General features: G+C 34.5%; 3 protein-coding genes and 1 pseudogene across 3 annotated transcripts; 3 read left to right on the forward strand and 1 right to left on the reverse strand.

Annotated features, from left to right (window-relative positions):
• Nucleotides 1–7,699: 7,699 nt before the first annotated feature.
• On the forward strand, nucleotides 7,700–10,354 carry LOC120139474 (glutamate dehydrogenase 2-like). Its single transcript, XM_039154675.1, has 9 exons — nucleotides 7,700–7,943; nucleotides 8,014–8,127; nucleotides 8,697–8,918; nucleotides 9,044–9,118; nucleotides 9,216–9,332; nucleotides 9,414–9,664; nucleotides 9,819–9,894; nucleotides 9,966–10,052; nucleotides 10,133–10,354. The coding sequence occupies exons 1-9, from the start codon at nucleotides 7,836–7,838 to the stop codon at nucleotides 10,316–10,318; spliced, it is 1,236 nt and encodes a 411-aa protein (XP_039010606.1). The 5' UTR covers nucleotides 7,700–7,835; the 3' UTR covers nucleotides 10,319–10,354.
• Nucleotides 10,355–11,054: 700 nt separating this feature from the next.
• On the forward strand, nucleotides 11,055–49,297 carry LOC120139473 (annotated as a pseudogene).
• A 3,047-nt stretch (nucleotides 49,298–52,344) lies between these two features.
• On the reverse strand, nucleotides 52,345–52,674 carry LOC120139470. The gene has a single exon (XM_039154672.1). The coding sequence runs from the start codon at nucleotides 52,672–52,674 to the stop codon at nucleotides 52,345–52,347; it is 330 nt and encodes a 109-aa protein (XP_039010603.1).
• A 2,720-nt stretch (nucleotides 52,675–55,394) lies between these two features.
• Nucleotides 55,395–57,791, forward strand: LOC120139451. The gene is made up of 2 exons (XM_039154656.1): nucleotides 55,395–56,908; nucleotides 57,629–57,791. The coding sequence occupies exons 1-2, from the start codon at nucleotides 55,497–55,499 to the stop codon at nucleotides 57,654–57,656; spliced, it is 1,440 nt and encodes a 479-aa protein (XP_039010587.1). The 5' UTR covers nucleotides 55,395–55,496; the 3' UTR covers nucleotides 57,657–57,791.
• The last annotated feature ends 14,298 nt before the right edge of the window (nucleotides 57,792–72,089 follow it).

Genomic DNA, 72,089 nt, shown 5'->3' on the forward strand with positions numbered 1-72,089 from the left:
TTGAATCCAAATAAATTTCTCTCACCATAAAAATAACTTATTATAAATCTTTTTCCATAAAAGGGGCCAAATTGACAAAATTAAGACTTTATGGGATCAATTTAATAATTAGCTACCAAGGTTAGTGACCAAAATAATTTTATTAAAACCACTTAAGCCATGATCATAATAATTTGAAAACTAAAAGATAAGGTTAAACTTCTACCAAACTAGGATGACTTACCTTGTAATTATCCCTTTCTCACTTCCATCACAATTTCCCAATTCCACGTGCTGGAATTTCTTATTCCTTTTCTTTTTTCCTGCGACATTCCCCTTTGAATTATGTGTTGAACTGCCCCCAATTACAAAACGTTATTAGCTATCAGCAAAATCAAAGACAAACCCAATTCTACACTTGTTATCTAGCTAAAAACAATTCGAAAAGTGAAAATCAAGTGGTGAAATCACAAACCAGGGATTGGAATCAAGGGTAGGTGGCAAAGCAAAAGAATTATTTTGAATCTCATCATCTGAAGGCGATGGAGTTGAATCCTTCGAACCAGAACAAACAATCAACATTCCTCTGCCTATATTTGCCCACTTCGGCTTCATGTCATCCCACCAAAACTCTGATCAATTCAACGACCCATAAAGGAGCCATGAAGATCATTAACTCGCTCAAAACATCCCCGATCGTGGGCTTCCTTAGAATCTCCAAAAGAACGGAACCAAAGTCATCTTTAAGCATTTGTATATAAAATAATTTTAATAATTTTATTGAATAACACCCTAGCCTAGGTGACAGACAATGGCTCCATTATTGCAGAAGGACACGGTTTTCAATCCCACCTAAAAGCTTTTTAATTTTTTTATTATCACTAAAAGGGAGGGGCTCAAGCTTGGGTCCTTGAACATTCAGGAATTTCAAAAATTGCCATAAAAATTTAAGAATCATACAATATGGTCTCTATAAATATTTGCCCCAACTTTAGGGTGTGACAGGGAGAGTTTGCAGTGCCATCTAGGAGATGAAATAAAAAATAAAAAAAATAAAGCTCAAATCATTTATCATTTGAGTGGGAGAAAGAATTTGAGAGAAGAAAAAGAAATAAAACCTTAGAAAGGAAGATGAGACTTGCGGCAAGAGAAAAGAAATGTGAATGGAAAACCCTAAACATATATATATATATACACACATAAGGTGGCAATTTTGTAAATAAATTAAATTACATATTTAGAAAATCCGGGTCGGGTCATTAGGATATTTTATCCTAAATCCAACTCTAACTCGAACCTAAAAATTTTACATACTAAATTCAACCCGGTCTCGATCCGATACGAACTCGAATTTTAAAAAAGTCTACTCTTATTGGGTCATATAAGATCGAAACCCATTTGATTTGGGTGAATTTATCATCCCTAATCCTAATGCATTGAAAATTGGCTATCTGAGTTGTGTTTCGATGCTTTAGTATTAAAAGTAATTAATAGAAGGAAGAAAGTTGAGAAAATTATTTGATGGTATGTGTGGGAGAGTATTTTATGATTGAAAATTAGTGGAAAAAACTGAAAATTAGAGCATGTTTATGGGTGAGTAAAACTCGAATCGAAAAATTGATTTTTTTACTTGATTTGACTTAAAAAACTTGATTTGAATTGACTTCAAGTTTTAAATTCACAAACCCGATTTGATAAATTTTCAAGTTCAAATCAAGTTGAAAAATACAATTCCAATAACTCGAAAATTTTAGTAATTAGTGGGTTAATTTTCAACTTTGAGTCAAGTCCCTCGACCTCGTATATATATATATATATATCACATATGAAAAAATATAAATAAATATATATGTATTGTATGTGATTATAAAAATTATTTAAATTAGAATAAAATAATATCATAATATTATAAATATTTACAATAAAATTCAAACATAAACTCGAAAATTCAACTCGACTCGACTTGAAAAAATTTTAAGTCAACATCGAATTATAAAATAGAACTAATTAATTTAAATAATTCAAAAACATTTAACTCAATTTAACTCGATAGAATGCAATCACTATTTACATGAGAAAACAAATGTCCGGATGCAACAAGAGAATAGCTAAAATGCCATTGATTGTGTTGGAATAATCCTTAAAATGTGTGACTGTGAGGGATTCTTATCACCCGATGCCACTTCTGTCTTAAAGAATATATTCTTTGTCATTTTTTTTTTTGGAGCGCCTTCTTCTTCTTATGATTTATAATAACTAATTGACTAATCACAACGCATATTGATGTTCGTTTGTTTAATTTTAATTAAATAGATGAATAGACACAAATAATTAAATGAATAATTTTTTTTGTTCATATTCATTTTTTAAAATGATAAATGAACATAAACAAAAATAAACAAACGAACATAAAATATAATTTTATTTTAAATCAAGCAAAAAATCTTAAATGATATAAATAAACATACATAAATATAAATTTAATTAAACGAACGAAAATAAAAAAAAATATATTAATGAATGTAAAGTTCGGGTAAATCAATGAACATTTACAAACGTAAATGAATGAACGAATATTTTGTTAACCTTTGTTCATTTAATTAAATGCACAAATAATTTTCGTATTTATTTATTTAATAAATAAACAAACATAAATAAATTTTTCGTAAGACTGTTCACTAAGATTGATTGAACGTTTGGTTGGTTTATAGCCCTGTGGTAGGCACCGTCTGGTATAGTTATTCGGCTTGGCCAGTTTGGTATATCTAATTTTATAGGTTGGGCTCAATTACAAATTCCAAAAACGAAAAAAGATTTATGTTTGGTCAGTCTCACAATTACTATTTAAGAAGGAGGATGAGTTTGCAATAAACGTTGTATACTGTCACACATTATTAAAATAATATATCGAAACATATCACTAATTAAATTATTTTATTATGTAAATATTAAAAGGATAAATTATACATTTAATACCTATACTATCATTTTTATTTCATTTTCTACTTAAACTTTCTTTTTTTCAAAACCATTAACGATAATGTTGATGTGGCATGACATGTTAATTATATATATATATATATTAATTTTCATATCACCTTTCTATTTTTAGTCAATATTTTTTTAATTAATTTTATTTTGTCAATTAAATGATGGCGCGTGCTGCCAACTATACGAATAAAATAAAAGATTTGACCACATTATGTATTTAACTTATATAATAGTATCATCACTAAATCAATATTTTTCGATAATTATAAAATTTAAATATGTGACACTTTAAATTAATGATTGAAAGCTTAGTCATTCAACTATAATGCAAATCTATTTTTATTATATCAAACTTAATATTTACTTATATCATTATTAAGTTAAAGAATAAATTTTTAATTTATTTAGAAATAAAAATAATTAAATATATATATATATATAATTTATATTATTGTTCTAAAAAGTATATTTATAATATTATGAAATTATATTAAATATTTATTTAATTTTTAAAATCATATTATTTATTTATTTCAAATAATATTAATTATTTACTTTAAATAATATTATTTTTAAACTATCTATTTCATTTTAAATAATATTATACGAAACCAAGTAATATTTGGATACTAAACGCATAATTTATCCTAAACTTAAAATTATTTAAAATTATAATATATAATTTAAAAAAATATTATTTCAAATAAATAATTAATTTGATTTTAAAAATTAAATAAATATTTTTCTAATATTATAAATATATCTTTTATACTTAGTCCATATAATTTTATAAAAATATAAAAATTATTTAATTATTTTTATTTTTAAATAAAGTGAAAAATGTAGTCTTTTAATTTAATAATGAATAAATAATTATTTTTAAACAAAATATTGATTTTTTGGTGAACCCATTATATAATTTAAATACAATATGTAATAATTTTTATTAAGTGAGTAGCTTAGCTCATTAGTTAAGTGATCTGTTTCTCATGTAAGAGACTCAATTTCAGTTCATATTAAGAGCAAGATTGATTTCTAACTTTTTATCCCCATAGGTGGTGACACGGTTGTGACACGTGTCATCACTTAATTGATTGAATAAGATTAATTAAAAATATTAATGAATAGAGAAAATCGTGATGTGGTAATTAAAACAATTAACATGTTATGTCACATAAGTATTGTCGTTAATGGTTTTAAAAAAATTAAAATATATGTATTAAAACGAAATAAAAGTGATAATTTAAGTATAAAACGTATAATTTACTTTTTAATATTTACTTAATAAAAATAATTTAATCATTGTTGTGTTTTGAAACCAATAGAGATTTGCCTAAGAAGGATTAGGTAAAGTAAGATCGGTTAATACGGAATTTACTACATTATGTAACTAGGAAAAAGTTACAGTCAAATATAGGTACAGGTGGATTATAGAATTCAAATTATATTATTTTAATAATCTTCTTCAAGGATAAGAACGGAATGTCTGACATGGCAATTAGCTGCCCATCCCACCCCCACCTTTTATAAATAAAGTGATTTCATTAAGAGCTGTCTTAATTTTAATAAAAAAAAGAAAGTATTTAAATTAAATTAGTTAACACTTGAATTTTACAGCTAATGGGATTTAATTGTCTTCTCTTACCATATTTAGTAAATGAATGGAAAAAATATTTTGATGAACAAAGCACACGTGCGGATATAGGCGGCGAGTTGCCGCGTCCTCGCCCAGTCAATCCACTCGCTGCTCTGCCCTTAAAACTCAATTTGAACTAAAGTACAAACAACCTTTGGTATTAAAATATTCGTTTAACTCTTAATATCAAGTTTTTTTAATATATATAGTTTAAAAATTTGATTTAACGACGTGCTTAAATCCTTTTTATTCTAATAAAAGAAAAGATTGCACACTTTGCTCAAAATATTTCAAAATTCTGCTGCAATGGCATTAATTTATTATTTTTAAACGTTCTATTATAATTTAAAATGTCTTGCAGTAATTAAAATACTATTCTAAATTTTACCAAAGACAAATACTGCATTAAACTTTAATTCATATTGAAAATATTTGTACAATGCCCCAATTAAAGTTAGCAGTAAAAAAACAGGACAAAGACCAATTCAATTATGGCAGCTGATGTTTGGTATGTAGGAAAAGTTTGAATTTAAAAATGAAATTTTTTATTAAAAAAACCATCCATTATTATTTTTGAAATCTGTCTGTTGGAAAATTCTAAATTATTTCTCTTCCAAAAAATATATATATTTCCTCTTTAAACCAATTTCATCTTTTGTATTAATGCTATCGAAAAGTAATTAGAGATGAAATAATAAAATAAATGTAAATTATTGATATGGTAAATAATCTAACATCAAAGCACCATGGATGGGGCACGGATTGTTTTTCATTTGGGTAAACTACACGTTTATTATCTCAACTATTATCTTTATTCCGTTTTAGTTATCCATCTAGGGTATGCTTGAGTTTTATTTTACCCACCCACTGTTAAAAATTAACAGAATTATTGATGTGATATTTTTTTAAACAAATTTCAGTGATGATGTGATATTATTTTTATGGTGACACATTAGCATTACCTTTAATTTTTTAACAATATCAAAATAAACTAAAATTAAATGTTAGATGTGATATTGAACAAACAAACAATTAAATGCCCAAAACAGAATAAAAGTTAAATGGTGCACTAAATGTATAGTTTATCCTTTTTATTTTTATAATAAAAGATAAGAGTTTGTTTTGTTGAAAAATCCTGTCCTAATAAAATATGGAATAACACCACATGAAGTTTCATATGAAAAATAACTCGTTGAGTGTCCATCCTCTTTCCTCCTCACCCTATGATATAAATATATGGGTAAAGTATAGTAATGGTCACTGAACTTTTTTAAAGCTTTCATTTAGGTCCCCCAACTTTTAAAACTTGTAATACAATCCTCCAACATTTAGTCTGTTTGTAATATGGTCCCCCGACAGTTACGTCGGGGACCATATTGCAAACGGACTAAATATTGGGGGATTGTATTACAAGTTTTAAAAGTTGGGGGACCTAAATAAAAACTTTAGAAAAGTTCAGTGACCATTACTATACTTTACCCTTAATTTTAAAAAATACAAAAAAAATATATTTTAAAAAATTAAATTTACAAAATTTGAAAAAAGAATTATTTAAAATTTTAAACTTCACCGGTTCATCACTCGTGACATTGCCACCAACCACTATCCTCGATCATGGTCAACCAGCCATCACTAAACCCAATCCCCAAACACTCACCAGTTGCATTATGCTTCTTTATATAGCATCTTTTAACATTAACCTTTGTGGTTGGATAAGATGTGACATAGTTAGCGTTTTTCTTATCATTTCCTTCCATTTCTGGGCTTTTGAAATTTGAACTCTTTTCTTCTTCCTCAATTTCCTGCTTATGGTGTTTTCAGTATTTCTTCTCGTCTAGTTTCATCAGTGTCGTGCTTCATTTTCTTGTTTGTAACACTGAAAGACATTTCTTTGATTTGCGTTCTTAGTTTTGGTTTGTGAAGCAGGAAACATGATCTTCATATGACTTTTCGTGCAACAATCATCCTATTTTATGATTTATCTTCCACTTTTGACTGAACACAAAAATTGATAACCTATTTTATTTACTATTTATAGAAAAATACAAAAAAATTGGAGTTTCAAGTAGGTATTATAAATATGAGATGAACAAGATTTTTTTAAATCGGATAAATGGGAAATACTCTCCCTGGCAAAGATGTATATCCCATGCTTAGATATTCAACTTTTAACCCGCAATGCATGCATGGTAAAAAGCGGAGAAACCCTTCACTTGGGAGCATAAAAATTAATGTGGATGTTTAACCCAATATCGGCGCTGCTATTTTCGGGCTGGTTGCACACCATGGCATGGCTATCGAGGTCTTGCACGAAGGCAGGAAGGGAAGCACACATCCAAATCAGTCGAGGCTTGTAGTTTTACAATATGTCTTCAAATGACCACCGAGAATGGTTGGGACAAGGTATTCGCCGAGGGGGTGCTATATCCATTGTTAACCGCCTAAACAACTAGCACAAAGATATCTCAGTGATTGGATTGATATTCATCAAGAATCGTTAGATTTTGGTTGGTAACCCAAACCTTAAGATTCTCTATGTTAAGGAGAGACCAATGGTGTTGCTCATTCTCTTGCTCAATGAGCTTTGTCAAGAATCAATCATTTTTATTTCATATTTGATGTACCAGAATGTATCAATGGGTTTTGCCAAGAATCAATCATTTTTATTTCATCTTTGATGTACTGGAATGTATATAACTAACGATATAATTCTCGATACCTTCAATATTTACTATCATATAAGCAGTTATTTTTAAAAATCTTTTAATCGTTTAAATAAAATTTAGGGTAAAGTATAATAATGGTCACTGAACTTTTCTAAAGCTTTCATTTAGGTCCCCAACTTTTAAAACTTGCAATACAATCCCCAATATTTAGTCCATTAGTAATATGATCCCCCAACATTTAGTCCGTTTGCAATATGGTCCCCGACATAACTGTTGGGGGACCATATTATAAACGGACTAAATATTAAGGGACTATATTATAACTTTTAAAAGTTGGGAACCTAAATAAATGTTTTAAAAAAGTTCAATGACCGTTACTATACTTTACCCTAAATATATATAGCCCTTCTCTCTTTGAAAAAGGCAATCTTTTTCTTTTCCTCTTCATCTTCTTGTCATTGTTTCATCGATTAGTAACTAATCAACGTTTTTCTCTTTTACTCTCCATCAAGCCGTTGATTTTTCTTTCTGGGTATTTCGTGTTGAGTTCTTAGTAGGTAGCCATGAATGCTCTTGCTGCAACCAACCGCAATTTCCGACTGGCGTCTCGTTTACTTGGGTTAGACTCTAAGCTCGAGAAGAGTCTTCTCATCCCTTTTAGAGAAATCAAGGTATTCCCTACAAAAACCCTCTTCTTCCTCGAATCTGATCGTTGATTTCTCATGTTTTTTATTGGATCAGGTGGAGTGCACGATTCCCAAAGACGATGGAACCTTGGCGACATACGTTGGATTTAGGATACAACACGATAATGCCCGTGGTCCCATGAAAGGAGGAATCAGATATCATCCTGAGGTCTTCTTTATTCTTTTACATTGCTTGTTGTTTTTGACTTGATTGTTTCTTTATGTTTGGTTTTACTTTAGTTTGTTGGGATGTAGGTGTACTTCTTATTAGAAAGAAAAGACAAACTTTTCTTTGGTGATTTTCCAGTACTGTTGTTCGAGAGTTCTTAGTTTGTTAAATCAAGTTTACAGCTTATGTTTTTGTTTTTTCTAATTCCCTTTTAGAGTTTTTTTTTAATTGATTTTCTGCACCCTTCAAAAGGTAACCGTTCAGGCCAATGACGATGATAATTGAAAGTTTAAAACATGGCATCTGAGGAATCAGATATCAATTAAGCTCCCTGTTCTTCCAGATCCCAACGTTAATGAAATTTAGCAAAGAATTCTGTATATTGGGTTTCTGGATTTTTGTTGCTTTTTATGTTTTTGAGTTCTAACATGCCCTCTACAGTTGATTTGTTTCCATTGTTCTAAATTTCGACGTGGGATTTCAGTTGTGCTTGATCTTACAGCATAAAAGAGCCAAAACATCTTTGGGATTCACAATCTTTTTTTCTTTTTTTTTGATTTTGCTTAAAGGTTGATCCTGATGAAGTAAATGCCCTGGCTCAACTAATGACCTGGAAGTCGGCTGTAGCTGACATTCCTTATGGCGGTGCAAAAGGCGGCATTGGATGCAATCCTAGGGATTTAAGTAAGAGTGAATTGGAACGTCTAACTCGGGTCTTCACTCAAAAGATTCATGATCTTATTGGAATACATACAGATGTTCCTGCACCAGACATGGGGACAAATGCACAGGTTATACAGTCCTCACTTTTATGTTTCAATGTTTCATGTACTTTCTTTTGGTTTCTAAATCACAAATTTTTTTGAATGCCATTTAGCTTTTCTTAATATTTTTTAAATATATTAAATATGTACAGACCATGGCATGGATTCTGGATGAATACTCAAAGTTCCATGGACACTCACCGGCTGTTGTTACAGGGAAGCCTATTGTAAGTGCTAAAGATATATTTAATGCCATGGATTCTGGATGAATACTCAAAGTTTCAGAATAAAAGAATCTTGATATAATTATACTGGAAATCTTAGGATCTTGGTGGATCACTAGGCAGGGAAGCTGCAACCGGGCGTGCTGTTGTATATGCAACTGAAGCTTTACTTGCTGAATATGGGAAGTCAATACAGGGGATGTCATTTGTTATTCAGGTATAGTTAACATGGTTAGAATGTATTTCCCTTTGAGGTGCTTCGAAATTTTTTTTAATGATTATTACTAAATTTTCCTAGGGTTTTGGTAATGTGGGCTCTTGGGCCTCGAGACTCATACACGAGAAGGGTGGTAAGATTATTGTGGTGAGTGACATAACCGGTGCTATTAAGAATCCAAACGGAATCGATATACCAGAACTGCTAAAGCATAAAGAAGCTACTGGCAGTTTGAAAAGCTTCAGCGGTGGTGATTACATGGATCCAAAAGAAGTGCTTGTACATGAATGTGATGTTCTCATCCCATGTGCTTTAGGTGGAGTCCTGAACAGGTTAGGATCAATTTCCAAGCATATTGGTTCGAACATCTCTGTATAAACTATTGCATGTTCTGCTGTGTTCTAATTTAATTTATCTTTTGCCGAGTCTTGGTCGGTATTTCTTCACATACTGATTGTCTCGCATATTGGCTTATATTCTTTAAAGGGAAAACGCTGCAGATGTGAAGGCGAAGTTTATAATAGAGGCAGCAAATCATCCCACAGATCCAGAAGCAGATGAGGTAAATCCCCCCGTCCTTGTTTTCTGCTATTATAAGTGGTAAACATCTGACCCGAAAATTCGATACTGCAGATTCTATCAAAGAAAGGAGTGGTAATACTACCCGACATATATGCGAATGCAGGGGGAGTGACTGTCAGCTACTTTGAGTGGGTTCAGGTATGAAAAAACGTTTAATCTGTTTTCCATGTATCTTATCTTTTTAAATATTGTCATTAATTTTTAATGTAATTCGGCAGAACATCCAAGGTTTCATGTGGGATGAGGAGAAAGTGAACACGGAGCTCATGAAGTACATGACTCAAGCTTTTCATAACATCAAGAACATGTGCCAGACACACGCCTGCAGTCTCCGGATGGGTGCGTTTACGCTTGGGGTGAACCGTGTGGCTCGTGCAACTATCCTTAGAGGATGGGAAGCGTAAACTGCTCCCTTGGGCTTCTTATTTCTGTTTCTAGTCTGCATTGTGGAAAGCTGGAGCAATAGCTTTCAAGAATTCTTAGCTTTTAACATTTTCATTCTTCTCCCATTGATCGTTTATGAAACCTCATACAAACTTCAAATATATATTTATATGGGGATATTTGTATTTGGAATAATGGCATTCATTGTGTTCAATATTCTTTCAATATTGCAACTTATTATTATTATTATTCTATTTGGCTGCAATTGTATGTTTTGGATAATTTATTTCTGACTTGTTCATTTCAATAAATCAAATATAATTTCTATGAACATAACATTTAAAAGTAATCATAAACGCAGTAGCTTACTATGCTAGAAAACACTATAATACCAAATATACACGTCGCTAACGAGTTTAGAACAAATAGTACACAAGTGGTCACTGAACTATGATGAAATAATTTTTCTGGCTACTGAAGTTTTAAAAGTTATGAAACAGTTGTTAAACTTATCAAATTGTTATAAAATGGTCATTGCAAGTTGTAAAATAATGATAGATTTGATAAGTTGAAAGATCATTTTTTAACAGTTTAATAAGTTTAATGACTATTTTTTACTAGTTTGATAAATCTTAATGATCATTTTATAATGATTTGATAAGTTTAATGACTATTTTGTAACATATAAAACTTCATTGGTCAAACAACCATTTCAGCATAGTTTAATGACCATATGGTGTATCTTACCCAAAAAATAAAAACTCACTAATTTATTAGTGTTGTAATTCTATCCATTTATCCTTCTTTGTCCTCTTTGCTCGTCTTTCTCAAGCTTAGCTTTCTGATGCAAATAGAAAGAACGGCGATATCGAATTTGAAATGCCGACTCTCTCTAAAAACGCCAAATCCTCTGCACGGTTGTTGGCGGACAGAGCGAAGGCTGCGTGAGGGGGAGGAGTGATTGAGGGAAGCAATAGAGGAGCTCCATAAGCGTCAGAGGACAGTGGCGATTGGCGACGACCCGCCGTGCGACCATGCTGATGACTCCTGCGTGGCCAACGCCATTTGTAATCTTTGCCAAACTTTTCTCCTTTCTTATGGTGTAAGTGTAGGCATCGGGATTCTTCTCCGCGCTTTCAAACTCGCCAGAAGACATCTTATTCTTCACTTCTTGATCCCAAGGTTAGGGTTTTAACCTTCTAAAACACTCTTACTGAACTAGTAAAATGAAAATCTTTTGTTTTTTTTCAAAAGAGTGAAAAAAAAGCTGATAAGATTAAATAATTGTTTGGCAAATTTGCTGTGATTTTGTAATTTATTATTTGGCTTTATTAGGAATTATTGTGTAAGAATATGCATATATTTTATATTAATAATGTTTGAATGTATAAATTTGTTCATCAGCAACTTGTCTCGGAGAAAAAATTGATTGTGAGAGAGGAAGCATGCCGCATTGGCTTACTTTTTAGAGGTTTCACAGGATCATACCATGCGCTTAGATGTTTATTAAGGAAGCTGAGAAAGAAAGAGACACCAATGAACGCCTAAGCTATATAAAGCCTTACTTTGGTTTTTTTGTCTTGTTTTTATGTGGTTGGTTCCTATGAGATTCATATCTAATTGTGGCTTATGATAAATGCTTATTTGAATATTTGAAATATTTTGATGTGTGCTAAAACATTATTCTTTTACTTGACATTGTTTAAGGTTATGATGGAACAGACTTTTAGCAGGTTCAATTGCAGGGTTGTCTATTTTGGCTTTGGATGACTGAAGCCGAAGACGTACACTTACCCTGTATCTTTTGGCTAGATTAGCCCAGGTACATGAAAGCTTTTAAACTTGCAAAGATTTGAGATTGTGGATTCCAGCTCTCTATTTGCACTCTAATATTTTGCATTAATCTTCAATGTGCTTACAATTCTGCAAAGTCGAAAAATAGATTTCACTTTTGGAGTAGTCATTGGAAGCATGGTGACTCTGCTTTTTTCTTTAGCATGTGCCCAGGTAATGTTTTATCTGTATACACCAATTTGATGATAGTGGAACATTTAAAACAATAAAAATTGTTTAGTTTGGTATTTGGGGAGCTAAAGGTGCCAAATAGAAGTTTAGGCTAAATTTTAGGTATAACTACTACAGAAGTTGATTCTTTCACATGTGATGTTCTGGAAATGTTTCCAACTGTAATCTGCTCATATGAGCTTGTGAATTTTACTTCCAAATTAATTTTCATCCGACAACCTTTTATGTTATAAAAGCTATTTTTTTGCTAGTTGCTAATGTTTTATGCTAAACTTCTGCATTTATTTTCACCTTCTCCCATTTTACCAATTATCGTACCAGGTTATGTATGCCTTTCTGATGCGTCCTGAAAGCTTGCCAAATGCATATCAAGATTTTATTAAGAAGACTGGTCCAGTTGCTGCTTCTGTATATAAGGTTGTGAGGGAAAGCTGTAGAGGTGGTCCGGTGAATGTTGCATCTACATCAGCCCACTTATCTAGCCAAGGGAAGTCCATTAATGTGAAGTTGAAAGTGTTCCCATCTACTATTCCTTCTTCTATTATTCATCCTGACATAATGTAACCCCCTCAAACCGATGGGAATAGCTCGATCCGATCCGAGGTGTATATTAGGGCCACCGGAGCGACCCACCATAAAAATAGCGGAAAATTTAATTTTTTATTAAAATATGTAAAATCATAATTGTTTTTTCAGCATTCAGAAATAAAACAGATTTTCAGACTCGTATATAAAAACAAAATATAATTACATGCCCCCTAAGCACATGTACCATACTCTGCAATCAACGTCGGAAGAACTCCTTTATTGATGTTGATAGTTGTACTGGTACAATTCTTCTAACCTGCAATGGTGAGTAATAGAGTGAGCTTCGAAAAGCTCAGTAATACAGAACTACCAGATGATGCTGCAAGACATGCCGATAAATGGAAAGCCATATGATTTCTTATTTAATCAAATGTATACCAGTTTTGGGAATAATCTGGAGTTCCACTGGTAGTTCAACGAATAAAAGTCATGAATATCTCAGTTCATAGGAAGCATTCATAGTATCACATTTTCAGGAAATCGAATAGGATGTCTAGTGTGTTCCAACAGTACGATAAAATCATAATAGGTACGTTAATCAAATGATATTTCAGTAAATCCCATAAACCACACTGTAGTGGAACTTTTTAAACTCGTATTTTAAAACCATCGTATAAAGAGTTAACCTAAGGGAACATCTTAGAGCCTGAGAGCCTACCTAAGAAAGTTCGGGGCCACGAGGCCTACCTAAGAACACATCTTAGGGTCATAGGGCCTACCCGAGAATGATCTTAGGGCCACAGAGCCTACCTAAGAGTTACATTAGGTCCATCAAAATTTTCAGCTTGATAAGAGTTGTACTTTACAAATATCTCCAAGATACAGTTTATACCGTGATACAAATCCATAAGCCATCACCGTTAAGTCGATGCATCCATAAAACAATAACCATAGATTTCAGTGTACCACATGTTAAAACAATAAAACAATTTTTTTTAATATATATATGGAACACACTAGAGAATCCAAGTACTTTTCAGAGACATTTTGTAAATATCAGTATGGATAACATGAACCTGTGCAATTTGATCGTATTCCAGGAAAGATGTCCTATTGGAGAGAATCAATTTCTAACCGATCTAATCAGATATTTGAGATTGATACTTTAGAATTCCACTATGTTTCCATGTGCATCAGGAAAACATTCAGGAACCTTTATACAAAATAATTCTAAATTCAGATTTATTACAAGTGATTCCATTACCCAAACAATCAGGGGTATTTAGGAATATACTTAGATTCATAGGATCTCAACTTAATTGAGCCAAATAGGGTATTCATAATCTTTTCCTTCTGCGTTACATGCGTGTTCAGACATAACCGAAGTGATTTAATATGATAATGTAGAAACAAATATTCAAGACATTTACAATCCATGTTGATCGATCAACTTATTGAACAATTCGAACTGAACAACTCTCAGAACTAATGCATGTCGACCCGTCAATTTACTGCCTTTCAGAGTATTTACTCTTTAACACTAACAATTCTTGTCCATAATTCATCTTTGTAATCATCGTTGAATAGATCTTCCAATAGTCTTTATTTCATTTCCACGCTTCAACGATATCAGGAAGTACGGACGTACTTGTTTCATGGTTCATGACCATATCGACAATTCATCATATATGTTCATCAGTGTTTCCAAACTCATCCAATCACCTATTAAATCCTCAGTCATTTAGTTACTTAGTTCGTTTAGCAAACAAGTGTATCCCGGTTACTTCAGAGTTTTCCAGATTAATTCAGATGTTTCTGAATTTCAAATATATATTGCATTTCCTTTCAGTTCAATTTATTCATTCTGGTATTCGTGGTTGATTTATCTTACGGATATCCATTTCTTACTATCGAATGTGCTCTAGCATTGAGCTGAGCTGAGTATTTTCAGAATTATCATCAATTCAAACTTGAGGGGACGAACAAATATTCAAGTGGTTCCTATGCCATTCAAATACTGATATAGAACTAGCATTGTTTGGCCGGCTTAAGTTGTGTTCCATAACCTTTAAGAGCAATACAACACCCATTTTTATTTGAATTTCTCAAATAATCCGAGACATTTACTTAGTCTAGGACATAAGGGTATTTTGGTCCTTTCTGTGCTCAATGTTCTTCAATTCATTTCAAAACTTGAGGATATACATTCATTTTTGGGCTTGGTGATATTCTTCAATCATTTCCATTACATGGGTATTTTGGTCATTTTACAGATCTAGGGTATTTCAATAATTTCCTTCCATTCGATCTTATTATTTAATTCCAACTTATCTTTTACTTCAGTCATTTCGAACAATTCTGACAAAAGAATACCCCCGATAAATTATTCTTCAGGTATTTACTCATAAGTCGGATATTTTCGGGTCAAGTGTCTTCTCAGATTTTACAAACGAAATATCATGAATTTTTTTGTACAAAGAAAGGATCTTAACAATTAAATCCGTAATTTATTGAGTTAAGTACAAGTCCTCAAAGTACTTTCTCATTCCGAGTCAACTCGGACTATTTTTACCTTTCAATCATTTTCGTAATTTCTTAACCAAATAGTTTCGGTAATAGCTCTTTACAAAAAAAAAACTATAATTTAAAGATCCTATGGTTAATTGCTTTCACGAACATTCTCTGATATTGAAATGATTCCCTTAACAGACTTCTAGCATCTTGCACCAACCCTCATGGGGTTAAAAACCAGTTATCCAAATCTTTTAAGCAAAACTAGCATTTCTTATGCACATCTGTAATTTTACCGAATCAATATAGTTTTTCAGAGTTATTAACCAACTTCTAGGGATAATTCTTTCCATCTTTCAACATAAGGGTATTTTCGTAATTTTACCCTACTGAAGTATTCTCATAATTTCCAATCCAAGTACCTTTGATGAAATAAATTATAATTTACATAACCAGACTGATTCATTTATCACTTAATCACAAAGCTTGTAGTTTAATTCCAACTGTCCTCCAATTTCTTATATTAATCATATGAACCATATTCAGTTATCACATTTTTACTGTATTCATATCGAGTGTATAAATTAACTAACTACACAAATGAGACCAAATATTTTTTTATTCATGCATTTATCAATATCAACATGTTCCATAAAGCATAAATAGGTAGTAAAGTATTACATCGATTTACGTGCAATATTGATCTACCATTAAATTCCATTCGAACGCCCTCAATCTTGAAATCATCTTCCAATAATTCCTCAGATGTATATCAACAGAAATTACATAAAAAATGGAGCTTAATTCCGAAAAACAGATCGAATCGGGTGATAAATCAGTCAAAAATAGCTTACCGGGTTCGAGTTTTGTGAAACGGACCCCAAAAATGGATTCGGGACGTCGAAAACATAAAATATGACTTTTCAAAAATTTAAACTTTTCGATCAAAGTCAAAGTCAACGGGTTTGAGTGGCAATTTCGAGGCTTTCGGGTTTGAATTTTAAAAAACGGATTGCGGAATCGGACTCATGACGTCGAAAAACGTCAGCATAAGTATACCCAGTCAAAGTCAAAGGTCATTCAATGCCCGATCAACGCCGGTCAAAGTTCTGGTCAACAGCGGTCAATGCCGGTCAACGGTCAACAGTCGACCATTTTACACAAATATCACCCTAACAAAAATTAATTACAAAATTAGCCACCTTCTACAAATATTTACAAAACTAACACCCGAATTTTAGACAAATATCACCCTAACAAAAATTAATTACAAAAATTAACACCCCCTATGCGCAGTGGCGGTGCGTGAACAATGATACGGTGTCGAAAAATTCCCAGAAAAATTCCTAAAACTTATTTTAAGGCATTTTGAGACACTTACCAAGCTCGGTTCACAATTTTGAACGGCAGAGAGCTCGATTCCGAAACATCAAAAACTTTGAGTTTCTCACCCCTCCACGCATCGACGACGATGGAGGACACCGACGGACTCCGAATGATGCAAGGAACACGATGGTGCGGGAGGTGTCGAAAACAGATGGTCGAATCGTCGTGAATCGATGAAAAACCAACTGAGATCGAGTTAAAACCGACGATACTTCCAATTGAAATTAAGAACGAACGGCGATGATTCATAACGAAAGGTTTGAGGGGTTTTGTTCTTCGGTCGACAACGAACATGATGGTGGTTTCGGTTCGTCAAACGGACGTCGGACGGTGAGTAGATCGGAGTTCAAAGGAGGGTTGATGGAGGAGGAAAACTGGAAAAATTTATGTTAAACATACGTGAAATGGGGGTTTATATTTTATCCTAAAGAAAAATGGTCAAATCATTAGTTTAGTCAATAAATTCTTGCACTTCTTAAAATGGACTATCAACTTTACGATCTTACAATTTAATCCTCAATTTCTTCCAAAATATCAAATTAAATTCACCACTTTATAATTTCTATATTTTAGCCCCTAAATTGGGGTGTGACAATTCTCCCATCCTTAAAAGAATTTCGTCCTCGAAATTCATTCATGTCACAAAGTTGCAGAAAGGAAAATTCCATTCATTCTTTCATAGCTTCATATAGCTTTACCAAAAGTACGAATCCTTTACAAATTCTTAACCAGCTGAGTATACATTCTTATCAAAATTTTTCCTCATTTCAATAAAAGAATTCGAACAAAAATATCCTAGAGTAATTAATTCAGTCTTGGTCGTGAGAATAGGCTCATAGAGCAGTAGCATATCCCAATTTCATTTCCGGAGTCGAGTCAGAATTTCTCAGATGAATAACTCTCACATGGCTCGTGATGTACTTTACAGCATTTAGAAAGATGTTATTGGTATTTCTTTTTGTACAAGTATAACCTTAACGGATAGAAACTTCAGTTTACTCGTTACAGATAGGGACTCAGCCCTGGAGTTCCGGCTCAAAGAGGTACGATTGTAGTCTAGGGGCATGTACTGATCAGACATCTTTTGAAATTTGACCGGTCGATTTATCTTAGAAATTTTGACTCAAACCATAGCTCTGATACCATTAAATATAACCTCCTCAGACCGATGCGGATAGCCTGATCCGATCCGGGGTGTCACATTAGGGCTACCGGAGTGACCCACTGTAAAAATAGCAGAAAATTTAAATTTTTTATTAAAACATGTAAAATCATAATTGCTTTATCAGTATTCAGAAATAAAACAGACTTTTAGACTCGTATATAAAACAAAATACAATTACATGCCCCTTAATCATATGTACCATACTCTGCAAGCAATGTCAGAAAAACTCCCTTATTGATGTTGATAGTTGTACTGGCACAATTCTTTTAACCTGCAATGCTGAGTAATAGAGTGAGATTCGAAAAGCTCAGTAATACAAAACTACCAGATAATGCTACAAGACATGCCGATAAACGGAAAGCCATATCATTTCTTATTTAATCAAACGTATATCGGTTTTGGGAATAATCTGGAGTTCCACTGGTAGTTCAACGAATAGAAGCCATGAATATCTCATTTCATAGGAAGCATTCATAGTATCACATTTTCAGGAGATCGAATAGGATTTCTAGTGTGTTACAACCGTACGATAAAATCATAATAGGTACATTAATCAAATGATATTTTAGTAAATCCCATAAACCATACTGTAGTGGAACTTTTTAAACTCTTATTTTAAAACCATCGTATAAAGAGTTAACCTAAGGGAACATCATAGGGCCTGAGAGTCTACCCAAGAAAGTTCGGGGCCACGGGGCCTACCTAAGAACATATCTTAGGGCCGCAGGGCCTACCCGAGAATGATCTCAAGGCCGCAGAGCCTACCTAAGAGTCACATTAGGTCCATCAAAATTTTTCAGCTTGATCAGAGCTGTACTTTATAAATCTGTATCTCCAAGATACAGTTTATACTGTGATACAAATACATAAGCCATCATCGTTAAGTCGGTGCATCCATAAAACAGTAACCATAGATTTCAGTGTACCGCATGTTAAAATAATAAAACAATTTGTTTAATATATATATGGAACACACTAGAGAATCAAAGTACTTTTCAGAGGCATTTTGTAATTATCAGTATGGATAACATGAACTTGTGCAATTTGATCGTATTCTAGGAAAGATATCCTATTGAAGAGAATCGATTTCTAACCGATCTAATTGGACATTTGAGATTGATACTTTAGAATTCCACTATGTTTCCATGTGCATCAGGAAAACATTCAAGAACCTTTATACAAAATAATTCTAAATTCAGATTTACTACAAGTGATTCCATTACCCAAACAATTAGGGGTATTTAGGAATATACTTAGATTCATAGGATCTCAGCTCAATTGAACGAAATAGGGTATTCATAATCTTTTCCTTCTACGTTACATGCATGTTCAGACAAGATTAAAGTGATTTAATATGAGAATGTAGAAACAAATATTCAAGACATTTACAATCCATGTTGATCGATCGACTTATAGAACAATTCGAACTGAACAAATCTCAGAACTAATGCATGTCGACCCGTCAATTTACTGCCTTTCCAGAGTATTTACTCTTTAACACTAACAATTCTTGTCCATAATTCATCTTTGTAATCATCGCTGAGTAGATCTTCCAATAGTCTTTATTTCATTTCCAAACTTCAACAATATCAGGAAATACGATGTACTTGTTTCATGGTTCATGACCATATCGATAATTCATCATGTATGTTCATCAGTATTTCCAAACTCATCCAATCACCTATTAAATCCTCAATCATTTAGGTTACTTAGTTCGTTTACCAAACAAATCTATCCTGGTTACTTCAGAGTTTTCCAGATTAATTCAGATGTTTCTGAATTTTAAATATATATTGCATTTCCATTCATTCAATTTAGTCATTCTGGTATTCGTGGTTGATTTATCTTACGGATATCCATTTTTTACTATCGAATGTGCTCTAGCGTTGAGTTGAGCTGAGTACTTTCAGAATTATCATCAATTCAAACTTGAGGAGATGAACAAACATTCAAGTGGTTCCTATGCCATTCAAATACTGATATAGCACTAGCATTGTTTGGTCGGCTTAAGTTGTGTTTCATAACCTTTAAGAGCAGTACAACACCCATTTTTATTTGAATTTCTCAAATAATCCGGGACATTTACTTAATCTAGGACATAAGGGTATTTTGGTCCTTTTTATGCTCAATGTTCTTCTATTCATTTCAAAACTTGAGGATATACATTCATTCTTGGGTTTGGTGATATTCTTTAACCATTTCCATTACAGGGGTATTTTGGTCATTTTACTGATCTAGGGTATTTCAATAATTTCCTTTTATCTGATCTTATTATTTAATTCCAACTTATCATTTACTTTAGTCTTTTCGAACAATTCTGACAAAAGAACACCACCGATAAATTGTTCTTCAGGTATTTACTCATACTCGAATATTTTCGGGTCAAGTACCTTCTTAGATTTTACAAACGGAATATCATGAATTTTTCTATACAATGACAGGATCTTAACAATTAAATCTGTAATTTATCGAGAATCCTCAAAGTACTTTCTCATTCCGGGTCAACTCACACTATTTTTACCTTTCAAGGGCATTTTCTTAATTTCTTAACCAAATAGTTTCGGTAATAACTCTTTATGAAAATAACTATAATTTAAAGATCCTATGGTTAATTGGTTTCCCGAACATTCTCTGATCTTGAAATGATTCCCTTAACAGACTTCTAGCATCTTGCACCAACCCTCTTGGGGTTAAAAACCAGTTATCCAAATCTTTTAAGCAAAACTAGCATTTCTTATGCACATTTGTAATTTTACTGAATCAATATGTTTTTTCAGAGTTATTAACCAACTTCCAGGGACAATTCTTGCCATATTTCAACATAAGGGTATTTTCATAATTTTACCCTACCAGAGTATTCTCATAATTTTCAATCCAAGTACCTTTGATGAAATAAATTATAATTTACATAACCAGACTGATTCATTTATTACTTATTCACAAAGCTCGTAGCTTAATTCCAACTGTCCTCCAATTTCTTATATTAATCATATGAACCATATTCAGTTATCGCATTTTTACTGTATTCAAATCGAGTGTAGAAATTAACTAACTACACAAATGAGACCAAACATTTTTTTATTCATGCATTTACCAATATCAACATGTTCCATAAAGCATAAAGAGGTAGTAAAGTATTATCTCGATTTCCGTGCAATACTGATTGACCATTAAATTCCATTTGAACGCCTTCGATCTTGAAATCATCTTCCGATAATTCCTCAGATGCATATCACTAGAAATTACATAAAAAACGGAGCTTAATTCTGAAAAATGGATCGAATCGGGTGATAAATCAGTCAAAAATAGCTTACCGGGTTTATTTTGGCGAAACGGACCCCAGAAATGGATTCAGGATGTCGAAAACATAAAATATATAACTTTTCGAAAATTTAAACTTTTCGATCAAAGTCAACAAGGTTTGAGTGGCAATTTCGAGGCTTTCAGGTTTGAATTCCGAAAAACAGACTGCATAATCGGAATTAGGACGTCGAAAAACGTCAGAATAGGTATACCCAGTCAAAGTCAAAGGTCGTTTAACGCCCGATCAACGGTTAACGCAGGTCAACGTAAACCATTTTACACAAATATCACCCTAACAGAAATTAATTACAAAATTAGCCACATTCTACAAATATTTACAAAACTAGCACCCGAATTTTAGACAAATATCATCATAACAGAAATTAATTACAAAATTAACACCCCAACGCGCAGTGGCGGTGCGTGAATAGTGATACGATGTCGAATAATTCCCGGAAAAATTCTAAAAATTATTTTAAGGCATTTTGAGACACTTACCAAGCTCGGTTCACAATTTTGAACGGCGTAGAGCTCGATTCCGAAACATCGAAAACTTTGACTTTCTCACCCTCTACATGCCGACATCGACAACGACGGAGAAACGGAGGACACCGACAGACTTGGAACGATGCAAGGAACACGATAGTGCGGGAGGTGTCGAAAATAGATGGTCGGATCGTCGTGAATCGAAGAAAACCAACTGAAATCAAGTTAAAACCGATGATACTTCCAACTGAATTTAACAATGAACGACGATGATTCATAACGAAAGGTTTGAGGGGTTTTGTTCTTCGATCGACAGCGAACACGATGGTGGTTTCAGTTCGTCAAACAGACATCAGACGGTGAGTAGATCAGAGTTTAAAGGAGGGTTGATGGAGGAGGAAAACTGGGAAAATTTTTGCTGAACATATGTGAAATGGGGGTTTATATTTTCTCCTAAAGAAAAATGGTCAAATCATGAGTTTAGTCACTAAATTTCCTGTACTTCTTAAAATGGATTGCCAACTTTACGATCTTATAATTTAATCCTCAATTTCTTCCAAAATATCAAATTAAATTCACCACTTTATAATTTCTAAATTTTAGCCCCTAAATTGGGGTATGACACATAAATTCTTGTCTAACACACAGTGCTAAAGCTACATCAGCTATATTCAGGAAACCATTTCCTCTGTACTTCTCTCTGACATTTGTGTCATTTGTTGCTCTGCACCTACAAAAGGTACATCTTGTATAATATATTGGTCTTCCTTTCGGTATGCATGTCTAGGGCCTTGGAGTTGGTTTTGCTTTCAACCTTTACTATCATATGCTTCTGTTTATACTTTATATGAAAAAAGTAAAACTTGGGTATCATACTCTTTATGCATTTGAACTCTATAATAGGTCAGCATAAGCCTTCCTTTTGCATTTAAACACTTTTTAAAAAATGAAATAGTCAACTGGTTAAGGAAATGCCACTTTGGTAATGTCACATGAGTGCTGTCGGAATCATGGATTTTATTATCCGGTTAATCTGTGAATAGTTGAGTAAAACCACTTATGTCTGGTAACAAAGGAAAAGAACAAATCTGATAGTTTGTCCTTTTGTAAATGAGACTTTCTTGTAGTTGATAGTAGAACTTTAGTTTGGATTTGATCCCTTTTTTTTATAATTTTATGATATCCTTTTAGTTTATGGATACCCTTTCTCATACCTGCTGGCTTGCTGTTAAAGGTTCTGTTCGATCAACATGTTTCTTATGCATTTGTTGGAATCTTTCAGGTAGTTGGTTTCTATTTTCTGATTTCGCATTTCTAATTCACTTCTATCTGTTGTTAAAATCAGAAAGAATAAGTTGAATATTTTTGTAAATAACTATATTTTGCCGGTAGTGAAATAATTGAAATACTTTTATTCAAAAGAAAATTGCATATTACACAAGAGGGGACATGGGGTATTTATATACATGAATTAGAGACCTAGATAAAATAGGAGTCATGTTTTCTACAAATTAGGAGATAGTTTTAGTGATAAATTAGGATTAAGAGTTTAACTTAAACACTTCTTACACTCCCCCTCAAGTTGGGGAGTAAATATTGTGAAGACTCAGCTTGGATGTAATTTCATCAAAGGTAATCCTTGGAAGTGCCTTGGTCAATACATATGCTAGCTGGTTTTGTGAAGAGACATAGTTTAGTTTCACAGTTCCGCCATTTACTTTTTCTGCAATAAAGTGTCTGTCGATCTCCACATGTTTTTTTCTGTCGTGGTGCACAGGATTCTTTGCAATGCTTATCACAAATTTGTTGTTACTTTGAAGTTCAAAATAGTTGCTGTCACACATCTCTAGTTCGATTAAGAGTCTTTGAAGCCAAATTCCTTCACGCATCCCGAGTGTTGTTGCCATATATATTCTTCTTTTGCACTGCTCCTGGAGACTACTGATTGTTTCGTGCTCCTCCATGTTACTAGGTTTCCCCATACAAATGAACAATATCCTAAGGTTGGCATTCTATATGTTTATTCTCCAACCCAACTTGAAACTGAGAAGATTTTAACTGTTTTGTCTTCATGTTTTCTGAAAATCAACCCATGTCAGGTGTCATCTTTAGATAATTTAAATTCAATTGACTGCCTCCAAATGTTCTTCTCTTGGATCATTCATATATTTACTAACAATGCTAACAGGAAAAGCAATGTCAGGTCTAGTTAAAGATAGATAAATGAGTTTACCCACTACCCTCTGATAATGTTCCTTGTTTACCGGGTTTCCATCTTTACTCAATTTTAAGTTAACTTCCATAGGAGTTTCCGAGGGCTTACAATTAGTCATTCTAGTTTTAGAAATTAAGTCTAGAATATACTTTCTTTGATTTATGAAAATTCATTCTCGTGATCTTGCTACCTCCATGCCTAGGAAATATCTTAGAGTTCCCAAGTCTTTGGTTTCAAACTCCTTTGCTAGTAAAGTCTTTAACTTTTCGATTTCTACTAAGTCATCACCGGTGATGATGATATCATCAACGTAGACAATCAAAATTGACTTCTTTTTGGAGCAGGTTTTACAAACAGAGTGTGATCGGATTGACACTGTTTGTAATTGTCTTGTAATATTACCTTCGTGAATCTATCAAACCAAGCTCTAGTTGATTGTTTTAGACCATATAAGGATTTCAGTAGTTTACTTACCTTGTTATTTCCAAAAATGAATTCCTGGTGGAACTTGCATATAGACTTCTTGATGTGATCTCGACTATGCACCTTACATCATTTTCTGCAATCTCCTTGAGACCGTTTGATCGAAGCAAGCTGTTTACATTCGAGAAGCTTCTAGAAGCTTATTCGAGTTTAATCCGGGAATTTTAAACCAAGTTTAGATTTTCGGAAGTCTTTTTCAGTCCAAAAGAAGAACCTCTACCATCATACTCAAGGCTGGAACGTGAAGAATGAACAACCAAGTTTAAGGGAGGATTTCATCCTTTTACTTGTGCATGAATTTGCATGAGAATTTAAAAGTTTGCATAACATTCATTGCATTTAATAAGTGTGCTGTTCATTTAAGCATGCATTGCATTTAAAGCATCTAGTTCATTGAATAAAGTTAGTTCATTGAATAATGTTAGTTCATCAATCAAACTAACCCTTAATTATCTCATGCATATTTATATGTTATGATTGAATAAATTTTATCTTTGTGTTTAGGTGCAAGAGGGAAGCTAAACAGTCTCAACAGATGCAAGAATATTAGTCAGAATGTATTCTAATTCTGGATGTAATACAGACATTTTTGGGTTCACAAACCAATTGGAAATTATTCCTCTATCTCTTAGCTTTCCAACGCCTTTTGAATCACCTCAATTAGTTATCGGGAGCTTGAGATATGATCGAATTACCAAAGAAAGTGCAGGCTGGAATTTTCATTACGGGAATTTCATGCATGGATGATTTGGATGAGTTTGAGTCAAGGAAGATTTCTTTCATCTTCTACCAAGAGACAAGCAATTGAAGGCTATCTTAATCCTTCTATTCAAAGCAATTCAAGGATTAATTCTTTTCATCTTTTTAAGGCTGTTCATATTCTTGGAGAGACAATGCATTCAATTCTTCATAATTCACCTATTCAAGGCTTATCAATCTTTGAAGGCTATTCAAGTTCTACCAAGGAACAAGCAATGAAGACTAATTTTATTTCATTTGATTACCAAATTAAGTGATAAAATCATAAAGGAATTTGAAGAGACAAGTTGATTTGGACATGTAGGATGTCCACATTCATCCTATGACTTCATTTATCATCTTTTCTTCCATTTGCAAGCAAAGCAAGGCAGCCCAAGAGTCACCCCTCCTTCTTGGACGAAATTAAGGCCATATTCAGCTTCAAATTATCTAGATTTATCCCCAAAATGATCTAGAATATTTATCCAACTTTGAAGATAAGAAGACAAAACATTCAAGTGCATTTTATTGCTAAATTGATGAGAATGTTATCATCTTTTGAGTCTTTTCATATGTTTCTTAGAAATACTATAAATAGGCACCTTTGGGATCAATTGTAGACACACATTTTGATTTATGAAAATACTTTGAAAGATTGCTTTCATTTTAGTTCTTGGATTAGAACTCTATTGGTTTCTTGTCGATCTTGAAGCCTTCATCCATTTCATCTTGTTATAGTGTTGGTTCCTAGCTCTACTATAGCTAGTGGGTCACGCTCCACCCTCTATCACTTCGATTCCATCTTTATTATATTGTTGGTTCCTAACTCATATATTGTTAGAGGGTCACAATCCATCCTTTGAATTACTATCATTCTCCACGCCAACCACAAACATCCTTCACCATTTTCGTTACATCCATTCAACCACTATCACCACCACACTTCTTTCATTTACAATCCACTTCAACTTCATTCTATCATTTCCATTACTTTCATACACATATTTATATATACATATTTCCCTTCTTATAATGTTGTTTGTGCATTTTCAGTCTTCAATCAAAGCACTACAAAGTTTTTACTAGAATCACGATCGGACAACATATTCTTCTATGCCGTCTTTTCTCGAATCAACCTTGGTGATAAATCTTTGTATTTGAATCATCCCACTGAAAAATTAATCAATATTAGAAGTAGCGAAATTGATAACAAATGAAATGGGAATATCAAACCATGGAGGATGCTTGATGATCTTGATTGGTGGTTGCTGCTTGATGTCTTTGATGATGAAAAACTTCATTGTATTTTCTCTTGAAATATAATATAGGCATGGTTGATGTTTGATTATCTCCATGACTGAACCATGCCTGGTGATGATTTCTGAATGTCCTTTGAAGTGCTCTTCTCATCATCATGCAACAATGAAAATTCAAGAATAGAAGAAGAATGATTAAGGTTGTTAGTGCAAAATGAAAGTTGACTCTCTCTCTTTTGCACAAACAAATTCTTTTTCAAACTATCATTTTCACTCTCATCTTCTTTTTGAATTTTTTTTCAATGTCACTATTTTTTTCTTTTTCTTCGAAAATCTCCTCTTTCCCCTCTTTTTCACAAAATTCTTTTTCTCCGCTCTCAATGTCTTTTTCAACTCTTATGTCTCTTTCTTTGTTGCAAATATTTCGTTTTTCTATTTGTTCTTGCAATTGTGTTTCTTTAACAAAATTGTCAAAACACTCTTGAAGACGAGCTAGACTTTCTGGATTAAAAGATGCAAAATTACTTGGCTCACTTCGCGTTGAACTTTTGACATTGCTTCTTGTTAGAAAATTGGGGTCCTCCTTGTAAGATCTTCTATTGCAATTAGGTGCAGAACTAGAAAAGGATCGAGTATCATCTCTCATTTTTAGTTGTGTTTTGATCTTCGATGGACTTGTTTATGAACAAGAAGGTTGTTCTATCATTCGATCCAATTTCTTTGAGACTAGGTCCAGATGCTTTTGAAACAAACTCCTTATCTCTCGTGTCATTGCTTTCATTTGCAAGTTTGGCAAACCACCATCATTTTGATCGTCACCTCCTGAAATATGAAAATTGTCTCTAGAAGTACGAGACATTATTAGTTATAAAAAAATGAAAAATATACCTCACCAACAAAAAAAACCTCACCAATATACTCCAAGAAAAATCACTCCCACTCGTGTTTTCACTCGGGATGGCTTTTACCCTTAATGTGCTCTCGTGCCTTTTTCCTCTCTTGCTTTTCTTTTCAAGTTCTTTGAGAACTCCCTCAAGGTTTCAAGTGGTATTGTGGCCTTTTGGCTGAAACAAGTGTGGCTAGGTAGAAAGGATAGTGAAAAGAAATTGGCTACAAGGAAAAGAGATGGTAAGTAAAGGTAACAAACACTATAGCAAAATGGGGTTTTAGTGACATATTTAGCGGAATTTTATGAGAAAATGCAAGAAAATAATGTACTTTAGTGGCGTTTTAAGCACAAACGCCGTTAATTCCATGTACTTCACTGGCGTTTAACGTACAAATGCCACTAATTATTCGCACTATAGTGGCGTTTTTATATAAATGCCGATAAATACTGTACATACATGGCGTTTTATACAAACGCCACTAATTACACGTACATACGTGGCATTTTAAGCACAAACGCCGCTAATTACAGGTACATACGTGGCATTTTATGCACAAACGCTGCTAATTACACGTACATACGTGGCATTTTATGTACAAACGCTGCGAATTACACGTACTATAGTGGCGTTTTTATATAAACGCCGATAAATATTGTACGTTAGTGGCGTTTTAAGTACAAACGCCACTAATTACACGTTCTTTAGTGGCGTTTTATGCAAAAATGCCGCTAATTACACGTACTCTAGCTAGTTGCATTTTTATATAAACACTGAGAAATATTATACTTTAGTGGCGTTGCAAGCACAAACGCCGCTAATTACACGTACTTTAGTGGTGTTTTTAATATAAACGCCGCTAAATACTAGTACTTTAGTGGTGTTTTTAGAAAAAACGATCGTCTTGATCCATTCAAAACGCTGTGTTTTGGGGACTTTTGTTCTTACCTTCTGCTTTACCCAAAACGCAACACGCAAGCCTCGATCATCAGCGTAGCATCTCATTCATTCAGCTTTCATTTCACCCAAATCTCCAAACCCTAGCCCCGCACAGCCACCATAGCCCAAAATCCACCATTAGCGTAGCATCTCGCCGACGTCGTACTCTTCTGTTCGTCAACCGCTGTCGTACCCAATGTTATTAGGGTGTGCTGGAATCTAAATTTAGGAATTTCAAAAACTCGTGACGGGTAATCGTGAAGCATCTCACCGCCGTCGTACTCTTCCGGTCGTCAACTGTCAACTACCTGCAGGTATGTTTTCTTGTCCATCACACCCTACTTTCAATCGGCCATGTTGTTGTGGTTGGGTTTTTTTTAATTGTGAATGTTGGGAGTTTTGTGAAACCAGTTTTGAACGAAGTGAATGAACAAATATTGATTTTTTTCTTTTCTTTTTGCTCTTTATGAGTTTTAGAGTAACACATTTTTCTCTTATTTCTTATTTGCAAGAACTAGGAGACTTGAATTCTCTTTTGGTTATATTCTAGATGAATTTGAATAATTAGAATTGATTAGGAAATACAACATTGTAGAAAAGTAATAGAGGCTAGAAAGTGTGAGCACGGAAGAGGAGGAATAACTTATTCAACTCCACTTACTTCACTTGGTTCACCATTCTCAATATTTTTAACAATGGGGTTGCCGTAAGTTCCCTCGGATGGTATTTCTGATGAAGGTCAAGCCGCATCTGTAGATACATTTTCGTAAAGCCCGCCACAGTTTTCACGTGTTTCCTTGGTGGTTTTAACAATGGGTTTTAACCAGACCATTGGTGGTTCCTTGTGTTCTTCACTTGGATATTTTCAAAGGAAAACTTCTCTGGAGCTGTAAGAGGATTCTTTCAAACTTGGCGGGAAAACAAATGCTTCACCCAATGCTCATGGGCTGAAAATTGGCTATTCCAATGATGTTGGATCATTTGCTCCTCCTAGAAGTGAATTGAAAGTCCAAAACCCTGCTTCTAGGATTATGGGTTTTGAATCATATGGAACTAGTAAGGTACTGGAGGGAACTCTTATTGATGTTCACTCTTCTCCTATTGGTGTCAGAGCTAATGAAACAGAGTCTAGTATGCCTTTAGTCAGGAAGCGACTGTTGTCTCCATTAAATAGCATGCTTTTCTCGGATAAATTTCAGGGCGACCCTCTTAACATTAGCTACAACAGCACCCAAGTAAACTCCTCTTCCTTAGCTGATAAGCACAGGGATTCTGATCCACAAGACAATAAGAAATCAAATATTGGCAGCAAAATTAATTCACGACACCATCCTGGTCTTTGTCAAGCTGCTTTGAACATGGAAACAATCTATATAACAAAGGGGGAACTGCTTCAGTTATTTTTACAGATGGTCCTTTGCTGGAAAACAAGGAATCACATCTTTCTCGTCTTTTTTCATATTCGTCTGGTACTGATCAGTCCCATGAATCAAGTAAGATAAGGTCCCGAAGTGGATTAATATCTATATCCCCCCCAAATTGCAACTTCACCTGTTTCTTTATCACCGCTTGGTCCAAAGTTCAGTGAAAAGATAACAGCTGCTAGAGGATGCCGGAATCTTAAAAAAGATATTGATAATTCTCGTTCAACTCTAAAGAATTTAGAGCATTCAGTTGAAAGTTTTGACTCTGGTATTATATTTACTGAAGAAGAGTTTGAGATTTCTAGCATATTACTTGAAGATATTAGTTATTTGCACAAAGAATTTTGTTGTTCTCTGGAAAATGCTGCTAGTTCTTGCTCTTTATGAGTTTTTGATAATTCTATATTTTATTATTGAAATTGTTTTCGATTAGTTTGTAACTTAAATTTAATACATTATACACGGGGATTTTTTTCCAATCTAAATTTAAGAATTTCAAAAACTTGTGACGGGTAATCGTGAAGCATCTCGCCGCCATCGTACTCTTGTGCTCTTCCTTTTCTTTTCCATTTCTAGAAATACAAAAATATGATTTTTTGTCTGCGTTTATAATGCAAAATCTAGGTTGTTAATGGTGAAATTATAATGGACTATGTATGTATGTATGTGTTATACGAATGCATATCATTTTCTTGTATACCTGCTCCTCTTGTCATATTTTCACAAAACTAGAATACAATACCTTCTCAAATTATGTTCATTTTAAGCATATGTCCCGTTTCGAGATATACTACTTAATTTCTTTTTATATTCTTTATTTACACATCCAAAATAAATAATTGTGATAGACATTACACATCCAAAATAAATCATTTTCATGCTCAGCTCTTTCTTTTTCATTTCCAGATCTTTGTAATCTTATTTCTTCTCTTATTCTTCAATCTGTAGAACCCTTGTATACGAACTGTAGTTATTATGCCCAATTTCTTTTATACTTTTATACTTTATTTTATATTAACCCTTTTTATAGCCATTGAGGTTTCCATCCTCTTATGCTTAGTATACTTGTGTAAATTGTAAGCGAGTCACCTCTAAATGCATTGCTATCTGAGCCAGTGTTCATTACCGTTTTGACCAACGTATTCTTCTTCAAAAACTTACAGTGCAGGTAATTATAGAGTTCAATAATATTGTTATGGTTAGCATTTTCAAATACTTATGATTCATCAGTTAGTTCAGTTTACATTTTGATTAATTTCTATTATTTCCTTACTGAAAAACTTTGCCTAATTTGGTATCTTGACCTTTAGTTTTATAAATAAAAACTTTGCCTAATTTGTCTAAAGTGATTAGTTCTATACTATGTAGTTCTATATATGCACCCCTATAGTTTTTATAAAATAACAGAGATACAATTGCTCCCATATCATTTTTATAAAATAACAGAGATACAATTGCTCCCAGATCTTATAATTTAGGAGTGATTAGTTGTATACTATGAAAATATTAGTATTCACTAAATCTTATAGTTTAATGTTTATGTTTAGGTTCTAACTTTTTCTATAATATTACCATTTAACATTTGAAATTGGAACTCCATAAATACGAAATGGATAAGACTTGGATGGATTTCTCAAGGGTAAGCGTCGAATATCGAAATGGAGTTGAAAACTTTCTAAATTTAGCTTTTCTGAATGCAAGCCAAGCGAATATGATTCTTTGCCCTTGTAAGAACTGTGTTAACATTAACTGGCACATTCGTGAAGTTGTGTACGAGCATCTAGTTATTTTTGGATTTGTTCGGGGGTATAGAAAATGGATCTTTCATGGAGAGTTTGTATCAGATAGATATGCTTCCTTTGAGTTATTCAACTTATCCTTCTCCTTCTCACCATCCAACTTTTAGAGAATATGACATGGAAGGGATGTTACGAGATGCATTTAATATGCACAATAGTCAGCCGGGCGTTATAGAAAATTATTGGCAGAATGATGTTAACGATTCCATTGAGATGAGAAGAACTGGATGCGATGAAGAGCCAAATGGAGAAGCGACAAAGTTTTACAAGTTGCTGAATGAAATGAATGAACAACTTTATGACGGATCAAAGTTTTCAAATCTTTCTTTTTGCATTCGTCTTTTCCACTTAAAATGCCTGGGAGGCTAGACTGGGAACTCCTTTACGCAATTGTTGGAGTTACTAGGAGAAGTGTTTCCTTTTGCAAAAATCCCTCAATCAAGTAAAGATATGAAGAAAATGATAAAAGATTTAGGTCTTGGATATGAAAAAATTCATAGTTGTCCGAATAATTGTATGTTGTATTGGGGTGATCAAAAAAATCAAGAGTCTTGTCATGTATGTGGAAAATATCGATGGATGAGTAGGGAGGCAGAAAATGTTACTGAGGATGAAGCTCAAGCACCATCAAGAAAGAAGCCGGTCAAAATTCTCTGATATTTTCCTCTCATACCTAGGCTACAAAGGTTATTTATGTCCTCCAAGACTGCTGAGTCTATGAGGTGGCATCATGATGGCAGAACCGATGATGGATTATTACGGCATCCTGCGGATTCTTTATCTTGGAAGTCATTTGACAACAAGTATCCAAGTTTTGCGAGAGATCCTCGAAATGTCAGGCTCGGTCTTACAACTGATGGGTTTAATCCATTCAAAATCATGAGTACTTCGTATAGTACTTGGCCTGTTGTACTTGTTCCATACAATTTCCCGCCATGAATTTGCATGAAACAATTATCTTTCATCTTATCCATGATAATCTCTGGTGAGAAAGGCCACGAAAATGATATTGATATTTACATGCATCCGTTAATTGCAGAGTTAAAATAGTTATGGGAAGGGGTCAAAAAGTATGATGTGTTGACGAAGGAGAACTTTAATTTACGCGCGAATTTATTATGGACAATTAATGATTTTCCTGCGTATGTAAATTTATCTGGTTGTAGTACCAAAGGTCATTATGCTTGTCCTTGTTGTTCTCTACAAACATGTTCGAAGTGGTTGGTTAATGGAAAGAAGTTCTCTTATATGGGACATCGTCGGTGGTTACCTGATAATCATAGATTTAGAAGTTAAAAGAATATGTTTGATGGTGATGAAGAGTTTCGAAATGCTCCTGACCAAACAACCGGTTCTCAAATATTCAGAATGTTGAAAAATATAAATTTTACTTATGGAAAGATGAATCAACCAAGTAGTACACGATCAAAGAAAAAGGCAAAGTAGGTCAATAAAGAGGTTGAAGTTGACGAACAAACTAATAATGAGTCTGATGAAGAGGATGATCCAAATGAGGTATGCTTGTGGAAAAAGAGGAGTATATTCTTCGAGTTGCCTTATTGGAAAAAGTAGATTTAGAGACATAATCTTGATGTAATGCATATTGAGAAGAATGTTTGTGAGAATATTATCGGGATCATTCTGAATGATGGCTGAAAATCTAAAGATAATCTTAATAGTCGACTTGACTTAGTGGACATAGGAATTTGGCATGATCTTCATCCGTAATTATGTCCAAATGGAAGAAATTTCTTGCCGCCTTCTATTTTTTCTCTTTCGAAGAAAGAAAAAAAAAGTGTTTTGCACGGTGTTGACAGATATAAAGGTCCTAGATGGGTATGCATCAAATATTTCTCGATGTGTCAGTGTTAAAGATCGAAGACTTTATGGTTTAAAGTCACATGATTATCACATATTAATGCAAGACTTACTGCCAGTAGCTGTTCGTGGTTGCATGTCGAGTAAGGTGACGTCTTGTATCATTGAACTTTCTAATATAATGAAAGCCATCTATGGGAAAGTTCTAATGGTTGAAGAACTTGATAAACTACAAGATCGAGTCGCCTTGACTTTATGCAATTTGGAGCAGATATTTTTGCCTTCATTTTTCACAATTATGGTGCATCTGCTAATTCATCTTTCTCACGAAGCAAGAGTTGGTGATCCAGTTTTCTATCGATGGATGTACCCTATAGAGAGGTATTAATTGAATTACATGAAATGAATGAACTACTGGTTATACCTCTCACTCAAATGTTTTTACGTTGTATGTTGTTTTGTGTATAGGTTCTTGGGCAAGTTGAAGTCTTATTGTCGTAATAAGCGTTATCCAAAAGGATCAATTGCTGAAGGGTATTTGGCAGAGGAATGCATGACATTTTGCTCAAGATATTTGGAAGATGTTGAAACAAGATGGAATAGACCAAATCGAAATGATGTGTTAAGTACTGATGACTTTCCTCAACATTATTTGTTTGGAAGTTATGGTCAACCATTAGGGAAAGTTGAAATTGCACACTTAGATGACACGTCTTGGGTACAAGCACACCGATATGTTCTTTTCCATCACAATTCAATAGATCCCTTTCGCACGTAAGTCTTTCAGACCCAATCCTAATGAAATCTCTTTATCTTTTATATTTATCAATTTATAATGACATAATATTATTTTATAGTGAGTTTAAAGAAGTATTGAGATCTCGAGCACGCTCCCGAAGATTAAATCAGCAAGAGCTACATAAGTTATTCACAGAAACTTTTTCATGAATGGTTAGGCCATACGGTAAGCTACATAATATTATATATGTCTTGCTTTTTATATCGACGTCAATGCAAATTAATTCACCATTCATGTGTAATAGGTTTGGAGTGGGAGAGGAGTTAGTGATGAAGTTAAATGGCTTTCTCAAGGTCCGAATAGAATAGTTAAAAGATATAATACCTTCCTCATTAATGGGTTCAGGTTCCACACGAAATCTCGTGAAAGATTAAGGAGGACACAAAATTGTGGAGTCGTAGTTACTTCGTCAACTACAAGTTATGCTACTGTAAGGGACAATAATCCACATGAGGGAGAGATCGATTATTATGGAAATCTTACGGACATTATTGAGTTAGATTATTATGGAAAACAAAAGGTTGTGTTGTTTCAATGTGAATGGGTTGATGTAAATAGAGGTATAAAAAGAGATAAATTCGGGTTTACAATGGTGAATTTCTCTCGATTAATTCACACGGGTCAACGTTTGATGGATGAACCATATGTATTTTCTTCTCAAGTGAAACAAGTATTTTATTGTCACGATCCAATGGATGACGGTTGGTATGTTGTGCTTCGAAATACTCCCAGAGACTTGATAGACATCGGGGATGGAAGTAGAGATGACATTGAAACAAGATCAGAATGTTTACCTCTACTACCACAAAACTTAGATGAAACTATCACTAATACAACACAATTTCAATGGGTTAGTGAGGACGTTGATGAAGATATTTATGACAACTGACATTACATAAGACTTTTGTACGATTTTATATCTTCATTTATTTATTTATAATGTTATAACCTTTAACATGTTGTCTTTCAATATATTCATTAATTAATTCATTTTTTATTACTCATGTTTGTTTATTATAGATATCATGCCGAGGAGAAAAATAACTGATTTGCGGGTTGTTCGAGCTTCTGAAGACTATGAAGAAAGAAATAACGAGGAATCGAATGCACCTGAGTCTTCCAAAGTTCCTGAAACTGTTGAAGAAGAAGTATAAATTTAATGTAATCTTCAAAACATTATTTATTACTTTGTTCATTTTCAAAACTGGCATTTAATAATTTATTATATAGTTGAAAATACTGGAACGCGCAAGACTCGAGGGCGTACAACTTTGAAGGAATTATACCAACTTCCTCATGGGCATCGTGTCAAAGTTTCAAGAAATGATGCCGGTCAACCTATTGGCCCAGAATCACGTCTACTAGAAGTTTACTTAGCCATAGTTGGACGTAATGTGAATCTGTTACCGATCAATTATGAGTCATGGCGCGAAATGCCTAATACTAAAAAAAATCAAGCGTTGGATTTTGTTAAGGTAATAATGTCATTATAATAGATACTCTATGGAAATTCAATACTAATTTATACTTACGGTGCACACTTATTTGCTGTATAGGAGAAATTTTCTTTAGAGGTCTCTGATGATTATGTGAAGCAAGCGTTAGGGAAGATATGGAGGGACCACAAGAGCTCCTTAAAGAAGAAATACTTCAAGAATGATCTCAGCCTTGAAGAGAAGTTGCAAACAGTCCCACCAGGAATGCTCAGGTACCAATGGGAAGATGCAGTCATATTTTGGAGTTCAAAAAAAGGACAGGTATGATGTATTTTTCAAAAATAATTGTAACAAATTTTAAATCATCATTAAAAGTGATTGTTTTACATTGTAGGATCGAGAGCATGTTGGTGTTGCTAGCAGGCAACAACAAAAGTTTACGCACACGGCTGGATCAAAGAGCTTTTCTTGTATAGCTCATGAGGAGGTATTATAGATTATTGAAATAGTTTTTTGTATTACATGTACATACTAACTCATAGTAATTATATTATGGTATATTGTAGGAAAATACATCCGGTTCTAAAGTTGGTCGAATCCAACTCTTCGACATGACACATATGAAGAAGGATGGCACTCCTATGATTGCTGACGCTGCAGAAATTATGGTACGTTTGTTGGGTAGACGTTTCAAATTTACCTGACTTTATTTATATTTGTACCATGACATTTTTTATTTTAATTAATTATTCACTTTATTATTAGGAAAAATTGAGGGAGAAAAAGGCGGAGCATCATGCTACTGCATCGAGTCACGTATTGTTAATGATGATGACATTGAAAACCAAGCTATTAATGACGTTTTGGGTCCTGAAAGATATGGTCGGGTGTGCTGTCAAGGGTCATTCGTTACTCCCACCAAATATTTTGGATCCAGCTCATCACAATACATGTCATCACATTCTTGCTCTTCCCACCATGAAGTTAGTCGTTTAAAAGAAAAGTTGGCTGAGATGGATCAACAAATGGCTAACTTGAAAGAGGAAAATGAAGCAAGGGAAGCAGAGAGAGCAGCAGTGGAAGCAGAGAAAGAAGCAGTGATAGCATAGAGAGAAGCAGCATATCAGCAGAGATGTGAAGAATTTAAAAAACGACTCAATGATATGATGCTAATGATACAGAAAACGCAACCTCAGAATCCATCATCGTAGTCTCATTTATGTTATAATGAGCATTTTGTTAATATTACTGAACCTTGTTTAACTGAACTTATATTACATTAATGAAAACTTTTATTTATTATATTGGATTTGATATTGTTTGTTATGGATAAAGAGAATATATTATTGTTGTTTTGTTTGTTGGATAATGGAACAGTTTGAAAATCATATTTGGGGTAATCAAGCATTATTTTTAAAATGTTAAATTATGTGTTATTTAGCGGCATTTGTAAAACAAACGCCATAATATACCATACATTTAGTGGCGTTTGTATACTAGAAACGTCGCTATATACCGAATTTTAGTAGCGTTGTATGGAAACGCCGCTAAATCTCAACACCTATTACGGCATTTTCAATAAAAACGCCACTAATTCTCAACACTTATTGTGTTATTTTCGATACAAATGCCGCTAAATCTAAAAACCTACTACGTCGTTTGTGGAAAAACGCTGCAAAATATCAAAATCTTCTGCGGCGTTTGTAAGTAAAATGCCGCTAAATCTCAACACATACTAAGGAGTTTGTAGGGAAAACGCCGCTAAACATCAACACCTATTGCGGCGTTTCCGCTAAATAACAAAACCTATTGCGACGTTTGTGGAAAAACGCCGCAAAATATCAAAACCTTTGCGGCGTTTGTAAGTAAAACCGCTAAATCTCAACACATACTGCGGCGTTTGTAGGGAAAACGCCGCTAAACATCAACACCTATTGCGGCATTTCCGCTAAATAACAAAACCTATTGCGGCTTTCTTTGTCAGAAAACGCCGCTAACTTTAGCGGCGCTATTTTCAACGGCATTTTTTGTGGCGTTTGTCATAACGCCGCAAGTGATTTTCGTGGCGTTTAAAAACGCCGCTATAGGTAAAAAACGCTGCAAAAACCTGTTTTACTGTAGTGAAAATTGATTAATGGAATATAAAGATGAAGTAATATTTTTTCTTTAAAGATGAAAAGAATTATTCCCTCCCTCTTTAGACATTTGTTTTCTTTCTTTTGTTATTTTTTTTTATTTTTTTACTAACCCGGAAGAGAGAAAATGAAACGATACGCTTACTGAATCGGCTAGCTCTGATACCAAATGAAATGATCCCAATTATGTGTTTCGAGTCATATACGATGTTGCCCAATCGTGATTCTAGTAAGAACTTCTCAATGCTTTGATTGAAGACTGAAAATGCACAAACAACGTTATAAGAAGGGAAATATGTATATATAAATATGTGTATGAAAGTAATGGAAATGATAGAATGAAGTTGAAGTGGATTGTAAATGAAAGAAGTGTGGTGGTGATAGTGGTTGAATGGATGTAATGAAAATGGTGAAGGATGTTTGTGGTTGGTGTGGAGAATGATAGTAATTCAAAGGATGAATTATAACCCTCTAACTATAAATGAGTTAGGAACCAACAATATAATAAAGATGGAATCGAAGTGATAAGGGTGGAACGTAACCAACTAGCGCTATAGTAGAGCTAGGAACCAACTATAACAAGATGAAATGGATGAAGGCTCCAAGACCGACAAGAAACCGATAGAGTTCTAATCCAAGAACTAAAATGAAAGCAATCTTTCAAAGTATTTTCATAAATCAAATTGTGTGTCTACAATTGATCCCAAAGGTGCCTATTTATAGTATTTCTAAGAAGCATATGAAAAGACTCAAAAGATGATAACATTCTCATCAATTTAGCAATAAAATGCACTTGAATGCTTTGTCTTCTTATCTTCAAAGTTGGATAAATATTCTAGATCATTTTGGGGATAAATCTAGATAATTTGAAGCTGAATATGGCCTTAATTTCGTCCAAGAAGGAGGGGTGACTCTTGGGCTGCCTTGCTTTGCTTGCAAATGGAAGAAAAGATGATAAATGAAGTCATAGGATGAATGTGAACATCCTACATGTCCAAATCAACTTGTCTCTTCAAATTCCTTTATGATTTTATCACTTAATTTTGTGATTAAATGAAATAAAATCAGTCTTCATTGCTTGTTCCTTGGTAGAACTTGAATAGCCTTCAAAGATTGATAAGACTTCAATAGGTGAATTATGAAGAATTGAATGCATTGTCTCTCCAAGAATATGAACAACCTTGAAAAGATGAAAAGAATTAATCATTGAATTGCTTTGAATAGAAGCATTAAGATAGCCTTCAATTGCTTGTTTCTTGGTAGAAGATGAAAGGAATCTTCCTTGACTCAAACTCATCCAAATCATCCATGCATGAAATTTCCGTAATGAAAATTCCAACCTGCACTTTCTTTGGTAATTCGATCATATCTCAAGCTCCCGATATTGAATTGAGGTGATTCAAAAGGCGTTGGAAAGCTAAGAGATAGAGGAATAATTTCCAATTGGTTTGTGAACCCAAAAATGTTGTATCACATCCAGAATTAGAATACATTCTGACTAATATTCTTGCATCTGTTGAGACTGTTCAGCTTCCCTCTTGCACCTAAACACAAAGATAAAATTTATTCAATCATAACATGTAAATATGCATGGGATAATTAAGGGTTAGTTTGATTAATGAACTAACATTATTCAATGAACTAACTTTATTCAATGAACTAGATTCTTTAAATGCAATGCATGCTTAAATGAACATCACACTTATTAAATGCAATGAATGTTATGCAACTCATGCAAATTCATGCACAAGTAAAAGGATGAAATCCTCCCTTAAACTTGGTTGTTCATTCTTCACATTCCAGCCTTGAGTATGATGGTGGAGGTTCTTCTTTTGGACTGAAAAAGGCTTCCGAAAATCTAAACTTGGTTTGAAATTCCCAGATTAAACTCGAATAAGCTTCTAGAAGCTTCTCGAATATAAACAACTTGCCTCGATCAAACGGTCTCAAGGAGATTGCAGAAAATGATGTAAGACGCATAGCCGAGATCACATCACTTCTTCTTCAAGATTTCCATTGAGAAATGCATTTTTCACATCTAGTTGGTGAAGTATCCAATCCTTGTTTACTGCCAAGGATAATAGAACTCGAACAGTGTTGTGTTTTGCAACTGGAGCAAAGGTCTCTTGATAGTCAACGCCGTAAGTCTGAGTGAACCTTTTTGCCACAAGTCTGTCCTTATATCTCTCAATTTTTCCATCTGCCATGAATTTCACAGTAAAGACCCATTTGTAGCTGACTGGTTTCTTGTCTTTAGGTAGATCAATGATGACTCAGGTTTTGTTGTTTTCTAGAGCTGAAATTTATTCTTCAACTGCCTTCTTCTACTCAAGACTTTTTAATGCCTCGTCTATGGTTTCTGGAATGTGAGTATGATTAACCTGAGGTGTGAAAGTCTTAAAACCAGACATTAGTTTCCCATAACCAACAAATTTACTAATCGGATGAGTTGTACATCGTCTTACTCCCTTTCTTTGAGCAATTGGTAACTCACTAGTATCAATTACCACATTCAACTTACTTTGGCCATCATCTCCTTTGTCTATCGATGGATTTAAATCCGGTTCTGGCTCTTGACAATGCATTGGATTCGGTGTAGAAGGTAGGGCTTGTTTGGGTCGTCTTGTGTAGGTGAGAATATCGATAGATGGCCTGGGTGTTTTATGAGAGTCGATGGGATTAATGGATTGGTTTTCATTATCAGATGTGGTGGTGTTAAGAGGTTGTGGAGTGGTAGTTTTTTCAGTAGAAGATGGACTGATGGGTAACTCAGTGATAATCAGTAAAAATTGAAATTCAGACTCACTTTCCCCCTGGATTTCAGTTTTTGAGAAGAATTATCTATGCTCTTGAAAAGTGACATCCATAGATGTGAAGAACTATTTTTTAGAAGGAGAGTAGCAACGATAACCTTTCTGATGGGATGAATAACCAACAAAGACACACCAAATTGGTTGAGGATCAAGTTTAGATTTATGAGGATTATGGTCATGGACAAAGGCAGTACAACCAAATACATGGAGTGGAACAGAAGTGGAAGGTTTGAAATGATATCCCGTAGACACTTAAAGGCAAGAATCATACTAGGAAAACAATTGATTAGAAAAGTAGATGTTAAGAGAGCCTCACCCAAAGGTATTTTGAAACAATAGAAGAAAAAAAGGAGTGCACAGGTTACCTCAAGAAGAAGATAGTTTTTATGTTCGATGACCCCATTTTGTTGTGGAGTGTCGACACAGGAAGTGAGGTGGACTATTGCGTTTTCCTGGAAGAAAGATCCCAACGACTGAGAGAGGTACTCCCCACTATTATCAGATTTAAGGATGCCAATAAAACTTTGGAATTGCATTTCAACCATTTTGTGGAAGCGTTTGAAAATGATAGAAGACTCAGTAAGAAAGGTCCAAGTGATACTAGAACGGTCTTCAATAAAGGTAGTAAACCAACGAATTCCATGTAAACTCATAACCCGTGAAGGTCCCTAGATGTCACTATGAATTAAGGAAAAAGGTTTAGGCGAGCGGGAGGGAGAAGGAGGATAAGAACTCCTAATGTGTTTTGCAAGAGAACAAATTTCACAAGAAAATGATGAGAGAATTTTATTAATAAATAATTTGGGAAACAATTTTGCAACATAAGGAAAACTTGGGTGACCTAACCTAAAATGCCATAACACAATGTCGACGGTCGATCTGTAGCAGAAACTGAAACAAATGATGTAGAGTCCACCATGATGCCTAACATTGCCAATCACCATCCCCGAGGTCAAATCCTGAAATTCATAATGATCACGATAAAATGAGAAGTACAACCTAAATCGGTAGATAATTTGTTAATCGAAAGAAGTTTTCAAGTCACACTTAGAATAAATAGAACATTAGACAAAATAATTCGGCTATTAATGCGAACCGACCCACTGCACTTAACCAGTGATAGGACCCATCAACAGTACAAACACTGCATGAGATACCATTTTTGTGAAACGTTGAAAATAAACTGAAGTTGCCTGTCGTATGATCACTTGCTCCAGAATCAACAATCCAAGAGACATATCTGGGTAAAGGGGATAAGGAGGCAAAATGAGAACTACCATCGCTAACAGTGTAGACAAACTTGGGCTCAGTAGCAAGTGGAATCTGTAAATGACCAAACATCTACCGTAGATCATCTAACTGTTGACGAGAAAAGAAACCACCTTTCAATGTTGTTACAGCAGAGTTACCGTGGGATGGACGCAAGAAGGATTTTGATGGAGACAAGTTGGTCGGACGACCATGTAGCTTCCAGAATTTATCACGAACATGACCAGGTTTCCAGCAGTGATCGCACCAGGTACGATCTTTCTTGACATGGGTGTCACCGGAGGAATAGGTATTCAAGGTAGAACTTTCAACGGATGATGGAAGTATTAGAGAGCGGTAGTTTTCTTCACAGCGAACCTAAGAAAACACCTCGTGAAGGACAGAAGTGGCCTGATGCCCAGAATCCAGCCACATACATCATCAAGAGAGACAGACAACCCTGACAGGAATTGAAAAATACGTAGTTTTTCAAGCAGCCCTTTGTAGAGTTTGGCATCTGCACCGGTCTTCCAAGCGGGACTTTCGAACAGATCAATTTGTTGCCATAAGCGAGATAGCTGAGTGAAGTATTCCGTAACAGTAAGATCGCTCTGCTTCAAGTTATTGATCTAGCATTCAATAGGAAATAGAGCGGACAAGTTTTCCAGATTAGAGCATGTCTCCTTGGCAGCATTCCAGATTTTCGAGGCGATGGTGTAGAGCATGAAGTCTACGCTAATGTTAGGCAGTATAGAGTTGAGGAGCCACGACATGATTGCGGTGTTCTCTATGAGCCAAGTGTCGTATTGGGGATCGGAGGGATCGGGGACCGACATATTATCCAAAGAGATATTGATGTTTTCGGTGACTAGTGATGAGCAAACACATGAATTGAGACCAGACAATGTAATTCTCACCATTTAGACGATGACCAGTAGTGGATGAGGAAACTGAGTCGCAAGGAGATGACTGGATAATGGAATTTTTAGCCTCGGATGGAAGACTAGATGAAGAAGGATATATCATAACAGCCGAGAAAAGGAATTGAAGGCTTTGTTACGGGGAGACCGGGTTGGCCGAACAGTGACCAAACAGCAAGAAAGACTGTCGCTGTAATGAGAGTAGTATAGAGAGGAGAGCAGCGACACTGTAAGAAGAGTAATACTAGGAGAAGAGCAGTGATTCAATGGAGAACGCTGCAGTGGTGCAGTAAGGAGGACAAAATTTTATGATTGGGAGGACGACAAACGGCAGCTGCAGCAAGGCTGGGATTGATGCCGGCGACTGATACCATGTAAATAACCATATTTTTCGGTAGTGAAAGAATTAAAATACTTTTATTCAAAAGAAAATTGTATATTTCACAAGAGGGGACATGGGGTATTTATATACATGAAGTAGAGACCTAGATAAAATAGGAGTTATATTTTCTACAAATTAGGAGATAGTTTTAGAGATAAATTAGGATTAAGAGTTTAACTTAAACACTACTTATAATTTTTTCTTGTGCAATCCAAGGTGGTTATATGCATGCATAGAAAAATTGCATCAAAAGATCACAAGCTGGTATCTTGGGTCGATGGTGGTTTATCTGCTATTTCTGTATTACTGGAGAAAAAAGCTAGATGGAGTGAGCTTGCTCTATATGTTCTTCCCCGAGATGGAGAATCATTGTGGTATATTTTGGTTAACATGCATTTACTTCCTGATGTTAAAAATGTTGAGGTATGTTACAATGTTACAAATGTGCCTCTTAAATTTTCTTTATTCTGAGAGCATCTTTGTGGATGTAAATGAAAACTATGCCCATAGTTAGAGATTTATTACCAACTTTGTGTTACAGTTGGAGGAGATGAGCGTGGATGAGAAGAAGGATTTGGGGAAGCAATTGGGGAAATCAGAGGTCAAGGGTTAGGGATTGAGGCTTGAGAGGTAATTAAAAAGGGGAATTTAGAGATTTAAGAACAAGAAACGGGTATGATACATTTACCTTCTGAAGTGGAGTTACCCGATCCAGACAGAGTTGGACCGCCCAAGTCTCCAGCCCGAAAAGAGTTGAAGCAGCCCAGGTCGTGTGGCCCAATAACCTGCAAGGAGAAAGAATATAACAATTAATCTGTTATAGTTTGTTATAAGGATAGACATCTGGCATATTTCAAATTTCGTTTTTAGCCTTGTAACTAAATAATACTGTTGTAGAGTCATTTTGATCTCTAAAGTTATGAATGAAGAATTTCATTTTTCTCTGAAATCTCTATTCTCTATCTTCTTGAATCCTTTCTATTTCTTAAAACTATAACAAATTGGTATCAGAGCCTCGATTTCTGGCAAAATCAGTGGGCATGACAAAGAAGAATCAAAGTATGTAAGCTGATTTATCTGGTTTGCAAAAACTGACTGAGGAACTAACTGCTCTGGTGAAACAAGGAAAAGATGAGTCTAATCCACCTAAACGGTAGGAGACTCAGGAAAATAGGATTACTACACTGGAGTCTAGAATGACTACAAATCAAGGATACGTTGAGAAAATCTTGAAGATTCTGACTGGTAGGAAGGAGGATCAAAACCATTCTACTGATGACCAGGTACAGACTCCTAACTCATCCAATATGAGTGGTAAAAAACCTGTTAAGGTGACAGTGATTAATGATAAGACTCGGTTTACTTATCAACCTGATGAGTCTAGAATTCTTAAGCCTAAACCAGAAGATTTGCCAGCTCATCTAGCTAGATTTAAAAATGACAACAAAATGGGGGAGAACAGTGCTGTTAGAACCTAGTTAATGGCTTTAGAAGTGGATAAAAGAGGTATATGGGATCTTCTAATATGTCAGGGATTATGCTGCACAGACCTAAAATTGAGCTACCTTTTTTGATGGTAGTAATCCAAGAGGTTGGCTACAAAAATGCCTCAAGTACTTTTCACTATGTAGTATTGCTGAAGAGCAAAGAGTGGAAGTAGCTACAATGTACTTAACAGGTAAAGAAAAAAATTTGGTTTGATGGTTATATTATGCAAAAACATCATGTAAACTGGCATGAGTTTGAGGCAGATTTATGTCATAGGTTTTGTGATAAAGCTTTTGTTGATATAGTAGAAGAGTTCACCAAACTAGTACAAAAAGGGTCTGTAGAGGAGTATCAGGACATATTTGAGGAATTACAGCCTCACATGCTTTTACAGAATCCTACCTTTGTTCATTAGTGGATTAAGAGATGATATTAAACATAGAGTTAAAGCTCTAGACCCTAAGACATTATTTGAGACATGCAGGCAAGCTAAGTTATATGAGTTGTCTGTTGAATTTGAGAGCAAAAGATTGAGACCCTCTTTAAAAAACCAAACTTAAACCCCCTACCTGGTTCTAAGCCTAATCAGTTACCATTACCACAGAAGAATACAACCAATACAACACAAAAACATAACTTGATAGACTACAGAAGAAAGAACAATTTATGCTTTAAGTGTGGTGTAAAATTTGTTCTAGGCCATCAGTGTAAAACAAAACAGATAAATATGATGATTGAGGATGAAAATGTTCTACCTTCAGAAATTTTATCTAATGATTCAGATCAACAAAATATATAGGAGTAAGAGAGCCTAGAAATATCTATGAATACTATTACTGGATGTATTGGTCATAATACATTGAGGATTCAAGGAATAATTCAGGGGAGATCATTAAATAATATTAATTGAAAGTGGGAGTACCCATGGGTTGAGGCTGGTATACAGGTAACCACTCTTCATCCTTTGGCTATTACAGTAGCTAATGGGCAACAACTCTATAGTTCAGCAAGGTGTAATGAAGTCGAATGGAAAATGCAAGTGCACTCTTTTATTCATGATTTCAGACTACTTCAGTTGGGGGTAGTGATATGGTATTAGGGGTGGATTGGATGAAATTGTTTAGTCCAATCTTGATGAACTTTAAAAACATGACAATGAGTTTTGTACATAAGGGGGAGCAAATTATTATACAGGGTCAACAACAATCAATTTTTTTGCAACAGATTTCAGGAGCTACACTAATGAAGATGACATCTTCTTACTCATCTATTTTAGGACATGTGGTATTATTCAATATGTTTGAAGGTTCCAAGACTATTCCTACAACTATCCAGCCTCTCTTGGAATAGTATCACTCTATTTTTGTTGAGCCTACAGGTCTGCCCCCTATAATGAACCATAACCATGCTATTCCTCTTAAACATAAAGCTACCCCTATCAATTTAAGACTCCTACAAATTTCCCTATAATCAGAAAGCTGAGGTAGAAAAGCAGATTGCTAATATGCTCTCCTCCTCTGTTATTCAACCAAGCAAAAGTATTTTTTCTTCTCCATGTATTTTAATAAAAAAGAAGAATGTTATTGGCAGAACAAAATTAGGCCTGAGGATATATACAAGACAATATTCAGAACTCATCAAGGCCATTATGAGTTCAAGGTAATACCCTTTGGGCTTACTAATGCCCCTGCTACATTTTAAGCTTTAATGAATGAATTATTTAGTTCATTTCTAAGAAAATTTGTCTTGGTATTCTTTGATGATATCATAGTCTATAGTACTTCTATGGCTGATCATATAATTCATTTACAATCGGTTTTGGAAGTCTTGAGGACTAATCAATTATTTGCCAAGATGTCCAAATGCTTCTTTGGACAGACTCAAGTAAAGTACTTAGGCCATATTATTTAAGCATCCAGCCTTTCTACTGAATCTACTAAAGTGGCAGCTATGAAGAATTGGCATGTGCCAAAATTTTTGAAATTTTTAAGAGGATTTTTGGGTTTGACAGGTTATTACAGAAGGTTTATAAAGAATTATGGTACCATCAGCAAACCTTTAACTCAGATGCTTAAGAAAGACAGTTTTAAGTGGACTACTGAGGCTCTAACTGCTTTTGAAAATCTGAAGCATGCTATGTGTACTGCCCCTATGCCAGCATTACCAGATTTTGGTAAAAGTTTTTACTTAGAAACAGATGCCAGTTCAGGAGGGATTGAGGTTGTATTATCTCAGGATGGTAGACCTATTGCCTACCTTAGTAAGACTCTTAGTCCTAGACATACTGCCCTGTCTATATATGAGAGAGAGTACCTTTCTATTTTATTAGCAATATCCAAATGGAGGCATTATTTAGAAAGTAGTCCTTTTATCATCAAAACTGACCATGAACCTCTCAAATATTTACTAGAGAAGAAATTAACTATTGTAATTCAAAAGAAATGACTGACTAAATTATTAGGGCTAGACTATATTATTCAATATAGGAAGGGTAAGTCTAATGTGGTTGATGATGCCCTTTCTAGATAGTAGGAAGATCAAGGATAGTATATGGCTATCGATACTACCTTAATTATTCCTAGTTGGGTGCAGGAAGTGGAAGATAGCTATAAAGAAGATACAATGGCAACTGACTGGATATCTATCTTATCAGTCAATCCTACTGCTGATCCTAGGTGGATATATTCTAAGGGTATCCTTAGATTTAAAGGTAGGGTCTATACTGGAACTACTGGAACTCTAAGACTACAACTTCTTTAAACTCTACATGATTCACCTCATGGGGGACATTTTGGAATACAATCCACTTATCAAAGGATTAAGGCTTATTTTTATTGGCCTAAGTTAAAGGCTATGGTGGCTACTTATATCAGATGTTGTACAGTTTGTCAACAGACTAAAGTGGAACATGTTGCTAAGCTAGGACTCCTACAACCACTGCCTATTCCTCAATAGGCTTGAGAGATAATTACTATGGATTTCATAGAAGGGTTACCTACATCTTTGAAGAAAAATTGTATTTTGGTGATAGTTGATAAATTTACCAAGTATAGTCACTTCCTAGCCTTATCACATCCATATTCAGTTGTTGAGGTAGCCAAATTGTATTTGGATACTGTCTATAAACTTCATGGCCAGCCTAAAATGGTCATTTCTAACAGAGACAAGACATTCACCAGTCTCTTTGGAGAGAATTGATGAAGTAACTAGGCACTAAAACCCTATTTAGTACTGCTTACCATCGAGAGACTGATGGTCAGACAGAAAGGGTGAATCAGTACTTGGAACAATATTTGAGGGGCTTATGTTCCTTTCAACTTAAGCAGTGGGCTAAGTGGCTACCACATGTAGAGTGGTGGTATAATACTACCTATCACATTGCCTTAAAGCTTACACCATTTGAGGCATTGTATGGCTACAAGCCTCCTACTATAGTTTGGCAAGCAGAAACTAATGTACAGTATGTTTGTGAATTATTGTGTAGCAGGGAGGATATTAAACAATTATTGAAGCTACAATTAGAACATGCAAGCAATAGAATGAAACAACTCACAGACAAGAAAAGGACAGAAAGAGTATTTGCAGTTGGAGATTCTGTTTACCTGAAATTGCAACCCTACCGTTAGAGTTCACTGGCCCTGCGCAAGAATTTAAAGTTAGTGGGAAATACTATGGACCTTATAAAATTATTGAGAGGATTGGAGAGGTCGCGTATAGATTGGACTAACTAGATTCTTCTAAGATACATCCTGTGTTTTAAGTAAGCCTCCTGAAGAAACACATCGATGAATCTACAGTCTCTTCAACAGACCCTCCTGCCATGGACGATGATGGTCAGATTAGAATCGAGCCATACAAGATTATGGGTAGAAGAATCATAAATAGACAAAAAAAAACCTGTAACGTAGTTGTTGGTGCGATGTAACATAGTTGTTGGGGAAGCAATTGGGGAAAGCAGAGGTCAAGGGTTAGGGATTGAGGCTTGAGAGGTAATTGAAAAGGGGAATTTAGGGATTCAAGAACAAGAAAGGGGTATGCTACATTTACCTTATGAAGTGGAGTTACCCGATCCAGATAGAGTTGGACAACCCAAGTCTCCAGCCCGAAAGGAGTTGAAGCAGCCCAGGTCATGTGGCCCAATAACCTGCAAGGAGAAAGAAGATAACAATTAATCTGTTAGTTTGTTATAAGGACAGACAACTGACATATTTCAAATTACGTTTTTAGCCTTGTAACTAAATAATGCTGTTGTAGAGTCATTTTGATATCTCAAGTTCTGAATGAAGAATTTCCTTTTTCTCTGAAATCTCTATTCTCTATCTTCTTGAATCTTTTCTATTTCTTAAAACTATAACACTTTGTTCTTAAAATATCAGACAAGTCACCTTAGTGGAGACTATGCTTATGCATTTAAAAAAGTGCTATTGTGAATATGTGAATTGTCTGAATGTTGAGCATCTATGCTATTTAAATGAATAAGGTTTTTTCATATAAATTTTGTTCATGAGTTGATGATTCTGAACTGTCACAGGTTGCCTTATTTTGTGCGTGCATGGGAGGAATCATGTACTACCTAGAATATGAGCCTGATACTATGGCCGCTTTCATTCGGGGGTCTAATCCGCCGCTTCCTTGATAGCAGAATAAGCAATCCTGGTCCATCAGTTAGTCGGACAGCTTCCTACACCTACTTGCAGACTTGATGCCACTAAGAAGCCAGGACTTTGAGGATAACCGAGTGTTCGAATCTTCAACTCCTAAACAATACAACCTTGAATCTATGCCAAGGCTCTAGGCACCCTTCTTTTAGTTGATCACCACTGAAATTTCGCCCATTCCTTCTATTTTAGCTTCTTGCTAAATGAATTAATAAAGATAAGGACTGTATCTTATATCAGCTCAAACCGAAGGGAAATTATGTGGGAGAAGTACAGAATTATAATTAAGCTTTACAACTAAAAAGGAATTCCCATGAGCCAAGTAGTATATACTCAGTGGTGGGGTACATACTGAAGTTTGGATTTTGTTATCTTCATGTTGACATTGGGTTACGATGAATTAAGATTAGTTCTAAAAATGGTTTATCACGATCGTCCCTAGTTTCATGCCCATACTCTCAAATATGCTCTTCTTTGAAGCTCTTCTTTGAAACCCAGATTTTTATCTTTGATTCCCCCTTGAAGATGTCAGAATCTAACGAAAGCATTTTTGGGGAAGAGAAAAAATGTAGGTAGTTGTTTCCCTCATCAAATTATGCGAGAACTTGACACCTTAGCATTTAGAAAGGTGTAATTTGATTGACGACCCAGTTGTTGAGGAAATTATGAGAATATCCTTGTGGATAGTATATAAATTCATAAGAACTAAAAATGATATAAAAAAACGGGTTATAATGCTTTTACATGTAAAATGTTAGGGATGCTTAGAAGAAAGCTATCTTACATGTGATTGCCATCGTGATAAGGTAGTCAAGCTATTGGAGGAGAATTTTGTATGCACTTTCCAGACATAAAACCAAGGTTTGATTACAAAAATTTAATGCCTTGTACTCATGTGATAGATTTATAAAGTTGTTCATAATTTACTCATGATAAATATTCTTTTTTAATAAAATCGTATTTCTCAAAATTCATCTACAAGAGGATTGAAGTTTTCTCTCTCCTGACATTGGGTTGGACATTTGTATATGAAAAACATTTGGTTGTTACAGACGAGCTCTGCAGTTTAATCAAATGGGTCAATTCGTGGGTCATGTTCGCTAGCCATTGCCATTCTCGTGCAAAGACATGTAGGGCACATCACCTGTCAATATATATAAAAGAGAAAATAACCTCAGTGACCGAAAATACCTTGTAATATACGATTTTGACCAACTTTTTTTGGATTTGCTAAAATGACCAAGTAAATCGCAATGGGATTGATAATTCGCAACGCGATCTCCGGTATCGCAAATCAGTTTCCAGATTCGCAACGCAATAGTCGAAGTTCGCATTGCGATTTATTCCAAATTCGTTGCGATAGGCGAAGTTCGCGTTGCGATTCATTCCAAATCGTTGCGATAGTCGAAGTTCGCGTTGCGATTCATTCCAATTCGTTGCGATAGGCGAAGTTCGCGTTGCGATTCATTCCAAATTCGTTGCGATAGGCGAAGTTCGTGTTGCGATTCATTCCAAATTCGTTGCGATAGGCGAAGTTCGCGTTGCGATTCATTCCAAATTCGTTGCGATAGGCGAAGTTCGCGTTGCGATTCATTCCAAATTTGTTGCGATAGTCCAAATATTGCATTTGTTTCTTAAGAATTTTCTCTAAAAAGATAGAATTCGCGCGGACGTATCAAAGACACGTATTACCACGGCCACGACCACGACCCCGACCCCGACCCCGACCCGACCCGGGACGGGACAAGATGGCGGCGGCGGCGCGCGAGAGTCCCCCTTGTTCTCTATCACTCAACAAGGAAGTGGGAAAGCCAAGCCTTAAATACCATTCCCAATAGTGTTTCCAATACTATGTGGGATTGAGCATTACCAACACTTGTTTCCAATACCATTACCTTCATTGTCTGAAAGAGTTTAATTTTGAAACAAAAAAAATATTTATTCGAATAAATAACTTACCCTTTGAGGACTTTGATGGAAGAAAAATATTAACCAAACAAATGCAAAGGAGACAATGATGGAAGTTTTCAACTGAGGATGCTACGAAAACTAGCTGCTAATGACACAAAGGAAACATATCGAGTTGTTTGGTCATCATCTACTCTTTGCAAGTAAGTCATTTGAACACTATAAGAACCCGAATCAGAGTTAGTTTTAGCAATTACTTCATTTATGATCAAAGTCCTCAAAGGGTAAGTTATTTATTCGAATAAATATTTTTTTAGTTTCAAAATTAAACTCTTACAACAATGAAGGTAATGGTATTGGAAACAAGTGTTGGTAATGCTCAATCCCACATAGTATTGGAAACACTATTGGGAATGGTATTTAAGGCTTGGCTTTCCCACTTCTTGTTGAGTGATAGAGAACAAGGGGAACTCTCGCGCGCCGCCGTCCCGTCCCGTCCCGTCTAGGGTCGGGGTGGTCGTGGTCGTGGTCGTGGTAATACGTGTCTTCGACACGTCCGTGCGAATTCTATCTTTTTAGAGAAAATTCTTAAGAAACAAATGTAATATTTTGAATGAATCGCAACGCAAACTTCGCCTGTCGCAATGAATTTAGAATGAATCGCAACGCGAACTTTGCCTGTCGCAACGAATTGGAATGAATCGCAATGCGAACTTCGCCTGTCGCAACGAATTGGAATGAATCGCAACGCGAACTTCGCCTATCGCAACGATTTGGAATGAATCGCAACGCGAACTTCAACTATCGCTTTGCGAATCTAGAAACTGATTTGCGATACTGGAGATCGCGTTGCGAATTATCGATCGCATTGCGATTTACTTGGTCATTTTGGCAAATCCAAAAAAAGTTGGTCAAAATCGTATATTACAAGGCATTTTCGGTCACTGAGGTTATTTTCTCTATATAAAATTATGAGACCACCTTCGGAATATATGTACTGATAATAACCATGAAACCTAATCCCAAGACTCCCGAATTCGGATAAGCAAAATATTCTTCCAATTGAAAGTGAATGGAGAAAATATTAAGTATTTATTTTTAACAAAAAAATATTTATACACTAAAAATTAATTTGAGATATAGATTATATACCTAAAAGTAGATTCCTAATACTTGATGATTTTATAATAATATTTTAATATATTAAATTATATTAAAATATTATTAAATGCTTGAGACTTTGTTAAAGAACAATACAATAATTTTTTTTTTGGTAATACAGAACGTGGACAGAAATTAATACATAAATGCTTGATCTTGATTGGCCAACTCAGCAACCCCAGTGGGAGGAACTTGATGGATCACCACTCCTATCGAAACTCCCTTGGCCAAGCAAAGCAAGTTTGTCGGCCACTTACTACCTTCCCGGCCAATATAACTGATTTTCGTTTCCCAATTCTTACTCAACAACTCAAGAATCATCTCGATGATTGTACTTGCACTTCCGATGCTTGAATTATGAGTTGCCTCCACTGCCATTAAACAGTCCGTTTCAACCTCAACCTTCTTGAAATAGAGATTCCAAGCATATGAGAGTATATAGTATATCGCCCAAAGTTCAGCCATCAAAATCGATCATTTTCCGAGGCTTCGGCTGAAACCAAATATCCAATTACCAAAAGCATCTCACAAGACACCTCCAGCTAATGCCATTTTCCCCGCTCCTCCTACTGCTCCATCGGCGTTAGCTTTCACCCAATCCGGATTTGGTCTTTTCCATCTCACAATTGTCCTATCATTAATCTGCCACCGAGCGTATTATCCTCAGTAGCAACAATTTTATCTGTCGAAGGCAATGAGCCATGAAATCTCCGCGTCCTCATTGTTGTTATGAAAAACTAAATTGCATCGCCTTTTCCAAAGCTTCCAACATACAACCGCAAACAGCACTGCCCCGTCCCTTCCATTGATTGAGAACTTCCCGTTGCCACTGAGGTTCATCATCAACCATTCATCATTTTGCATAGTGAGGAAATCTGACATCTCGTTATTATTAACAACTCTTCTCCATAAGTCCAAAGCAAATGAGCATCGACGAAGAGCATGTGTTATGTCCTCGTCCTCGGTAAGGCATAAAGGGCAGCGAGCCGAAGCAGCAATATGGCGGCGCTGCCTTTCCTCATTGGTCAATAGTCTTCCACGTAGGGAGAGCCAAAGAAAAATACGTATTCGCTGGGGTACAGGAAGTGACCAAGTTCTCCTCAATCAATCCGATAATCCGGTCGACGTAGCAAGCGATAAGGCCTTGTAAGCTGACTTTACACTGAAGTAATGGTTCGCCTCCCATCTCCAACCCGAAACATACTCACCGAGCCTTGACACCGGAGGGCAACAGCAGCGATTCTATCATATATCGACCCTGGAACGCAATCACACAATCTCCCCCAGTCCCATGCCCCAAGCGAAGTAGTCATGGAATCCACCAGAATCGGTCGCGGGTCATCATTATATAAGCAGTGATTAACCAAAGGCCCAGTTCCGTCAAGCCATACGTCATGCCATGTCAGTCCTAGCCCCATTCCGAATATTCCAAAAAATGCTCTTACGGATCTCCTCCCAAACACATCTCAATCAATTCCAAAGTCGTGAGCAGCGTTGTCGATCAATAGTCGAAGGGATTCCCTCAGCCCATCTATACTTGCTTTTGAGCACTTTAATCCATAATTTATCCTTCCCTTCAACAAGTTGCATGCCAATCTTCATGAGAAAGGCTTTATTTTGCCTCTCTAAATCCTTCAATCCCAATCCTCCAGCATCAATTGAGATCTTAACCGTATCCCACTTAACCAAAGCAAGCTTCGTTGAGTCGCCATTCGCACTCCAAACAAACCCACGGATCAACTTCTCTAACTTTTCACAAGTGCCTTTTGGCAACCACGTGGATTGCATTGCGTAATACGGTATGGCCTGTAAAACAGCTTTTGCGTTATTCGTCTCGCTAGAGCGTTTTCGCCACCCAACCCGATAACCGAGACTCCACCTTCTCAATAAGATAATTATAAGTGGCTTTAGTCACTCTACCATGAAGCAAGGGAACACCAAGATACTATCCAAGATTAACCGCTTCCGAGAAACCCAAACGGCTGACCACCATATTCCTGAAGTTTGTGTTACAATTCTTGGAGAAAAACAAGTGTTTTGGCTTAACTTACACAATGTCTGGAGCAAGCACTAAACTCATCCATTACCTCCATAATTATTTTTATTAAGCTAATGTGATATATATATATATATATATATATATAATATTCGCTCATAACGGACACGAGTGGATTGACTTAAATGTAAGGATAAAAATGCTTCTTTTTCCAGTAAGTCTGCATCTCACTGACGTCAGATTAATAGGTTTAAAGGTTTAGAAGATGGGAATGGTGCTATGGTTGAACACACATGGGCATGGAGAAGATTATCATTGATTACTTTCATGACCTTCTTCCAAAGGGATTTAGAAATTTTCTAGCTTACTGTTGAGGATTGAGACCCATGTATCCCAAAAAATGAATAATCTATTCTTGAGAGATTTTTGTTTCGAGTAATCTCAATTAAAATTTATTAATTGGTCGAATAACTAAGAGATTTATATTATCTCATTTTGTGTGAACTTTAATTTTTATATTTAATTTAGAGTGTAATATCTCTATTTAATAAGAAAAAGACTGTTGATTACAATTATTTATGAGTTTGTAAGTTTTGTCTTTGTGGGTTTAATCTTGAAACACCTTTAGACACTATTAATCAAACTAATATTGTTTTGATTCCAAAGATTCTAAAAATATGATTCAAATTAAGCTTATAAGTCTATGTTTGATCATCTGCAAAATTATATCTAAGGTAATTAAGAATAAAGTCCTATGTGTCCTGGATAGTTGTACTGATGACATATACTATTATTATTAATATTAATTTTTTTACCTTATTTTTATAAAATGAATAATTTACTTAAATTATATTATTTACAATTTATTATTTAATTTGTAATAATATAAAATTTTGATTAAATTAATAAATGATGCAAATTATACGAATTTAATTAAATTAACAAGAGATATGAGTAAATTTCTTTTAAAAACATACAAATTAAAGTATCATTTAAAAATAATTAATCATCCATATAAAACCATTATATATTTAAAAAAATTCAGCCATGGATTTTATTTTTTAAAATATTTTTATGTAACTTATTCTAAAATACGTTTTTTATCTATAAATTCGTGTGATTAAATGAAAAATTTTGTAAGTAGCGTAGATTATAGGACATAAAAGTAATTTCCCATGTTTAACGTTACCTCTAGTCTCTCGCCATTACAACGAAACCCAAAACATAAAATCATTACGAAATCAGTTCAATCTTGTTTGTTCTTTTGGTTCCTTCACTTTGAAAAAAATTCATGGCGTCGTTTACTTCCATTCACCTTCACGACTCAGAGGACGACGTCGTTCAGGACAACCACCACCACCATCACCACAGCGACCAAACCCTGACCCTTGATTACCAATCTTACTGGTCTCCCGATTTTCGTTTATCCGATCCCTCTAACCCAAACGATGACGTTTCACTTCCCGACTCCCTCATTATCCACGGCCCCGATCTCTTCGATCGCCGAGAGAACCAAGTCAATTTCGTCATCGATCTCTTCCACCAAAGCTTCGAACGATCTCAGGTTTGTTCCGTTAATACTCCCAATAACAGCGATTGCAATTGTGGCAGCACCAATGATAATAATGATGCCATTGATTTGGTTTATGATAATTTGAGCGATTCGGGTTTTGGTGTTATTGAGGGAAATCATGAGTTGGATTTAGGGTTAGCGTTAGGGTTTGATTCGATGGATACTCATGAGAGCGATATTGAGATTGATACTGGTGGTGTCGAATATGATGACGGCCATTTCTTTGCGGAAAGGATGGTTGCTGGGTTGAGTGCTAGCGAGGTCGGTTCTAATTTTAGCGGCGTTGAAATGTTTGGGGATAGCATTCGGATTGTTGGGCTTAGGTCTGATTCGGTGGACAACGAGGATGATGAGGACGAGAATGATAATAGGGTGTTAACAATTGATTTGAATTCCGGAGATGATTATGGAATTGATGATCATGTTAATGATTGTTATGATGTTGATCCTGCTGATGACGTGAGTGTTAGCATTCCGCTTTTCTGGGATTCACTGCAGTTGGATGAACGCCGGGAGACTGTTGAAGATTTCGAGTGGGAGGAAGTGGATGGTAGGGTTGATGAGAGGGATGTTTTAAGTGTGTTTATTGATGGCGATGATGATGTGAATTCGGTTTCACTATCCGTTTCCCCTATGATATTACCTGAAGATGTGGTTAGTTTAGAGAGGGCAGCTGGATTGGAAACTTTGGAGTGGGAGGTTCTGTTGAATGCTAATAACTTGGACATTGCCCATGAAATGGATGAGAATGCTGAGCCATTTTTTGCAGATCATCATGACTATATTGATGCTGCAGAATATGAAATGCTTTTTGGACAGTTTGCTGAGAATGATAATGCATTTATCGAGAAGCCTCCAGCTTCAAAATCTATAGTTGAGAATCTTCCTTCTGTTGTTGTGACTCTGGAGGATGTGGTTAATGACCATGCTCTTTGTGCGGTTTGTAAGGATGAGGTTAACCTTGGTGAAAAGATGAAGCAACTGCCTTGTGCTCATCGCTATCATGCAGATTGTATTATACCCTGGTTGGGAATAAGGAATACCTGTCCTGTTTGTCGTCATGAGTTGCCAACAGATGATGCTGACTATGAAAGGAGAAAGATCATAAGAGCTGGACGTGCACATTCAGGGTAATTTATGGTCTTGTTTGATTTTTAAGCTTTATTTAGCAGTAGGTTGATAAGAATGTAGATATTGTTTTTGGGAAGTGTCAATATGTTTTGTTAGGATCATGTCATTCTTCACAAATTTATAAGTATTTAATATGTTCTTTTTAATCCTTTTTGCGATATAAGAAATCTCAATGACTCAACTATACCTTGAGGATATTTTTGGTTGGAACAATAATCCACTGTAATTTCCCTTCAATCCTAAATATGTGATTGTTGTTTTCTTGCGTGCCTAGAGATATTATTTTGCTTCATCTTATATTATGCCATATCAAATACATGATTATCTAGGAAGTTGCGGTTTTGTGTGATTTCTTGTTATTTTACTTATTATTCTCTATAATTTTGCTAATATCATAGTTTAAAGGAAAAGCTGTAATCTGGATAGCTATGTTCATGAACTGGAAATGGATCTTGTTAATTTATTTTAGTTTGCCGGAGTGTGTCAAATAATTATTGCAGATCAGCTGAAGAATTGTTTGACTTGTTCTTAGTTTGTTTGCCATAAATGATTGAATGGGTATTTGATAACTCAATGAGAAAGAAATTTGGGTGGTGTGGTGTGAAGAAGTATTTGGAAAAAGAGAATAGGAGTTGGGATCATAGAGCTCATTACAATGCTTAAATATGATTGTTCTCTTTGTTTTTCTTTGTCAGCTAACTATCCAGGTTAAGTGTCAGTTGGAGAGTTGAAGTGAATCCTTTTTGAAACATTTATCCAGTTTGGTTTCAGTTAAGGTGGATAAATGAGCCTGAACCTGAAAACCCGACCCAAAAAAAAACCCAAATCTGCCTGATTACCACCTCTAGTTTCAGTAAATCACTCTATCTGCTTGCTATGTCACTTTATTAATGCAGTGATACGTCTGATTGGGAATGCCATCTTGATTTTTTTTTGCATAAAGGAGGTTATAGGATTCAATTGAACTGACTTTCTGGATTGTTTAAGTTCTAGTTTCATGCTGTATTTTGATTTGGGAAATGTATTTGAAAAGTGCTGTGAAAAATTATCAGTTGAAAAGCTTGGAGTTGCAGCAAACCAAGTGTTGTGAAAAGCTTGATTTGGGTAGTTTCACTTTGATGTTAGTGGAAGAAACTTAGATTTGTTGTCTTCTTGGTGACTGGATAATGGATGGAAAACTTTTGGCTAATCACCTAAAGCCGAGTCTTTGGCCTTATCAAGTCTTAAATATTTACTATATGAATTTGACATATATAGATTTCTTGACAACTATTCTTGTGCTGTGTCATTCGTGCCTTTTTAGGGGTAAGACTCAGCTTGATTCAAAAAATCTTTTTTTTTTATTTCAAGTTATTCAAATCAACTCAAATTATCGACTCAGATTTCAAGTTTGGGTTTAGTTGAAATTTGAAAATTTTGAGGCACTCGAAAAATGAATTTGCGATTTATTTTATTATTTTCTCATTCCTTTAATTCTTCTTTATTTTAAGTTCATTTTTATCAAGTTTGATCCATATGCGCCTAAATCATAGTAGAATACCTAGTCTTTCAATTCCGCTTTAATTCTTCAATTCTTTCTTCATTTTGAGTACGTGTTTCCAAATTTGAACCACATATACCTTTACCACTGTAGAATATTGATTTAGCTTCAATTCATATAATTTATTTTACTAAAAATGTATTCTATTTTTTTCAAGACTAATTTTTTTCAATTTAGTCTCTTTGTATTTTACTCAAATTATTATTTTGATTACAATTGTTTGCAAATTCTTTTTTCACATCAATTCTTTGATTCCTTAATATTTCCATTAATCTTTTACCTTCGAAATACCTTCTTTGAAATATAAATTGTAAATATATTTTATAATTTTAGATTGTATTTGATTTATTAAGTAATATTATTATGTGTAAAAGAATAACTAAATATAACTAATTATAATTAAATTGTTTAGAAACTCAAATAATTCGATTTGACTCGAAAAAAGAATTTAAATTAAGGTTTGAGTTAAATACGCCTTGTAAACTCTAATAACTTAAATTTTTTATTCGACTCAATTGAATACTCGTCTTTATTTGAAATTATTCCTCGGTCTTCTTTCATCACATACTTCTTCTCCGGGTTCTGGATTTGGAGTGAAATAAAGTCGAATCCGTTTTAATTTAATATTTGTAACACCATTAAGTTTTAGATAATAAAATACCAAAAAGAATATTATTAGGAGCTTTAACAAAACAATAGTATATAGTTAAAAGTTTTCAATTGATACCTTCCTTTTTTAGGATGTGGGTTTAATATCCACAAAAAATATATTTTTTCTTTTCTTAGATCTTTAGAAATAATAATTATATTTTAACTAGTTTAATTGGTTATGCAGTTTCAACTTAAATTAGAAAAAAGTTAGCTAATTTATATCAATATAAATAAGTATTGATAATTTGTTAAAATCAAATATTGTGCAAGTATAAATTATAGTTCAAAACATTTCACCTAGAAATCCATACGTATATTACGATGGTCTGGAAAAGACATAATTTAAATGTTCACTTTTGTAATACCCTAAATATCAGGTTAGTGACTTTATTGAAAAAATTTAAAAATTTAAAGATTTATTTGAATAAATGATAAAACCTGAGAAAATGATTTGAAATAGTGTTTTAGACTAATTTGTAACAATAGATGAATAAGAGGGCATTTTGGTCCTTTAAAGGGAAATTAATTTAAAATTTATTTTTTTAGTAAAGTATTAAAGTAAGGAAAAAGGGGAAAGTAAGTCAACAAAAGCCATCTCTCTTTTCTTCTTCTTTCCCATGGAAGAGCTCTCCTCTATAGCCAAAGGTAAGGTTTTATTTGGCTAGCTTTTCCTTTCGTTTTTGGTTGGTTTTTGAATCATTGAGTATTATAAAGGCATAAGGAAGGGTCAAATAAGATTAAAACTAAGAGATGGATGAAATATTTGAGATTTAGGAAAATGAGTTTTTGAATGATATGATAAGATATGAGTTTTTATTGATGTTTACTAGTATATTTGACTTGTCAAAGAAGTAAATAAGAGATTAGAAGTATTGGATGAGTTTAAAAACATGTTAGAAAAAGTAGTATGATTCTTGGATTGAAGTGTTCTTTAGAGATTGTAGATGTTATAAGACGTTAAATGAGGGAAAGTTAGTCGGGATAAGTAAAAAAGAGTTTGATAGTGTTGTTGGAGGTAAAAATAAGGGAAATTAGCCAAATTTGGGTAAAAATCGAGCTGAAAATGGAAAATATGGGTAAGGGCATCAGTACTAAAAGAACAATACAGATACTATAGGCTTAAGTTGGAAGAAATCAGCTGAACAGTATCGATACTGATGCAATTAGTATCGATACTGAGGTGAGTATCGATACTATGAGGAAGGCATCGATACCATTGATTACAAAATGCAGAAATGGTATGGATACAGTAATAGAGTATCGGTACCATAGTATAGAAGTATCGGTACTAAGAGACAAATATCGATACCATGGATCCAAAATGTAGAAATTGTATCGGTACTGAAAGGGAGTATCGGTACCATAGTATAAAAGTATCGATACCATGGTAGGGGTACCGATACTATTGAGCCAAAAATTTTAAGATAGGCTGAGATTGTTATAGAAAATTTAATAATAGTACTTTTGAGTATTGTGTATGTATAAATGTTAGGGAATATACTAACATTTGATATTGTACGCGTCTTTAATGGATGCTTTAGTAGATCGAAATCAAGTGTTATAGATTAAGAAAGATAGAAAGGATTCGAGAAGAAGGAATTAGAGAATTAGAGATTTCAGACGAAAGAAATGTTTCATTCATTACTTGAGGAATCAAAGATCTCTCAGCCATTGTTTATTTAGTTACAGGGCTAGAATTGTAAATTCATATATGCCAGCTGGCAGTACTATCCAACAGATATAACAAACTATTGTTATATGCTCTTCACAGGTATTTGGGCCACCGAACTTGGGCTACATCATCTCTTCCTGGACTGGAAATGTCTGCTGATCCACTTCTCCCTGTCCCATGTACTCGATCTGCTCCAACTCAAAAGGTAAATATCTCTCTTTTCCTTTTTTTGCTTTAATCCCTAAATTCCCAATTTCACTCTCCTTTCGTATCTCGATCCCCAATTCTCCATCTTCAATCCCTAACCCTTGATCTCCTTCTCCCCCAATTCCCTCTTCATTTCCACGCTCTCCCTCACCTACTATAACAATACCCCCCGCTGAAATCGATCCTTATCCCCAAGGATCAAAGCCTGGAAACTACCCTCGTAGAACAATATAATCCTCCCACGTATCATCTGTTTCATCAAGGTTCGTCCATTGCACCAACAACTGTGTAACAGGTTTGTTTTTCCTATTGATTATTCTTCTACCCAACACCTTATAAGGTTCGATTCGAATCTGACCTTCTTCGTTCATTGCAGGAGGAACGGTGGAAAAGACTGCTGAGTTCCCGATATGCTTTTTCAAAAGGCTTACATGAAAGACTGGATGTAAACGCGACGATTCAGGTAAATCCAATCGATACGCAACCTCACATATTTTTTCAATAATTTTGTAAGGACTATAAAATTTTGCAGCTAACTTTAAATTTTTTTGCAGGGCTAAAGAAATTTTTCTATATGGTTGTAACTTCAGGTAAATTGAATCCCCAACTGTAAATATTCTCTCTATTCTGTTCTTGTCTGCTTTCAGTTTCATCCTGTTGCTTGCAATCTCCAATTGTAGCATTACTAATTGTCTAATGTCTTCTCTTCTGTTCATCAATTCAGTCACAACCTGTACATTAGAGTATGTCTGCCAAACCATAGGCCTATAACCATACAACACCTGAAAAGGTGTAATTTTTAAGGCTGTGTGGTAGGTAGTATTATACCACCACTCTGCATGAGACAACCACTTAGCCCACTGCTTAGGTTGAAAAAAAAATAAGCCCCTTAAATAATGCTCTAAACACTGATTCAACCTTTCTGTCTGACCATCAGTCTCTGGATGCTAAGCAGTACAAAATAAGGTTTTAGTACCTAATTGTTTCATTAGTTCTTTCCAAAAAAGACTAGTGAATGTTTGTCCCTATCAGAAATGGCCATTTTAGGCTGGCCATGAAGCTTATAAACTGTATCCAAATATAATTTGGCTGCCTCAGTAGCAGAATAGGGATGTGATAAAGCTATAAAATGGTTGTACTTTGTAAACTTATCAACAACCACCAAAATACAATCTTTCTTCAAAGATGTAGGTAGACCCTCTATAAAATCTATAGTGATTACTTCCCAAGCCTAATAAGGAATAGGCAGAGGTTGTAGGAGTCCTAATTTAGCCACATGTTCAATCTTAGTTTGTTGACACACTGCACAAGACCTTATATAGGTTGCCACCATAGCCTTTAACCTAGGCCAATAAAAATAAGCTTTAATCCTTTGATAAGTTGCTTGTGTACCAGAATGACCACCTTGAGGTGAGTCATATAGAGTTTGAAGGATCTGTAATCTTAGAGTTCCAGTAGCTCCAATATAAACCCTATTTTAAAATCTAAGGATACCCTTAGAATACTTCCATCTAGGATCAGCACTAGGAGTGATTGTTAATGTAGATATTCAATCAGCATCCATTTTATCATCTTTGTAACTATCTTCCACTTCTTGCACCCAACTAGGAATGATTAATGTAGTACCCATAGCCAAGCATCGACCTTGATCTTCCCACTGTCTAGAGAGTGCATCAGCAACCACATTAGATTTACCCTTCCTGTATTGAATAGAGTAGTCCAACCCCAACAGTTTAGTCAATCCCTTTTTCTGAATAGTAGTAGTTAATTTATGCTCCAATAAATACTTGAGAGGTTCATGGTCTGTTTTGATAACAAAGGGACTGCTTTCTAAATAATGTCTCCATTTAGAAGCTGCTAATAGAATAACCAGATACTCTCTTTCATATATAGTTAGGGCAACATGTCTAGGACTAAGTTCCTTGCTAAGATAAGCAATAGTTCTTCCATCCTGAGATAATACAGCCCCAATTCCTCCTGAACTTGTATCTGTTACCAAATAAAAACACTTACCAAAATCTGGTAATGCTAAAACAGGGGCAACACACATAGCCTGCTTTAAATTTACAAAAGCCATTAAAGTCTCATTAGTCCACTTAAAGATGTCTTTTTTAAGCATCTGTGTCAAGGGTTTGCTAATTGTACCATAACCCTTAATAAACCTTCTATAATAACCTGTTAATCCCAAAAATCCACGCAAAGATTTAAGAGATTTTGGCACAGGCCAATTCTTCATAGAGGTCACTTTAGAAGGGTCAGTAGAAACCCTAGAAATTGAGATAATGTGGCCCAAGTACTCTACATGGGTCTGTCCAAAGAAACATTTGGACATCTTAGCAAATAATTGATTAATCTTCAAAACTTCAAAAACTAACTGGAGTGAACAATATGATCTGCCATAGAAGTGTTGTAGACTAGGATATCATCAAAAAAATAAAACCAAGACAAATATTCTAAGAATTGAACTAAATAATTCATTCATTAGAGCTTGAAATGTAGAAGGGGCATTTGTAAGCCCAAATGGCATTACCTTAAACTCATAGTGGCCCTGATGAGTTTTGAATGCTGTCTTATAGATATCCTCAGGTTTAATTCTGATTTGCCAATATCCAGACCTCATATCAATTTTGGAAAAATATACTGCTCCATGCAACTCATCCAATAGGTCCTCCACCACAGTAATAAGAAATTTTTCCTTTACTGTCATGTTGTTTAGCTTTCTATAGTCTACACAAAACCTCCAAGTCCCATCATTCTTTTTGATTAAAAGACATGGAGAAGCAAAAGGACTTTTGTTTGGTTGAATAATAGAGGAGGAGAGCATATTAGCAATCTGTCGTTCTACCTCAGTTTTATGGTGATGTGGAAATCTATAGGGTCTTAAATTAATAGGAACATCATTAGTTTTAAGAGGAATAACATGATCATGATTTCTTGTAGGAGACAGACCTGTAGGCTCATCAAAAATAGATTGATATTGGTCCAAAAGAGGTTGAATAGCTGTAGGAATACTCTTGGAACCATCAGACATAGTGCATAGTACTACATGTCCCAAAATAAATGAATTAGAGCTGTCATCTTCAATAGGGTAGCTCCTGAAATCTGCTGTAGAAAATTAGATTGTTGTTGACCCTGTATAATAATTTGCTCCCCTTTGTGTACAAAACTCAGTGTCATGTTATTGAAATCCATTAGGATTGGACTAAACAATTTCATCCAGTCCACACCTAATACCATATCACTGCCTCCTAACTGAAGTAGTCTAAAATCATGTATAAAAGAGTTCCCTTGCATCTTTCATTCCACCCCATTACACCTTGCTGAACTGTAGAGCTGTTGTCCATTAGCTACTGTAATAGCCAAAGGATGAGGAGTAGTAATCTGATCACCAACATCAGCCCACTGAGGAGTTAGAAAACTGTGGGTACTACCACTGTCAATCAATATATTTAATGGTCTCCCTTGAATTGTTCCTTGTATCCTTAATGTATTATAACCAATACATCCAGTAATAGCATTCATAGAGATTTCTAAGCTTTCCTCTTCTTGCACTATTGGCTGCTCTAATTCTACTGGAAAACTGTCTGATTGTAGAACAGTATCATCTTCAATCATCATATTTAACTGCTTAATTTTGCATTGATGACCTGGAACAAATTTATCTCCATATTTGAAGCACAAATTATTCTGCCTTCTGTAATCCATTAAATTCTGCTTTGGTGATATGTTGGCTGCATTCTTCGGTTGTACTGGTATTTGAGTTGGCTTTTGAGTAGATATAGGGTTTAGGTAGGATGAATTTTTGAAAGCTGATCTCAATCTTTTACCTTCAAACTCCAAAGACAGCTCATATACCTTAGCTTGCCTACATGCCTCAGATAGTGACTTAGGTTCCAAAGCTTTAACTCTGTGTTTAATATCCCCCCTTAACCCACTAATAAACAGAGAAACAAAAAATTCTTCCCCTAGTGTAGGATTTTGTAACAACATATGTGGTTGGAATTCCTCAAATCTGTTCTGATACTCTTCCACAGTCCCTTTTTGCACTAACTTTGTAAACTCCTCCACTATATCAACAAAAATTTTGTCACTAAACCTATGACATAGGTCTGCCTCAAACTCATGCCAAGTAACATGATGTTTTTGCATAATGTACCCATCAAACCGTATTTAAGCCTTTCCCACTAAATACATTGAAGCCACTTCAACTCTTTGCTCATCAGCAATATTACAAAGAGAAAAATATTTAAGACATTTTTGTAACCAGCCCCTTGGATTAATTCCCTCAAAAATTGGCAGCTCAATTTTTTGGTCTATGCCACATTACCCCTGACAAGTTGGAAGACCCCTCAGTACCTCTTCTATCCACCTCTACTGCCATTAACTGATTTCTAACAACACTGTTCTCCCCCATTAGATGTCATTTTTATAGCTAGCAAAATGAACAGGTAAATCCCCTGGTTTAGACTTAAGAATTCCAGGCTCTTCAGGGTTATAAGTAAACCGAGTCTTATCATTAATTATTGTCACCTTAACAGGTTGTTTACTACTCATATTGGATGGAGTTTGTACCTGATCCCCAACAGACTGGTTTTGATCCTCCTTTCTACCAGTCAGAATCTTCAAGATTTCCTCCACATATCCATGATTCGTAGGCAATCTAGATTCCAGTGTAGAAATCCTCTCTTCCTGAGTCTCCCACCATTTAGGTGGATTAGACTCATCTTTTCCTTGTTTCACCAGTGCTGTCAATTCTTCCATCTACTTCTACAACCCAGCTAAGTCTTCTGCCATGTTCTGATTCTTCTTGAGCATGCCACCAAACTTGCCAGAAATCGAGGCTCTCGATACCAATTGTTATAGATTAAGAAAAATAGAAAGGATTCGAGAAGAAGAAATTAGAGAATTAGAGATTTTAGACGAAAGAAATGCTTCATTAATTACTTGAGGAATCAAAGATCTCCCAGCCATTGTTTATTTAGTTACAGGGCTAGAATTATAAATTCATATATGCCAGCTGGCATTACTATCCTACAGATATAAAAAACTATTGTTATCTGCTCTTCACAGGTATTTGGACCACCGAACTTGGGCTACACTATCTCTTCTTGACTAGAAATGTCTGCTGATTCACTTCCCCCTGTCCCATGTACTCGATCTTCTCTAACTCAAAAGGTAAATATCTATCTTCTCCTTCTTTTGCTTTAATCCCTATATTCCCAATTTTACTCTCCTCTCGTATCTTGATCCCAATTCTCTATCTTCAATCCCTAAACCTTAACCTCCTTCTCCCCCAATTCCCTCTTCATTTCCACGCTCTCCCTCACCTACTGTAACATCAAGCTCCATAGTTAAGCAAAACGAAAGGCAAAGGTAATGTAGCTAAGTAATTAGATTTGCGTTTTGGGATACAATAGCGAGACAAGCCAGGTGAGTGCATTTATTATGTACTTATATGTTGTGATAGTCATATATGCATGTTGCTTAATGTATGTATGGTGATTACTGAATTTCACTATATGTGCAAACTAAGAAATTCATAATAAGTTTATGAATTTCCGTATGGGCACTGTGTGTGCAAAACTAAGAAATTCATAATAAGTTTATGAATTTTTGTATGGGCACTGTGTGTGCAAAACTAAGAAATTCATAATAAGTTTATGAATTTTCATATGTGCACTGTGTGTGCAAAACTAAGAAATTCATAATAAGTTTATGAATTTTCATATGGGCATTGTGTGTGCAATCTAAGAAATTCATAATAAGTTTATGAATTTTCGTATTGACACTTTGTGTGCAACCTAAGAAATTCATAATGAGTTTTTGAATTTCCGTATTGGCATTAGGTGTGCATCCCCACGTAATTCTTAATGAGGTGTTGAATTATGTATTGGCACTACGGGTGCAAACTAAAGAATTTATAATAAAATTAAATAGTTAATTGATATTATGAATAATTATTAGAGTAGGAACTGGTCTAAAATAAAAAACTAAATGCCTAACTATGCATTTGGTAGAAATGTGTCAATAATGCAAGTTAGATGAAAGGTTAAATGCCTTTGGATGAAAGAATAAATGCCTAACTGTGCTATTTGGCAGAAAGGTGTCATCAATGCAAGATAGATGCCTAACGGTGCATTTTTGGCAGAAAGGTGCCACTAATGCAAGTTAGATGAATAATGGTGCATTAACGACATGAAAGGATGCCATAAATAAAATGCATAACTGTGCATTATCGGCATGAAACATGCCATAAATGAAAAGAACGAATAATTACTAAAGAGTAATGGGGGAAAATGTACAGAAAGATGAGTATGTAGGACATAATAAGAATCATTACGATGATTGTATGGATGAAATTTGGTTTAAATGACAGGGATTCATCTTATCCTTATAGAGTATGCGATTTAGTTCGAAACCAAATAACCATGATATACTTATGCATATACTAACATTTCTTTACAATATTATGTCTCACTAAGTAAATACTTAATGTGTGTTGATTTCACGCGTAGGTAAAAGCAGAGACTAGCCGAGTAAGGAGTGCAGCAGTAGCTATCATCAATCTAAGGTTGACTCTCATCAGTAACAGTAGGACAATCATGTTTATTTTGAAAATTGCTGGCATTCAATCGAAATTAAGAAAAATGCTTTGGAATGTATTTAAAACGATAGCTTTGGTATTATATTTCAACGACTGTTTTATTGTTGTACTAAATGTTTTGGTTTTAAATTTCGAAACAAAATTTTATGGGTTTTACAAATGGGTAAATGTTTTTAAAAGTCATGTGACACCTATAACTTGTGGTATGGAAACATATACTGGAAATGGGTGTTACAATTTTTTATTTAAATCAACAATTTATATTAATTAATTGTAAATATTTAAAATAACCTTGATCGTTGCATGTCTCTGTCTTTACATCTAACCTTGAGGAATATCTTTTCATCTTCATCAAAATTTTTAAAATGTTTAGTTATAACTGAAAAGTTAGTTATATTGCGGGGTTTATTACTCATAACTGAAAATATAATAAAAAAATGTAATATTTTCAAGTATGCTGTTCAACCTAAAAAGTTACATTTTTATAAGATTTTAAATTGTAATTGATTTTTACAGCTTTTTAACTTTATACTAACAAGTTGTATTTTAAAATTTTCGACCTTATTAGTCTCTGTATGTAATTTGCAAATCTCATATGCTTTCAGTTTCTGTTTAATCATCATGGAAACCACCCATATTGTAGTTTTCTTCCACAATTCCAAATTCGTTTTAATGTTTGTTGTGTATTAAACCAATATTATTTTCATGGAATATTAAAATTTGTATCATTTTTATAGGAAGACATCATATATATTTTTTATTATATTCAATTCTCATTTACCAAATGGACATTTTATTAAAATAGAAAATTAAACTATGATTTTAGGGTCAATCAAACAAATATTATTATCATGAAATATTAAACATTTTTATAAGGAAGACATCGTATTTTTTTATTATATTCAATTTTCATTTACCAAATGGATATTTTCTTAAAACAGAAAATTAAGATATGCCAAAGATTTATTTAAATATAAAGTAAGAAATACGCTAATGTAAATAAATTTAAAATTTAATAAATATATAAATTTATTTTGAATAGATCAAACACAAACATTTTTATTGTCTCGACTTTTGATTAATTAATAACTGATGACAAGTCAAGTAGCATAAGCTCGCATGTTGCATGAGCTCTCCGGATAGCCTTTTAACTTTAGATGTTGCAAAATTGATCGTTAAAACGTATAATTATTTTTTTAATAATATAAAATATTTATTAGATAATATCTATTCATAATTCTTTTAATCAATTGATAATACATACACATCATGATAGGGGATGGCAACGGAGTAATGAACGTTGCTCATAGTTGAAGAATCAAGCCTAAGGATCTAGACTCAATCAAAGAACAAGATGTAATGAAGTTTTAGGATTTGTTCCAAATTAGAGTTTTGGATAGAGTTGCTAAAAAGTTAAACATGAACAAGAGATTAAGAAAAAGAGAATTAACAAAGAAGGCAAATAAGATAAATAAAAGGATAAAATTAAGAACACTTAACCAAATTAGGGTTTTATGCTTATGGTGGGCAATTTGATGATGATGATGATGATGATATATAGTTGTCCTACGAACCCTCCTATCCATAATTGACTAGGCAAACTCGATAATCGGCTCTAACCAACCCTTCTAATCACAATGAGAAGGCATACCGGAGTGTGAAGATCTCTCTCACGAAGAACTTGAAAGAACTTAATGGTGAAGAATGCTTTGAAGGCACAAGGTGATCAACACTTGCAAAAATGAACTCTCATTGTAATATTAATAAAAGAAATATAAAAGTTCTAAATATTAAATTATATAAAAGAAGTTGAATGAAGCCTCCTTTATAGACAAGAAGAGTTATAAAAGTTCTAAATAAATAATGAATTAAATAATAATAAACTAAACATGCTATAATTTTAATTTCTAATAAAAAACTAAGAACAATGTTTTATCTCGATCTTAATTCATAATAAAACAATAAATCTAATCATAAAAGATAATGTATCATCCTATATTAAATTATATTACAAATAATCAATAAAAATATTGAAATTTCGTAATATTTCCCGTATAGGAATTTTTGCATGCACTATATTCTATAAAATTGACGTATATGGAGTTCTTGACATCAGATTGATGCAATCCAAGTACCTTTGGAAAGCTAAGAGACAGTCAGTCGTGTCTCTAGACATGTTGACCAAATAAGGTTAGGATCCTATTCAAAAAGTTGTCGCAAGTATTCTTCTATTCTAGTCTTCTTTTCCAAGGCTTGGATGTGTGAGTCAACTGGAAGAGTTAGTCCATCTTCCTTTGATGTAAGCCTTTTGATGCATGTATCATCCTCCCTCTCTTAAAAAAGATTTTACCTCGAATCTGAAACATTAAATGGAGCAACATTTGAACCTTTTAATGATTCTCATATTATACTTACCGAATATATATGCTTTAAATCTTTGAGACTTTGTTCTTCTAATAGATTCGAGTAGAAATATTAGTCCAAAGAAGCATGTCTTATCATCATAAATTCTATACCATTCCCCATACCCCCAAAAGGATTTGTCCACGAATATGAAAATCCAAAAGAAATAGAAATAAAATTAGATGTGTTGGAAAGAATGCTTGTGAAACACTTACACTAATCAATGTGATGTGTCTTTATACACTTTAGTAGAAGTTTCTTCTTTTTTGAAACTAATTTATTTGTTGTCTTGAAATCTTCTTTTGCATACAAGTCTTATAATTTTGTGTGTAGGTTGAAATTCTACATGGTGCCAGCCACTATTGGCTTTCGTTGTGATTGCTTCACATGTTCTCTCTATGATATTACTTGTAACACACCAAATCTCAGGTTAGTAGTTTGAGTCAACTCGAGACCCATATTTTGAGCCCAAAGGATCTATTAGAATAGTTTGGACAAAGTTTAGTGATATTGGGCTTGAGTTGGGCCCAAGAGAATTAATATGGATGATGAGTATTTATGAAATAGAAAAGAGGAGGGATCAAGAGTGTAAATTACCCATTTCTTAAATCAAAGACCGAAAACCACATATTTTTTTGAGTTTTACTTGAACCACTCCACCCTAAACACTCACTAAACACTCTTCCTTTTATCTCACATTTCTTCTCTTCCCATTCTTCCTTCAAGTTAAGATTTCAAACCTAGTTGGGTTTAGTTAAGGAAAGCATGATAATCTTCAATCAAAGAGCTTTAATTCAATCCTTATTTCTCAAGTTTTACCCTTAGTTTCCAAAAAAGAGTTTTTGGGAGGTTAAGAGGATATATATATTCTAGTTTGTTTATGATAGATTCAAGTTCTAGGAAGTGTCCTTATCTCTAATCCAACTATCTAGTTAAGTTAGTAATTTATTTTTTCATACCTTTGATTAGTTAAAGAAGTGAGAGAAAACTCAAGGGTTAGAGGGAAAGAGAAACTATCCCTTAGGTGACTTAAGGATTTTTAGTAGCAAAAAATATAAGTTAACATATTTACAACTTCTTTATACTATTTGGGGTCATTAGAAATACTTTGTAGCTTAAGAGTTAGTTTGAAGCTTGTTGAGTGGATTTCATGTTAACTTTTATGTTTTAGTGTTATAACATGTTTTAAGCCTTATTTATTCCCCCTTTAATATCACATAAAACTCTAATAATGGTTGGGGACCTCAGTATGGAATTATGGGTGGTTTAGAGAGTCATTTTTGTGCCTAAGTAAGGCATGTCTAGGAAGGAGTATCAGTACTGAAAGAACAATACCAATACTATTCTTCAGGTGTTAAAAATAAAAGGGGTTTTTGAGCTAGAAGTATCGATACTTAAACAATGGATATCAATACTAGATATCGATACTGTAGGTAAAGTATCGATACTCATAGGGACGTATCGATGCTGGGGTAACTCAACATGTTTCGGTACCAATTTTTGGTACCGATACCCAATATATCGATACCATGTGTTATTTTCAAACATCGAATCTAATTTTAGTATCAATACCTCGGATGCTATTGGTACCGTAGTCCGTGAGTATTGATATTGGTCCAACAATATCGATACTAATCACCCATTTCCAACTTGATTTAACCTTAAGGTATTGATAACCAAATGTGAGTATCGATACCCTCATTCATTTTTGGGAATAAAACCCAAGAGATTTTGAAAGGCAAATGAGGTTTCCAAAGGCTCTAATTACTCTCAAATAAGACTTCAAGTGGTAACAATGATATTTCTTAATCACATTAAAAATGAAATCAATTAAGGTGACATAAAACTAATATTGTCTAAATACTCGAGAAATGATCAGGACACCCAGGTTACTTTAGAACTGATACTAGTATAGAGAAATAGATTTAGTCCATATATCCTTAGGTAGTACACGAGGCACTTTAAACTAACTAACTAGGGTCGAGGCCCGAAACTCGTGAGGGGTAGGTTAGTCGAAGGTGTTGGGTCCGATGTAGATATTCTGGACCTCATCCTCAAAAGAATAGAGGAGTACGTGATCTCAGAGTTGCAGAACCCTCGGTT

The sequence above is a fragment of the Hibiscus syriacus genome, unplaced genomic scaffold (genome assembly GCF_006381635.1).
Source record: "Hibiscus syriacus cultivar Baekdansim isolate YM2019G1 unplaced genomic scaffold, ASM638163v2 tig00110747_pilon, whole genome shotgun sequence".
Lineage (NCBI taxonomy): Eukaryota > Viridiplantae > Streptophyta > Magnoliopsida > Malvales > Malvaceae > Hibiscus > Hibiscus syriacus.

Coding starts and splice junctions, on each gene's coding strand:
- LOC120139474 (XM_039154675.1), top strand. CDS start 7,836: ATGAATGCTCTTGCTGCAACCAACCGCAATTTCCGACTGGCGTCTCGT. Junction 8,128..8,696: donor GAATCAGATATCATCCTGAG/GTCTTCTTTATT, acceptor TTTTGCTTAAAG/GTTGATCCTGATGAAGTAAA. Junction 9,895..9,965: donor CAGATCCAGAAGCAGATGAG/GTAAATCCCCCC, acceptor TCGATACTGCAG/ATTCTATCAAAGAAAGGAGT.
- LOC120139470 (XM_039154672.1), bottom strand. CDS start 52,674: ATGGCTGAACTTTGGGCGATATACTATATACTCTCATATGCTTGGAAT.
- LOC120139451 (XM_039154656.1), top strand. CDS start 55,497: ATGGCGTCGTTTACTTCCATTCACCTTCACGACTCAGAGGACGACGTC. Junction 56,909..57,628: donor GCTGGACGTGCACATTCAGG/GTAATTTATGGT, acceptor GTTAAGTGTCAG/TTGGAGAGTTGAAGTGAATC.